The 72,089-nt window shown below is 42.1% G+C and overlaps 1 protein-coding gene across 1 annotated transcript; it reads right to left on the bottom strand.

Annotated features, from left to right (window-relative positions):
• Positions 1–34,502: 34,502 nt before the first annotated feature.
• On the bottom strand, positions 34,503–54,340 carry LBH (LBH regulator of WNT signaling pathway). The gene is made up of 3 exons (XM_063444075.1): positions 54,171–54,340; positions 44,012–44,108; positions 34,503–36,903 (listed from the first exon to the last, which is right to left on the bottom strand). The coding sequence occupies exons 1-3, from the start codon at positions 54,194–54,196 to the stop codon at positions 36,715–36,717; spliced, it is 312 nt and encodes a 103-aa protein (XP_063300145.1). The 5' UTR covers positions 54,197–54,340; the 3' UTR covers positions 34,503–36,714.
• Between the last annotated feature and the right edge of the window lie 17,749 nt (positions 54,341–72,089).

Genomic DNA, 72,089 nt, shown 5'->3' with positions numbered 1-72,089 from the left:
GACGACCTGCTGTTTATGGTGACCAACCCAGTAATTACCCTACCGAATGTAATGAAAGAACTACAAACATTTGGGGACATATCTAATATGAAAATTAATTACGGAAAATCACACATCCTAAATGTCAGTGTACCCCAAGCAAGGGCGGAATCCCTGAGACATAACCTCCCCTTCCAATGGGCCGAAAACAAAATTAAATATCTGGGAATATGGCTGACCAAACACACGGGAGACTTGTACAGAGACAACTTCACGGCCATCCTACAGACGTTCCAGAGGGACATGAGGGAATGGTCGTATCCCCATATCTCGTGGCTAGGGAGAGTACAGGTCATAAAAATGAATTTCCTCCCGCGCCTCCTGTACCTCCTACAGGCCATCCCCATTGTAATTCCGAGACCCTTTTTCGTAACTCTCAGGAAAGAGATGACCAGATACATATGGGGAGGAGGGAAGCCCAGACTAAAATTTTCCACACTGACCAGACCCAAGAACAAGGGGGGATTAGCCCTCCCGGACTTCCAGCTATACTACGTGGCCACACACCTACAGAGGGTCGTAGAATGGTCTAAGGACGGGGTACACAAACTCTGGAAAACGGTAGAAGAAACGGAGGCAGATAGACCGATCGCAGGACTCCCATGGAGTCGCGACTCGAAGGAAGGACATGACATGTCCATATACACAAAAAGCACGATGGGAGTATGGCGGAAGGTCCAACGACAGGGAAACATGTCACCCTACCCCTCCCCTCTCATGCCACTAACACAGAACGAGGACTTTCCCCCAGGACTAGACCCACGAGCCCTAAGGGACATCGTCCCGAACGCATCCCCACGTCTACATCACATTCTCCAAGGAGGGGCCTGTAGACAACTAACAGACATGCTTGGGGAGACACCCCCCACATTCATGCACCGTTTTCGCTATGCCCAACTCAAAAACTACATACACACCCTACCACAGGGCCCAGCGCTCGCAAGGGAATATACCACAATAGAAAAAATCAGTGCGCACCCAGACCCACTACCCCACGGGATATCCTTTTTATACTCCATGCTACAGTCGGAACTCCCGACCGAACCGCCCCGTTTCGTGGGAAAGTGGGAAGCTACCCTAGGTGTCACATTCACGGAAAGGGAATGGGAATCAATATGCTACCTCACACACCACTGCTCCACACACAGTAAAACGCAGGAAACGGCCTACAAACTCCTGACGCACTGGTACAAGACACCACACCTCCTACATCAAATGAACCCAAATACGCCTAGCCTGTGCTGGAGATGCGGACAGGAGGAAGGCACATTGAAACATATCTGGTGGGACTGTACACTGGTCACCCCGTACTGGAGGGGAATACACAAAATGTTGAGGAAGTTTACAGAGCACCCACCCCCCCTGGAACCGGCAGCAATGCTCTTACACCACACACCGACCCCCCACTCCAAATATAAAAAATCTATGACTATCAGAATATTGAACGTAGCCAAACGAGTACTTCCTCAATTCTGGAAGAAACCAGTCACACCATCAATGCTGGCTTGGTTCAACCAGATGGAGGAACTAAGGACAATAGAGGAACTAACAATGACGACTAACACTACCCCGACGACATACACAGAACTGTGGACATACTGGATCTTAGAGACAGCAAAACCACAATTCCAACTAGACCTTCGGACAACAGCTGACGCCCTTCCCCCGACCACTCGATAGAACTTGAAACTGGACACCCAAGACGACAGAGGACCACCGACAGACGACCGCCCCGCCCCTACCTGCCTACCCTTCCCCAATCCCCGAAGAGAATACACCGACGGACCCCACTTGACAGTATACAAGTACAGTAGGCCAAAACTACCCGCAAATGAAGACACCTTAGTGACCACTTGAAGGCCACAGACAAATGGAGGCAGCGCCTCTGGACAGTTAAGAGTAAGACACAGGGTGGCACCCACCCAAACTACTAAGGAAAACAGGACCGACTAAACCCACTGCCCTACAGCCGAGGACAGAGGGAACACAATGTCAGATATACATGACACACAGACCCACAATCGAATTGGGAACCAAAAGGTAAACTCATACGACAATAGCAGAGAGCCGAACGGCTCAAGACCTTGATACATATGTGAAGGCGAAATATTGGATCTGCGCATCCATAAACCCTTAAGAAATGAGGAGACCTGCGAGTCTCAATTGAACGCCTAACACTAACTATGAATAAATGAGAACCAAACTGTCAATGAGAAAAAAGCGGGACCTGCGAGTCCACTCGAATTTCTTGGGGCCTGCGAGCCTGGCTACACCGGACACTTGTCCATATTGATAGGGACCTGCGAGTCCTATTATACTGTACCTATCTCCTGTTGAAATGACAATGCAAACACGTTAATAAAAATCAAATTTACAAAAAAAAAAAAAAAAAAAAAAAAAATTCTGCCTTCCAAAAAATTTATATCCAGCAGTTGTCCAATGGGCACATGGACCTGCACATTTGTCAAAAGACCTAATGGCCGCCCTTATACAAAAGTATTATGAAGCACCTGGAATCACAACATTGATCAACAGCTTCTGTAGGGCCTGTGTCATTTGTGCAAAATGCAATCCAGGAAAACCAATTAAGGTGCCTTCAAAACACCTGGCAAAACCCATGTACCCATTCCAGAGAATTCAAATTGACCACATACAAATGCCCAAGAGTGGGTCTCATGAATATGCACTAGTAATAGTGGACATGTTCTCAGGCTGGCCAGAAGCCTACCCAGTGGCCAATATCACTGCAAAACAACCGCAAGACGCCTACTTACAGACATTGTATGTAGATTTGGACTTCCAGAAGTCATTGAAAGTGATCAGGGCCCAGCTTTTACAGCAACAGTGACTAAAGAAATTTGGACTGCTCTGGGAGTGACCCTAGCCTTTCACACCCCTTACCACCCACAAAGTAGTGGTAAAGTGGAACGCATGAACGGTACTCTAAAAGCCAGAATGTTAAAAATGTCACAAGAAACAAAGATGCCCTGGCCAGAAAGCCTGTCAATAGCCTTATTCAGCGTTAGGCACACACCTAGAGGGAAGCACTCATTATCCCCATATGAGATTCTATTTGGGACAGCACCCAGACTAGGTTGTTATTATCCGCAACAGTTGCAGCTTCAATCTGATGTTTTAGTAGACTATGTAACTGAACTTGCAAGTGCCTTAAACAAAATACATGCCCAAGTTTTCTCTTCAATTCCAGATCCCGATTTGGATACGGGTACCCACAACCTGCTTCCCGGAGATTGGGTTCTGGTCAAGAAATTTGTGCGGAAAAATACCCTGGAACCAAGATTTGACGGTCCATTCCAAGTTCTCCTGATCACCGCAACCTCTGTCAAATTGGCCGGCAGGCCACATTGGATCCACGCTTCCCACTGCAAGAAGTCTCCTGCCCCAGAGGAAGCAGATACCGCACAACCATGTACCTCTGGTACATTATCTCCTTAATTAGTCTAATTAAGGCTCAGCAGGTAGCCATCACCAAAGATGTCAGTGGGTACACCTTCTGGTATAATTCATCATGTACCCATGTGGCTACCTATACCTTTGATTATTGTGACATCGTAGAATGCCCATTCCCTACATCACAATTCAGAATATCTATAGAGATATCCCTCATGCAAAAGACCCATATGTTTGTGTAGTTGACAAACAATGGGGGCACAATTGTGATCATTGGGGGGCGGCGGGATGGAATGCCGGGCCTGCCTGGGGTTACAAACCAAAAAGTGCCTTATCTAAAGTAGATGATCATGGTAGATCCCTTCTCCAGAGAATGACTTTGAGAAAGCCTGGGGGGGGGGGTACACCAATGAAATTAATCCTCAATATTGAGCATCCAAGTCCAACAGATGCAGACCAGTATGTAATGGGAATGTATTGGAAAAAAGGTTCCTATAACAAGTTAGGGCATTTCTACCTTAAAGATATGTGCAACTCTTCTGAGTGGCAAGGGGCCACCCATATGGTCCCTAATCCATTAAAACCACACATCCAGTCCTTTCAAGACATGATGGCCATTGCTAACCCCACCTTTGAAGATACTATGGCCGCTGAAACAGGTTTTAATGATGTTAATCTATGGTTAGAATGGATGAAATATAATGCCAACAAGCATAACAAAACCGCATGCTATGTGTGTGGCGGTGCCCGGCCTCATCTGGGCACCGTGCCTTTAACCCTGCCAGTAGATATAGAAGAATGTGTTTTGAGTCTTTTTGCCTATCACTACGATTTCAACAGGTCCATATGTAAAGCATGGACAGTAGAGTATCCTCTTCTAACCAAGGATGTCAAACCCCCAGATGGTATTACAGTATATAAAGGTAATTACACTTGTTATGCTAATTATGATGGAATTGGTAAATTCTTGGGTAACTTCTCTAAGGGGTATTGTGCTACCTACAGAAATGTCTCCATGAACTTGTTGCAGTTCCATACTAGATCATTAGGGGATATTTACTGGTTGTGTGGGGATTTACAGCTAAGATCCAGAATGGACAAAGAATGGTGGGGGGAGTGTACTTTGGCTAAAGCCATTATGCCTATACACATTATCTCTGACACACACCTCAACACCCATGAGTCCAGTCATACCCCAGCTAAGGTTAAGCGCGAAGCCCCAGTAAAAGGTAGTTTTGATCCTCACATTTATATTGATGCCATTGGGGTGCCTAGGGGGGTGCCCAATGAATTTAAAGCAAGAGATGAAGTTGCTGCAGGATTTGAATCACTTTTTACCATAGTTACAGCAAACAAGAATTTGAATTGGATAAATTACATTTATTATAACCAACAGCGCTTTGTTAATTACACCAGAGATGCCCTCCAGGGATTAGCCGAACAGTTGCAGGCCACATCCCAAATGGCCTTCCAGAATAGAATGGCCTTAGATATGATTCTAGCCGAAAAAGGAGGAGTATGTAAAATTTTGCCCGACACCATGACATGTTGTACTTACATCCCAGAAAACACAGGCCCTAATGGTAAAGTTACCTTAGCCATAGAAAAATTAAATGAGCTCTCTGAAGAGTTAAAAAGGAATTCTGGGATAAAAGATCCCTGGGACAGATGGTTTGGTTGGATGACAGGATGGCAAAAGGCTTTAATGCATATTGGTATAGCAATACTAATTTTTCTTTTTATCTTTGCTCCTCTCGTTTGTTGTGACCTCCCTTGTCTGAGAAAATCCCTCATGAAGACTGTTGACCAAGCGGCACCCACTTTCACACATCTCGAAGTTGATGACCAAGATTTCCAAGATCTCAACTCACCCTGTTTACCGCTGCAAACTATCCCCTTTGTTGATAAAGTGCGAGAGTTCTAGGAAGGGACCAAATTAGGGACAGCATCTGTCAGTGAATGGTAAAGACCCCGTGTGGAGAAGTGGTGGACAAGCCACCATGGGCCACCCATGGGAGTGAAGTGTTCGAGAGCCATACTGACGATGAGTTAGCCTATTAGGGTTAGAGCTAGGGACAGAGTTGCACTTTGCATTAACACTTAAGCTAGCGGCCACAGGGTTTCGGTGCCTTTGGGCTAACACGTCTTCTGGTATTAACAAATAAAGTTTATCTCTTAGAATCTAACATTTCATAGGGGGGACTGATGTAGAATTATTAAAAATCTTTATTGAACTTGTACTGAATTATTGTACTAACCCCATTTTAACCCCACACTGTGACAAACCCTCCATTTTGTCCTCATTATCTGACAGATCCTCCATTTTAATCCATTTCAAACTACATTACATGACAGAATTTCCCAGTAACACTTAATACAATGAACAGAGACTGTATTTTCTATAAAGTCATGACTAACCCAGGAATTGCTGAATTTCCCTATAACTTGCAACATAGTATAATCTGAAGGCCATGAGAACACTGTACTAATGAAATGTTCTATTCATAAGAGAACCTTGCATCTGACCACAAGACTTGACATCACTAACTGTGTAAAATGACGCTCAAGCCCCCCTTTCCACCGAGTAAACCTCATGCTGGGAAAGATGGCGCTTGAGCCTTCTGTCCACACCCGTGTCCAGAACAATACCACCTCTCGGTGGGTGGACACTTAGCTAACCACTTAGTTTTTGAGCCAATTAATCATATTGATGGGTGGTCACTGACACAAACACTTAACAATTAATCCAATTAATGATGTTTATTTTCTGATATCTCGATAATCAATGATGATGCAAAGTTCCCCTTAAAAGGGCCTGCGAGCCCGCTCTTGTTTCACTTGCCAATAAATTTCCTCGAAGTTATTTTAACCTGAACTCCGTGTGTCAGTCTGAATTACTTCAGCGTATATACGCAATTTAATTTTCTCTAATTTGGACAGGGACAGATAGACATTTAAACATCTTTGTTTATTTCTAAATTACACTATAACACTTACCATGGTTTCAAATTTTACCATTTTTTCTGAGATCATTTGTTTGGGATAAAATGAGGATTTTTCTTTTAGTTTAGCGTGTCTTAACTCCTCTTCCTGATTATATTGAAGTTCTATAGGATTTTTAGCAAAAAACTTTTTTAAGCAAATATTTTGATTACATTTATTTAAATCTATATAAAACTCAAATTGATTCAAAGGTTTATTTGGGGCAAATTTTAAACCCTTTGTGAGCACTTTTTTATGATGTTCAGTTAGAATTTTTTGACTTAGATTAAAAATACCCTTTATAGAATCTGACTTCTCTGTAGCCGCTCTCGTTTTTCTTTTTTGGATGTATTTTCCTCCTCTAGTTCCTCTACACTCAAATCTCTTCGTCTTTTGTAGGGTGTCATAGTGTCTGGGATATTTTCTCTTTTGTATATCTCTTTTCCCTTGCTCTTCCAAAAATCCTGATCCTCAAAACCGTCTAAAACTTGGAATCTGTTACTAGTGAATATAGGTTCATCTTTTCTGTAATGGGTAGATCTCTGATATGGGGTTTTATCTTTGATCCCTCTTCTGCCATTCCCTTCCTTTGGTCTTACTTCCTCATATAAGTGTCTCTCTTCATTTCTTTCCCTTGATCTTTCATTGTACATAGGTCTTTTTTAGTAATTGTTTCTTTCCCATGGTCTTTCCTCATACATAGGTCTCCTTTCTTCTCTTTCTCTCCCATAATATCCTCTATTTTTCTGATATCTATCTCTGTTTCTGAAGTGTTGTGTTCTAGATTTAAAATTGTCCCAATCCCTGGAAGGATATTGTTCATAGCTATTCTTATATTTATAATTATAAGGTGTGTAGTCCCTATGTTTTACATAAGTTTTATTTTCTATGTTATCTCTCTGATTATATGGAATTGTTGTGTAATTTAATATTTATAGCTTGATGCTAAAAATCTAATCAGCAAAACAATGGCACGATAACGGGGTTACATAGCAGGATGTTTGGGTGTGCAAACTAAAAGTAAACCCTGTAACAAGGTTAATGCTCCCAGGGTCACCAAATAGTTTTAATGGAATCTCAAGACAATACTTTGCAGACACATTAAGTAATTACACTCCCCGCGCAGTTCGCCTCCTCGACCTTGACCGCTCTGCATGATTTCTCTTTTATCCCATCCTTTTCCCATTGAGCCAGAAAAACATGTGTGCAATTTAGCTTGTAAACCATTATATTCCGTAATGACAGAATAACTATATGCAATCTCCTTACTGCGCGAAGGATTATGAGTTTTTCCATCATAAAATTATTAACTTTAGCAGTGTGAATGATGGGTGAAACATTGTAAAATATACACGGATTGCCACGTACACGGACTGGGATCCAGCTATTAACCCTTCGTACAGCGAGAGGTGAGCATCGTGAAGTAGAACAAATGATCAGCTTAGTAACCTCATTAACCTCTTTTCCTGCTATTAACGTATCTTCCTTCAGCTGCTCTGAGCTGTAATAGCCCTCTCCTCCCCATGTTTGATAAATTTACTTCCATTTACGTCATATGAATAGTGATGTCCCGAACTGTTCGCTGGCGAATAGTTCCTGGCGAACATAGCTTGTTCGCGTTCGCCACGGATGGCGAACACATGCGCTGTTCGGTCCGCCCCCTATTCGTCATCATTGAGTAAACTTTTTTTTTAAATAGTATGCACTGCAGTTTGCTTAAATTTAAACTCTTGGGTGGTTCTAGAAAGAGAAGATGCATTGGCGATAAGGAACATTTTTTGCCCATTATCATTTGGATGAATGTGTGTATTCTGCTCCAGTATTTGTTAATAACTGGGCACTGCCACCAAATGTGAGTATGATGTGCTGCTTTATTATTGCATCTCCAGCATTTATCGTTTTCTGTGTTGTGTATTCGTTGGATTTTTGCTGGGGTGTAATGTCAACGAGAGATACGCTTGTAGTTACTTTCTTGGGCTGTTAGAGAGATTGAAGCTCTGTGTGAGGATATGAATATAGCTTGCCATTGTTTTTGTGAGATTTCAGTTTGTAACTCTTGCGACCATTTTTGTGTGCATTTCGGAAGTTCGGGTGTTCGTGAATCCCTAATCACCTGGTATAGCGTGGACAGTATTTTTTGGGGGGGTTTGTGGTTCACACATAGGTTTTCAAACTTCGATTTTGGGAGTCAATAAATGTTCTTAGTTGAGTGTAATGAAGTAGTTGGTTCCCTGTTGGGGGTATAGAAGGGAAAATCTGTTCCAAAGCTTTAAATATATTATTTGTGATCATATCGCGGAGTAGTAGTGTGGTTCCTCTGTTGTTGGTGAGCGGATATAAAGGGGAAGGGTAGGGAGAAATCTTGGTAGTGTTTCATTGAGTAAACTTTGACCCTGGCCTGTACCTCACAGTCAGCAGACACATTCCAGCCAATCAGCAGCAGACCCTCCCTCCGAGACCCTCCCCCCTCCTGGACAGCATCCATTTTACATTCATTGTGAAGCTGCATTCTTAGTGAGAGTAGGGACAGTGTAGCTGCTGCTGATTTGATAGGGAAATTGATAGCTAGGCTAGTGTATTCAGTGTCCACTACAGTCCTGAAGGACTCATCTGATCTCTGATGTAAGGACAGCACCCCAAAAAGCCCTTTTTAGGGCTAGAACATCAGTCTGCTTTTTTTTTTTCTGTGTAATGTAATTGCAGTTGCCTGCCTGCCTGCCAGCCAGCCTGTGTGTCAGGATCACAGCATATACTGTGCCCACTTGCCCAGTGCCACCACTCACTCACTGGTGTCACAATAGCGTGCATTTAAACAAACAAAACTTTTTTGACTGTAATATAATAGCAGTCAGTTTCCATCACTAGTGTGCGTTTCAGGGCCTGCCCAGTGCCACCACTCACTCACTGGTGTCACAATAGCTTGCATTTAACAAAAAAACAACTTTTTGGACTGTAATATAATAGCAGTCAGTTTCCTTCACGAGTGTGCGTTTCAGGGCCTGCCAGGGCACAGTGTCACACCAGTGCAACTCATATCTGGTGTAACAGTAGTGTACATTTAAAAAAAAAAAAATACAATTTTGACTGTAATAGATTGAATAGCAGTTAGTTGTCTGCCAGCGTGTGTGTCAGGCTCACAGCATATACTGTGCCCACTCGCCCAGTGCCACCACTCATATCTGGTGTCACAATAGCTTGCATTTAACAAAAAAAATACGTTTTGGACTGTAATATAATAGCAGTCAGTTTCCTTCACGAGTGTGCGTTTCAGGGCCTGCCAGGGCACAGTGTGTAACAGTAGTGAACATTTAAAAAAAAAAAAAAATTTGACTGTGATAGATTGAATAGCAGTTAGTTGTCTGCCAGCGTGTGTGTCAGGCTCACAGCGTATACTGTGCCCAGTTGCCCAGTGCCACCACTCATATCTGGTGTCACAAGAGCTTGCATTTAACACAAAAAAAACTTTTTGGACTGTAATATAATAGCAGTCAGTTTCCTTCACTAGTGTGCGTTTCAGGGCCTGCCCAGTGCCACCACTCACTCACTGGTGTCCCAATAGCTTGCATTTATAAAAAACTAAACTTTTTGGACTGTAATATAATAGCAGTAAGTTTACTTCACGAGTGTGCGTTTCAGGGCCTGCCAGGGCACAGTGTCACACCAGTGCCACTCATATCTGTTGTCACAGTAGCTCGCACGCATAGTACCACTAATCGAAAAAAAAATTACAGGCAGAGGCAGGCCACCCCGCAGGGGCCGTCGTGGTCGTGGTGCTGTGATTCCCTTTGGCCCTAGAATAATGCCCAGTGTTCAGCGGCCACGTACCCTGAACTTGAAAAGTTCTGAGGACATAGTTGACTGGCTAACACAGGACACCCAATCTTCTACAGCTTCCACTCGGAACCTTGACACACCATCCTCCTCCAGCTTAGCTTCGGGCACCTCTCAAGTTACCACTCGCCCGACTGCCCCCACCACCAACACTAGCACCACAGCCGCTTCACTTGATATGTCAGAGGAGTTATTTACTCATCAGTTGGAAGAAATGAGTGATGCGCAATCATTATTGCCAGAGGATGTAGATAACAGGGATATGTCTCAGTCAGGCAGCATTACACACGTACGGTGTGATGATGATGATGTTGTACCCGCTGCTTCTTCCTTTGCTGAGTTGTCAGATACAAGTGAAGCGGTTGATGATGACGATGCGTCCGTGGATGTCACGTGGGTGCCAGAAGAACAGGGGGAAAGTTCAGATGGGGAGACAGAGAGGAGGAGGAGGAGACGAGTTGGAAGCAGGGGGAGGTCGTCGCAAGGAGCTAGTGGCACAGTCAGACAGCATGCATCGGCACCCGGGGTCAGCCAGACAGCACGCCAATCAACGCATGCTGTTGCCACCACCAGAATGCCGTCATTGCAGAGCTCAGCAGTGTGGCATTTCTTTTGTGTGTCTGCCTCTGACAACAGCGATGCCATTTGCAACCTGTGCCAAAAGAAACGTCGTGGGAAGTCCAACACCCACCTAGGTACAACTGCTTTGCGAAGGCACATGATCGCACATCACAAACGCCTATGGGATCAACACATGAGTACAAGCAGCACACAAACTCAAAGCCGCCATCCTCCTCCTGGTCCAGCATCTTCAGCCACGTTAACCACTGCTGTCCTCCTTGCCCCTTCTCAATCATCCGACCCTCCATCTCTCGCCTTGAGCAGTTCCTGCTCATCTGCCCACAGTCAGGTGTCTGTCAAGGACATGTTTGAGCGTAAGAAGCCAAAGTCACAAAGTCACCCCCTTGCCCGGCGTCTGACAGCTGGCTTGACTGAACTCTTAGCCCGCCAGCTTTTACCATACAAGCTGGTGGAGTCTGAGGCGTTCCAAAAATTTGTAGCTATTGGGACACCGCAGTGGAAGGTACCCGGCCGAAATTTATTTACACAAAAGGCAATCCCCAACCTGTACTCGATTGTGCAAAAGGAAGTAATGGCATGTCTGGCACGCAGTATTGGGGCAATGGTCCATCGGATCACTGACACCTGGTCTGCAAAGCATGGTCAGGGCAGGTATATCACCTACACTGCGCATTAAGTAAACCTGCTGACGGCTGCCAAGCACGGAATGCGTGGCTCTGCAGAGGAGTTGGTGACACCGCCACGACTTGCAGGCAGGCCTGCTGCCACCTCCTCTACTCCTCCTACTCCATACTCTTCCATAACCTCCTCGGCTGAGTCCTCTTCTGCTGCTGCGTCTTGCTCCACATCAACAGCACCTCCCAGCTCCCCAGGTACTGTTCCACATCCCGGATACGGCAGTGTCACGCCATCTTGGGGTTGACTTGCCTGAAAGCAGAGAGTCACACCGGACCAGCACTCCTGTCCACCCTAAATGCACAGGTGGATCAGTGGCTGACTCCGCACCAACTGGAGATCAGCAAAGTGGTTTGTGACAACGGAAGAAATTTGTTGGCGGCATTGCATTTGGGCAAGTTGACACATGTGCCGTGCATGGCACATTTGTGTAATCTGATCGTACAACGCTTTGTGCAGAAGTACCCAGGCTTACAGGACGTCCTTAAGCAGGCCAGGAAGATATGTGGCCATTTCAGGCGTTCCTACACGGCCATGATGCACTTTTCCGATATCCAGCGGCGAAACAACATGCCAGTGAGGCGCTTGATTTGCGACAGCCCGACACGTTGGAATTCAACACTCCTAATGTTCGACCGCCTGCTCCAACAAGAAAAAGCCTCTGCGGAGCTGGGAATTATTTTGCCACGTTACTGGACGCTCATGCGCAATGCCTGTAGGCTCAGGCGTCCTTTTGAGGAGGTGACAAACCTAGTAAGTCGCAGTGAAGGCACCATCAGCGACATCCTACCATTTGTTTTCTTCCTGGAGCGTGCCCTGCGAAGAGTGCTGGATCAGGCCGTAGATGAGCGTGAAGAGGAAGAGTTGTGGTCACCATCACCACCAGAAACAGCCTTATCAGCATCGCTTGCTGGACCTGCGGCAACGCTGGAAGAGGATTGTGAGGAAGAGGAGTCAGAGGAGGAATGTGGCTTTGAGGAGGAGGAGGAAGACCAACCACAACAGGCATCCCAGGGTGCTCGTTGTCACCTATCTGGTACCCGTGGTGTTGTACGTGGCTGGGGGGAAGAACATACCTTCAGAGAGATCACTGAGGATGAGGAACAGGACATAAGTAGCTCGTCATCCAACCTTGTGCAAATGGGGTCTTTTATGCTGTCGTGCCTGTTGAGGGACCCTCGTATAAAAAGGCTGAAGGAGAACGACCTGTACTGGGTCTCCACGCTACTAGACCCCCGTTATAAGCAGAAAGTGCCTGAAATTTTACCGAATAACGGCAAGTCGGAAAGGATGCAGCAGTTCCAAAATCAATTAAAAAGTATGCTTTACACAGTGTATAAGGGTGATGTCACAGCACAACGGGAATCTAACAGGGGAAGAGGTGAAAGTAATCCTCCTCCTCCCACGACCACGCCGGCAAGGACAGGACACTTTACAGACGTGTTGTTGATGGAGGTCATGCGGAGCTTTTTAAGTCCTACGCATCGCCACAGCCCTTCGGGTTCACCCTCAGAGAACGACTCGACCGACAGGTAGCAGACTACCTCGCCTTAACTGCAGATATCGACACTCTGAGGAGCGATGAACCCCTTGACTACTGGGTGTGCAGGCTTGACCTGTGGCCTGAGCTATCCCAATTTGCGATAGAACTTCTGGCCTGCCCCGCTTCAAGTGTCCTGTCAGAATGGACCTTTAGTGCAGCAGGAGTTATTGTCACTGAGAAGAGAAGTCGCCTAGGTCAAAAAAGTCTAGATTACCTCACCTTTATAAAGATGAATGCGGGATGGATCCCGAAGGGACTGACAGTGGGCGATACATTCGACTAAAAAAGGCCTGATGAGGGGGACTACTTAATACACCACTCCTATCTGGTGGCACATTAGATTGCACGCGCAGTGCCCCAAATTTGAAGTAGGAGGACCGACCAAGCATGTTTTTTCATCTCCCGCTTCCTAAAATCGATGCCTTATATAAACGTCCCCTGATAGGGGACGTAACAGGAATTAAACTGATAGGAATAGTACTACTTAACACACCACTCCTATCTGGTGGCACATTAGATTGCACGCGCAGTGCCCCAAATTTGAAGTAGGAGGACCGACCAAGCATGTTTTTCCATCTCCCGCTTCCTAAAATCGATGCCTTATATACACGTCCCCTGATAGGGGACATAACAGGGATTAAACTGATAGGAATAGTACTACTTAACACACCTTATAATAACGCAGAGAGAGGAAACGCAGAGAGAGGAGTCTGAAGAAGAGGAGTCAGAGTAAGAAGGTGGGTTTGAGGAGGTGGAAGACCAAACACAGCAGGCGTCCCAGGGGGCTTGTTGTCACCTTTCGGGGACCCTTGGTGTTGTACGTTGCTGGGTGGAGGAAGAGACCTTCAATGACATCAGTGAGGACAAGGAACGGGACATGGCTAGCTTGGTATCCAACCTTGTGCAAATGGGGAGTTTGCGGTTGTGCAAATGGACTGTTTGCGGTGCGTTAAATGGGGAGTTTGGTCTGTCACTGTGAAGCGGGCGTAACCCTTACACTACCTGATCGATACAACATCATACCTGATGTTTTAAAGCACGTTATTTTAAACAATTTAGGAATGTTAGGTGATTTATGCCCTTTATGGATTAAAACCAGACTCTGCATCAACTATGTAATTTCCCATGGGAGTTTTGCCATGGATCCCCCTCCGGCATGACACAGTCCAGGTGTTAGTCCCCTTGAAACAACTTTCCCATCACTATTGTGGCCAGAAAGAGTCCCTGTGGGTTTTAAAATTCGCCTGCCCATTGAAGTCTATTTTATGTTCGCGACATCACTACATATGAACACCAGAGCTGTGCCCAGTACAATAAGCCATGGCATGACTCTTGCTCTTAAGGGGGTTATAAAATGATCTTGTGTGTAAACTATAAGGAAATAAAATCTGTGAATTGAATTGTTTGTGTTTATCTTTTTAGAATTTTTTTTGAGTATTTTTAAAGGGAATATGTTTCCTGTTATGTGGTTTGAAAATCTTCACATTTCTCCTTAAAGGGTGACTCCAATCATCATAAGAATTACAGACCCGTGTAGTGGTTTTGATGCCAGGAGTACTCCGGTTCCCCAGTAATGGTGCAAACTATTTAGCAATGCTTTGTCCCCTTACTCGAGTACCCACTGGGCTCCGAGCTTCCCTGGTGAACTGGTGATGCGCCTTGGCTTTCTTCAGAGTTGCATAAACCAGAAACTGCAGTCATCGTCATGCAATGACATTTTCACAGAATGACAGCTTTAGTTCCGGGCTGATTGATGACGCCCCAATGGCGCTGCCGGAAGTGGAGTTATACCTTGGGCAGCAGAGGAGTTCAACTCATAAATGCAGCGTTTCATAGCGATACCATAGTAAATCATTGAAGTGGTCATGGTGTTTGGATTAATGCTTTAATTCACTTTTTGGAATATTGGTCTTTATGGATTGTATGCAGTAACTGATCTGACCAAGAGGTTTATTGTGTGAGAATCCAATAACTGTAATTGTGTAAAAGTAGATAAAGGAAACAAAAACATGTTTATACATCACTTCTTGCTATGGAGAAATTACTGCCCACATCTCCAGTCCAAGTGTCATTTTTGATCTTTTCCATCTATTGGCATAGACAATGGGGTTCCCAACCCAGTCATCAAGTACCCCCTAATAGTCCAAGATTTAGGGATTACCCTGTTGTGTCTAAAGTGTATTTTTTTCTTTCTAAAAACATCTTAGACACAACTGGGTAATCCTGAAATCCTAGACTGGTAGGGGGTACTTGAGGACTGGGTTGTGAACCACTGGCTATCAGGGCGCCATTTTGTACAGCCTGTACCATTACCATTAATGATAACCATTACAGTGGTCATCATTGCCATTGGACGTCGGGTATGTAAATGACTGTTACATGTTCCCCTGGTGTCATTAATTAGGGAATTAGTGAATGTGTGACTGTAGGACCATTCTGAACGACAATTATTACTTCATATCATATAGGAACTAAAGATGGTCTTGGTGTTTAGCTTTAACATGGTTTCTATGTTTATAACTTTACACGAGATAAATAGATAGATAGATAGATAGATAGATAGATAGATCATGATAGATATGAGAGCCACCATCTTTAAGTCTTCATTGGTCATTAGAACTGCTTTTGCAACCCAGGATACATTGATAAATCTTGATGTCTTGACATCTAGACCAGTTTCGAACAATTTACAGTTTGCATTTTTTTTTGTCAAATACACTGTGTTTCAAACCAAACTAGAAGATTGGTGTGCCCAATGAGAAAGGGGAAAAAAGACAAATTTTGACTTCTTAGCACCCCTTTGTACCTCACTAACCATTTTATAGCTACTAGAGAATAAAGTACAAGAAAAATCAGTGCATTAAGTAGTGAAAGTAACACAATGTAATAATGTGTGTCATTGAAATTAAGTCCCCTTTGCTAACTGTCTATTGAATTGTGACCTCTTTTGTATTCTGGTGTAAATCAAGGTCAAAACAAAACCATTCTTCTTGTCAGGAAGCTACTCGAGGGTGTTACTTACAATTCGATGTTGTTCACGTTCCCCTTACTTATATTCTGAAACCATTTCTCTCAATATCATCTAAAAACTTCTTATTAAATCCCCTCCCATCTTAAAAAACATGAAAAACAGTGGGATTTGGTTATTCCACATGTGATATATTGTTACAGGTGAGAATTCCAATCCACTTGTGTTACTTTACAAGACCGATCCATCAATATGTCTTGGATGGCTCTCACTTTCATAGATCAAGCTCCTGAACCTCCCATCTTGAAGAGACTTTATTTCACATAATACATTGCCTTTCAGTAACTATATGGTATGTTTGATTACTCTGCAGGTAAAGTAAATGTAAACACTGTCAAGGAAATGGCTTTGGGCTTCCATTTGTCAGTTTACATGGAGAAAATATGGGATTTATAAATCTGTTACTGTCTGTGGCCCAGCTCTATGTGTTATCTTCCACTCACAGACACACAGTCCCATCATTTTAGTCCTGCTCCTACATCCTCAGTCTTTAATCCTTTGACATCACCTTAACACCCAAGGCACCCGCCACGTTTGTCCCGACAGGTAGGTCTAGCTTAGAGTGTTAGATGGCGGATGACTGCATGTTCGTTTACTGATGGCAGCCAACGACAGTTGTTAAGTGAAACCCATTTGGGTATTTTCAAAACTGAGTAAGCATGATGGGAGTGGATCTTCAACACCCAGGTATCTACCTTTTGGTCTCTACTGTTAAGAGGAGGCATCTCAAACTTGGGCCCCTCAGTTTCACAGAACAACGCACACACAGAGCGAGAAGAATGGCAAGGTGCATATTGTGGCACGGCTTGTATAGTATTTTAATACATGTGTTTGCAGTTTGTGTCGGTGATGCAGCCTCATGCAGGGTCTCCTTGATGTGTGCAGTGTGTTTCATTGTTGCTGCCCATCGCCAGTGTTGCTAGGCAGAGGGAGCTCATAAGGGAGCGATGCATCTCAAGTGTCGTCCATCATCATCATGCGCATTGGTCGGAGAGTGCTTAACACCAAGGAAAATAAAGACACAAATTACATCCTATGTGTTAAATCACTCCTTTCTGGGCACTCAGCATTTCCTTCCAAGAACACAGAGTAGCCAGATTATGCAAGCACAAGAGATTTACCAAAGGGTGGTAGTTTTTGTGCTTCGGTTTCTTTTGCCCCCAACCATCATTTTTTTTTCTCTCATCAATCCAGGGCTCGAGTCCTGCAGGAACGCGTGGGAACGACGTTCCTGCACTTTTTCCACAGCAGGAACGCCGTTCCCATTACTAGTCCTGCAGGACCCAGGGCTGGCACAAGCGGCTGCCAGAGCAGGGGGGAGGACAAATCCGAATCCCCTGCCTCTGACTGGGGACTCGGATTTTTAAACTCACCTCTCCCCCTGCAGTCAGTGGAGTCGTCCGGCCACTCCTGATGATGTCAGTAGGAGGGGGCGTGACTTTCTCTGCTCTTCTCACAGGACCGCTGGGGAGCAGAGGAAGTCACGCCCCCTCCTCCTGACATCATCAGGAGAGGCCGGCTTACTCCACAGGCTGCAGGTTCCATATCCTGTCCCACCCCTCCTGGCCCAAGGTAAGCCTCAGGGAGGGGGGAAGGTACTTTAGGGGTTTTTTTTATCCCTTTCCTCAGTCCCTGTCCCCCTATTTAAGGCCCTGTCCCCCTCCTCAGTCCCTGTCCCCCTATTTAAGGCCCTGTCCCCCTCCTCAGTCCCTGTCCCCCTATTGAAGGCCCTGTCCCCCTCCTCAGTCCCTGTCCCCCTATTTAAGGCCCTGTCCCCCTCCTCAGTCCCTGTCCCCCTATTTAAGGCCCTGTCCCCCCTCCTCAGTTCCTGCCCCCTTTCCCCAGTCCCCGTCCCCCTCCTCAAGCCCTATCCCCTTACTCAGTCCCTGTCCCTTTCCAGAGTCCCTGTCCCCCTATTTAAGGCCCTGTCCCCCCTCCTCAGTTCCTGCCCCCCTCCTCAGTCCCTGTCCCTCTATTTAAGGCCCTGTCCCCCCTCCTCAGTCCCTGTCCCCCTATTTAAGGCCCTGTCCCCCCCTCCTCAGTTCCTGCCCCCCTCCTCAGTCCCTGTCCCCCTATTTAAGGCCCTGTCCCCCCTCCTCAGTTCCTGCCCCCCTCCTCACTCCCTGCCCCCCTATTTAAGACCCTGTCCCCCCTCCTCAGTCCCTGTCCCCCTATTTAAGGCCCTGTCCCCCTCCTCAGTTCCTGCCCCCCTCCTCAGTCCCTGTCCCCCTATTTAAGGCACTGTCCCCCCTCCTCAGTTCCTGCCCCCCTCCTCAGTCCCTGTCCCCCTATTTAAGGCCCTGCCCCCCTCCTCAGTTCCTGCCCCCCTATTTAAGGCCCTGTTCCCCCTCCTCAGTTCCTGCCCCCCTCCTCACTCCCTGTCCCCCTATTTAAGGCCCTGTCCCCCCTCCTCAGTTCCTGCCCCCCTCCTCAGTCTCTGTCCCCCTATTTAAGGCCCTGTTCCCCCTCCTCAGTTCCTGCCCCCCTCCTCACTCCCTGTCCCCCTATTTAAGACCCTGTCCCCCCTCCTCAGTCCCTGTCCCCCTATTTAAGGCCCTGCCCCCCCTCCTCAGTTCCTGCCCCCCTCCTCAGTCCTTGTCCCCCTATTTAAGGCCCTGTCCCCCCTCCCCAGTCCCTGCCCCCCTCCTCAAGCCCTATCCCCTTACTCAGTCCCTGCCCCCATCCTCAGTCCCTGCCCCCATCCTCAGGCCTGTCCCTTTCATGAGTCCCTGTCCCCCTATTTAAGGCCCTGTTCCCCTTCCTCAGTTCCTGCCCCCCTCCTCAGGCCCTGTCCCCCTTCCTCAGACCCTGTCCCCCCTTCCTCAGACCCTGTCCCCCCTTCCTCAGACCCTGTCCCCCTTTCCTCAGACCCTGTCCCCCTTTCCTCAGACCCTGTCCCCCCTTCCTCAGACCCTGTCCCCCCTTCCTCAGTCCCTGTCTCCCTCCTCAGTCCCTGTCTCCCTCCTCAGTCCCTGTCTCCCTCCTCAGTCCCTGTCCCCCTCCTCAGTCCCTGTCCCCCTCCTCAGTCCCTGTCCCCCTCCTCAGTCCCTGTCCCCCTCCTCAGTCCCTGTCCCCCTCCTCAGTTCCTGCCCCCTCCTAAGTCCCTTTCCCGAGGCCCTGTCCCGTTACTCAGTCCCTGTCTCCCTCCTCAGTCCCTGTCCCTTTCCTCAGTCCCTGCCCCCCTCCTCAAGCCCTGTCCCCCTCCTCAAGCCCTGTCTCCCTCCTCAGTCCCTGTCTCCCTCCTCAGTCCCTGTCTCCCTCCTCAGTCCCTGTCTCCCTCCTCAGTCCCTGTCTCCCTCCTCAGTCCCTGTCTCCCTCCTCAGTCCCTGTCTCCCTCCTCAGTCCCTGTCTCCCTCCTCAGTCCCTGTCTTCTTACTCAGTCCCTGTCTTCTTACTCAGCCCCTGCTCCCCTCCTCAGCCCCTGCTCCCCTCCTCAGCCTCTGTCCCCCTCCTCAGCCCATGGCCCCTTCCTCAGCCCTGCCACCTTACTCAGCCCATGGCCCCTTCCTCAACCCATGCCCCCCCCCCCTCCTCCTAAGCTCCTGTCCCTTTTCCACAGCACTGTCACCTTACTTAGCCCCTGTCCCCCTCCTTAGCCCCTGTCCCCCTCCTTAGCCCCTGTCCCCCTCCTTAGCCCCTGTCCCCCTCCTTAGCCCCTGTCCCCCTCCTTAGCCCCTGTCCCCCTCCTCAGCCCCTGTTCACCTTACTCAGCCCCTGCATACGAGCATCAGCCCCTGTCCCTCTTCCTCAGCCCCTGTCCCTCTTCCTCAGCCCCTGTCCCTCTTCCTCAGCCCATGTCCCTCTTCCTCAGCCCCTGTCCCTCTTCCTCAGCCCCTGCCCCCCTTCCTCAGCCCCTGCCCCCCTTCCTCAGCCCCTGCCCCCCTTCCTCAGCCCCTGCCCCCCTTCCTCAGCCCCTGCCCCCCTTCCTCAGCCCCTGCCCCCCTTCCTCAGCCCCTGACCCCCTTCCTCAGTTCCTGTCCCTTTCCTCAGCCCCTCAGTTCCTGTCCCTTTCCTCAGCCCCTCAGTTCCTGTCCCTTTCCTCAGCCCCTCAGTTCCTGTCCCTTTCCTCAGCCCCTCAGTTCCTGTCCCTTTCCTCAGCCCCTCAGTTTCTGTCCCTTTCCTCAGTTCCTGTTCCTGTCCCTTTCCTCAGTTCCTGTCCCTTTCCTCAGCCCCTATCCCTTACCTCAGCCCATGTCCCCTTCCTCAGCCCATGCCCCCCCCCCCCTATCTCCTGTCCCTCTTCCTCAGCTCCTGTCCCCCTCCTCAGCCCCGTGCCCTTACTCAGCCCCTGCATACAAGCGTATCTTTTTTGGGGGTGAGGGGGGGAGGGAGCGGGGAGTGGATCTTGTGTGAGTTCCTGCACTTTTTGACCCAGGACTTGACCCCTGCATCAATCATCAATCTTTCCGACATAAAAGTGTCCTGTTTCACTTCAGTTTTTTCCGCCACACTGAACCCGTCTGTCTTTTCTGAAATGGAGGTTTGTGGAAGAAGAAATAGTGGAATTCAGTTAGCGAAAAGCCGACACGTTTTAGACCCATTTTTAGAACAATTTAAAAATTACAAACATATTGCAGACCAAAAATAAGGCACTTTATTCAGATCACCTGGATAAATCCCGCCAACGTTTCAAACAGTTCCAGAGGTATCCACTAAAATGAGAATTCAAGGGGAATTTAGAGTAAATTTTAAATTTGTGGTCATAATAATTCAACTTAAATTCTCTACGTCAGCCATGCTTTCGTTGCAGATACTCTGGCCTTAAATTTAGAATTCAGTTTGAATTCACCTTAAATTGTCACTCTAGTGAATAAGCCTGATATTTTCAAACTGCTGTTTTTAATTAAATTGAATGCATTGATCACTCTGAGGGTGTGTCACCTTCCCCTTTTTTCTGGCTTCCAGCATCAATCAGTGTGTTGGTAAATATAGAGTCAGTCATACCCCAATAGCCATTCCAAGAACCTCATTAACACGGCCCTACCTCGAATCCAGACATAACCCCTTGGTTGACTGTTCATAATTGGATTTCTAACCCATTCAAGATAAGATGGAACTTCAGAAGATGCTGCCAAAGTTATAATAGTTGTGGCATTTTACTGGATTAGCATCAGTCTAAAAAAAGCATAATTAAGTACATTTTGTTTCTTTCTGATAACATTACAAACACAAAAATAAATGTGAAACATGCCACGACAGAGATTTAAAGCTTCACTGTTCTGCCAGTTCTCAGACTCTAATACCAGCAATTAGTTTCGCATATCAACTTAAAAACTAGTTTAGGACAAAGTCGTGGTCAACAACAATTTAATGACCCGTGGGGAGGAGATACCCACCCTTCCTGACCATTTGTCTGCTCCGAAACCTCAGCCCAGCGTACGTAGAAAGGATTAATTAGGGTTTTCACGCAGGAACAAACTGTTATTGTTCAGAAAGTACTAGGTACTAATACTACATTCCTCTCTCACATCATCACACATTCTATGTGAGGCAAGTTCGAAAGATCAGGCTTGCTTATGTCATGATGGGTGAGAAGGTATTACTCAAACTGCTAAATACGGTGTTTATACCAAACGAGGGTTTGGAGTCTCGGTTTAAGGTAGTTATTTATAAATGGTGTTAAAGTCACTGGATACAAATACAAAGTTATCCTCATATTATTTCAGCAGGCAGAAATGGGTTCAATACATGATAGATTTATTTTTGTACTTCAAGCAAAGATTGGTTTGATATAGGGGAGATAATGTACTTATAATATAATAGCTTGACCTCATTTTTCTTTCATTCAGTTTTAATTCCAGTTATTTAGGGTTACTCTCGGCGTCATCGGGGTTGGTAGGGGTGGCTTAAGGGGTTCTTTAACCCCAGTTTCCTTGCGGAGATATAATGCTAATGCTTTTATCTTTTTATATCAGGTGGCTGCAAAACAAATTGGCACTTTCACATCTCCCATTTCAAATGGACAAAGAGGGACACTTTAATTTTAGGGGTGTGAGTGGGGGTGTGGTAATTGGGTCAGAGCTGGTCTGAGAAAGTTTAGGTGACTTACTAAAAACAATTCATATAACTAAAATGTAATTCAAAACAGGAACAATGCATCTTATTTACACAGACTGATTTCTAAACACATTTATAGTAGTTTGAAGACACATTACTGGGAGTATTATTGCTGTGGAGCTGTGATATACACTCAGACACATTACTGGGAGTATTATTGCTGTGGAGCTGTGATATACACTCAGACACATTACTGGGAGTATTATTGCTGTGGAGCTCTGTTATACACTCAGACACATTACTGGGAGTATTATTGCTGTGGAGCTCTGTTATACACTCAGACACATTACTGGGAGTATTATTGCTGTGGAGCTCTGTTATACACTCACATTACTGGAAGTATTATTGCTGTGGAGCTCTGTTATACAATTAGACACATTACTGGGAGTATTATTACTGTGGAGCTCTGTTATACACTCACACGTTACTGGGAGTATTATTGCTGTGGAGCTCTGTTATACACTCAGATACATTACTGGGAGTATTATTGCTGTGGAGCTGTGATATACACTCAGACACATTACTGGGAGTATTATTGCTGTGGAGCTCTGTTATACACTCAGACACATTACTGGGAGTATTATTGCTGTGGAGCTCTGTTATACACTCAGACACATTACTGTGAGTATTATTGCTGTGGAGCTCTGTTATACACTCCCATTACTGGAAGTATTATTGCTGTGGAGCTCTGTTATACAATTAGACACATTACTGGGAGTATTATTACTGTGGAGCTCTGTTATACACTCACACGTTACTGGGAGTATTATTGCTGTGGAGCTCTGTTACATACTCAGTCACATTACTGGGAGTATTATTGCTGTGGAGCTCTGTTATACACTCAGACACATTACTGGGAGTATTATTACTGTGGAGCTCTGTTATACAATTAGAAACATTACTGGGAGTATTATTGCTGTGGAGCTTTGTTATACACTCAGACACATTACTGGGAGTATTATTGGTGTGGAGCTCTGTTATACACTCAGACACATTACTGGGAGTATTATTGCTGTGGAGACACGTTACTGGGAGTATTATTGCTGTGGAGCTCTGTTACACACTCAGTCACATTACTGGGAGTATTATTGCTGTGGAGCTCTGTTATACACTCAGACACATTACTGGGAGTATTATTACTGTGGAGCTCTGTTATACAATTAGACACATTACTGGGAGTATTATTGCTGTGGAGCTCTGTTATACACTCAGACACATTACTGGGATTATTATTGGTGTGGAGCTCTGTTATACACTCAGACACATTACTGGGAGTATTATTGCTGTGGAGCTCTGTTATACACTCAGACACGTTACTGGGAGTATTATTGCTGTGGAGCTCTGTTACACACTCAGTCACATTACTGGGAGTATTATTGCTGTGGAGCTCTGTTATACACTCAGACACATTACTGGGAGTATTATTACTGTGGAGCTCTGTTATACAATTAGACACATTACTGGGAGTATTATTGCTGTGGGGCTCTGTTATACACGCAGACACATTACTGGGAGTATTATTGCTGTGGGGCTCTGTTATACACTCAGACACATTACTGGGAGTATTATTGCTGTGGAGCTCTGTTATACACTCAGACACATTACTGGGAGTATTATTGCTGTGGAGCTCTGTTATACAATCAGACACACCAACAATATGGAGCTCCTAGAAAAGAGGGACATTGACATAGAAAAGAGGCATCTGGGCTAAACTAGGGACTGTCCCTTCCAAACAGGGTCAGTTGGAAGTTGTGCACTCTTCCTAATGTTATTGGGTAGAGTGCATGGCCATTATGGGGAGTAGCAAGAAGGTTTAATAGGAGAAAGTGCGAGATAAAATCATGTTAGGAGATGAGAAGACAGACGCAGGGAGTAGGAGGGGGGCTATTAAGAGACAAATAATGTCCACAGTGGTCACAATGAAATTGGTGAAGCCCGGTAAATGGTAATTACAGATAAATTGTCATAGTTCGGTTTGATGAACAGATTATTAAACTGTTTTATCACTTTCAACTATTTTACAAAAGTAAAAGTTCAGCTGACAGCGGCACTTTAAGGGATATGTCTACATCATTTAATCACTACCGAAGCCATAACCAAATTAGAGGCCACGCACCATGGCACGTGCACATATAATGAGACATAGCAACAAACAGCAGAAAACAAACACATGCACTTTGGAATTGTTTTTGTTTTGTTTATTTTGATCAGTTCTTCTAAACTTAGACCCAAGAAGTCCAATATTTCCTTATATGAAGACATTCCAATCAATGTTTGTAAACTACACAAAGACCCGAATGGAAGGAATGCTTTTACTGTTATTACGAAAGGATAATTGAAATGTAAGAATGCCAACATGGTGAAGAATCCTACATTTTAAAAACATACACGAGCTGCTTCCATGTGTGTTACAGTGTCCATTCCAGAACTAGCCTTCAGTAGACCTATTCATAGCGAGAATATTCGGCTCAGTCCAAGTTTGGTTTGGCTAGGCAGAATTTCTGAACCGAGATTCTGATTTGGGAACTAAATTAAAAGAACAAATAAAGGCGCAAAAATGGACCAGAGTCAGAGTTACGTCATATAATATTAATGATATAATTTGCAGTTTCCCACCATGTGGTCCACATATCAAGTGAGAAAAAGTAACCAATAGATCACAATATATATATATTTAGATTTATTTCTTTTTTTACGGCTTCTCCTGTTTTCCTTTCAATCGTCACTTTTCACTTGACCTGTGCATAAAATCAACATTTAGTTACTGTGCGCTAGCCATCGATAATTCTTTCCCCCCATCAATCCTTTCTATTTTGGGGGCCACAGGCGTAATACAGAATCACAAACTGAACATGTTTGGCATGGCACAAATCAGATAGACCATGATTGGGGTACATCTCGTTTGGGAATTCGTCCGATCATCTAATCGGCACAAATTTGTCTGATTTAACGTTCAGCCCAAAATGAGTTCCTGAGTCTAGTCTCCCGAATTTGAGAATTAGATCTTCTATGATCCTTATGTATCATGCATTCTGCTACATCAGCATCACAGATAGAGGTGACTTTTTTTTTCTCAAGTTTGATCCTAATGACAGTTTGTCGTTGCAGACAGTCACGTATTAAAAATGTCTTCTTTGCAAAGAGATGGGAGATTTCTGAAAGACATGACATAATGCCCAATGGGGTATGTATAATATACCAACCAGACTCTGAGCAACGTCCAGCATTGAAGCACTACATGAAGACTAGCAGTGCTTTATGGCAAAATTCTTCCCCTAAAAATCCGTGTGCACCGGTTACATTGCAGCCATGGAAATTCGCACATCTTGCAGCTGTGATATATACAGAAATCATAATTCATTCTATTAGGTAATATTTTACTGACTATTCAGAATCGCAGTATTGCGCATGTTAAATATGTATGGATCAATCAATGTGATTGAGTTAAAACAAGATTAACTATTGTGTTAAAGCACTAATTGCTTAATGGAGTTTTCCATATATTAAAAGATGGGAGTGGAATTTTCCATACATTGAAAGTAAATACAAATACAAAGAGATCAGTCCTGCGCTCACTCCCATCACTCCTGGGCGGCAGCAACGACCACAGTACACATCAGCCCCAATACATACAGAAAAAGTTACCTGCACTCTCTCCTTAATCCCTATGTATATTTAAACAAATTTAAACAAATGGAGGTCATTTAGTTACTCCAATGGCCACTGGAGGGAATGCCCGCCTGCCAACATCAAGGCAGATCCCCCCCCTAAGCTTCTGACAAAGATATCTCTAATGAGACAGAAAGGGGTATTTTTTATATACACCCCTATACTTATTAACCCTTAATAGGGAACACATTCTTTTTACCATACATTGCAAGATGGTGAGTTTACACATTGGAGTGGAATTTTCCATATTTTGAAAGATGGTGAGTTGTTTACTCATTGGAGTGGAGTTTTCCATATTTTGAAAGATGGTGAGTTTACTCATTGGAGTGGAGTTTCTTATAAATTGAAAGATGGTGAGTTTACACATTGGAGTGGAGTTTCTTATACATTGAAAGATGGTGAGTTTACACATTGGAGTGGAGTGTTCGTACATTGGAAGATGGTGTGTTTAGTCATTGGAGTGGAGTTTTCCATACATTGAAAGATGGTGAGTTTACTAATTGGAGCGTCACTTTGGCTGCGCACGCCTTCTTACAATCCATTGTTTCTCTATGAGATCAAGAAGGACGTCAGCAGGCAAGAAGCTGCAGCAGAGGAATCCCGGCGCCAAAAACGAGGTGCGTAATAATTCTTTAACTTTCATTCCTTATCAGCAAAGTGGGATGGACAAAGGGAGCCCATCCTAAAAAAATATTGTTATTTATGGGGCTATAGGTTCGCTTAAATAGTGTCCCAGAGGCTCAGTAAATGACTAGTCTCTGCTGTCAATCTGGAACATTCAAATACATCTTCACAAACCATAATCTACCCCTAATAATTAAATACCGTAACTTAAAAACTGTGCATAATTATGAGAACAGAGTGTTTTAAAATATTAGCTCATTGCTAGTCTGATTATTTTTTACAACTTTATGAGATCTAGCATAAATGATTATTTTAGGCACATGTTAATGAGCCTTCTCCAATTTACAAACCTAATTGAACCTGTTATTAAATATCCAATTGCAGATTGAAGCCAGAATCCATATTAATGGGTGGGTACAGTTATGGTGTTAATTGACCAGAAATGATTTCACCACTCGCCCGGCTTTTTCTGCTTTAATTAGCAATCATTTTTTAAAGAGCATTTTACAATTTGTTTCTTCTGTTGCGATCCCATGGAAATGTGTATGTCTAAAAGTCATTTTTGTCTAAGAGAATGTCTAGACATTCATTTCAAATCTGTTTATTCAATTAGAAATAAAATTACTTTAGAGGATTTTATACTTTAATGAAAGCTATAAGCTTTCGAAACTGCCAATTTAATTGTAAACCTTAATTATTCTATAATTACTGTGCCAAAATATTACACATATCACCACTTTAATGTGTATTTAAGCTTACTGCGAAGAAGCAAACAAATACACAAGTACAGCAAATCCCTCTTACAGAAAATCTGCTGAAGGCTTGTAGTGAATTCTATGTGGCATATTCATTAAACTGTGAGATGACGAGAAAGCAATGCAAATGGAATTAATCCGATGTTATAGTGAGATCAGTTTATGTAGGTCCGAAATGGCATCATTTTCATGGTATTCTAACACATTGGGAGCTATTCAGATGTTACTTAACTACAATTCCCACAATTCAGGATGCCATTAGGGAGTACAGGCAGCAATCAGGCAAGGAGCTTGGGTGAGCACGAGGGCCTGAATAGAGCGCTGTAACGCTACGCAAGTTGGGGTATATCTCCCCAAACCACCTGTTGGGAAACGTCCAAGGTAGATGCGAAACGCGTCCAACTTTGGTTTGTTATCTGCCCCCTTTAGTCAGTAGGTGCACATGTATCTGTGACTTACCTGTCTATTTTTTTATTTTATTTTTGTATGATTTTATTTAATAAAGAAGGTTTTTATTTTTTTTATTTACCCACTTCTTGTTTCTTTTCTGGAGTGCAAGGGCTTACATTTTCTCCATTGAAGGCTTAATCTTAAGGAGTCCGGGAGGCATGTACAGTGCTGGAAGGCTCTTCAAACTGGGTTCTTTTGCTTTCTTCTAGATCAGCAGCAGAAACAGGTGTGAGAAAAGCTGAACTTGATGAACGCAAGTCTGTTCTGCCTATGTAACTATACGATTGTTTTGAGACACAATTTTATAGGAAAGGAAAAGTGTGCATTAATTTGGAATTATTATTTGCTTAGCAGTCTGCATTATATATTGGAGTTGTGGCAGATTTTTTTTATATATCATATTTCCTTTTAATGCATGAAGTAAGCCTCACTAGAGTAAAGGGACAGCCCCCAGTGCTACAACCCGTCTCCACTAGACAGCTGGAAAGCCAACCTACTGTGACATAAAGTAGGTAAACAGGGCAGTGGCTAAATGTAAATACAAAAAGAGAAGTCCTGCGCTCACTCCCATCACTACTGGGCCGGCAGCAAAGACTACAGTACACATCGTCCCCAATATCCCCAAGGTAACTTTTTCTTTTCTTCAATGGCTAAATGTAACCCGCATTACATGTTTGTGTGTTTTTCTGACAGTATGGATCTGTGTGTGTTTCTGGCACTGTGTGTGTCTGACATTGTTGGTCTGTGTTTGTTTCTGGCACTGTGTGTGTGTGTGTGTGTGTCTGACAATGTGGGTCTGTGTGTGTTTCTGGCACTGTATGTTTGTGTGTGTGTGTGTGTGTCTGACAGTGTGGGCCTGTGTATGTTTCTGGCACTCTATGTTTGTGTGTTTGTCTGACAGTGTGGGTCTGTTTGTGTTTCTGGCACTGTATGTTTGTGTGTTTGTCTGACAGTGTGGGTCTGTGTATGTTTCTGGCACTGTATGTTTGTGTGTGTGTCTGACATTGTTGGTTTGTGTGTGTTTTTGGCACTGTATGTTTGTGTTTGTATCTGACAGTGTGGGTCTGTGTGTGTTTCTGGCACTGTATGTTTGTGTTTGTATCTGACAGTGTGGGTCTGTGTGTGTTTCTGGCACTGTATTTTTGTGTGTGTGTCTGACAGTGTGGGTCTGTGTGTGTTTCTGCCACTGTATGTTTGTGTGTTTGTCTGACAGTGTGGGTCTGTGTGTGTTTCTGGCACTGTATGTTTGTGTGTGTGTGTCTGACAATGTGGGTCTGTGTGTGTTTCTGGCACTGTATGTTTGTGTGTGTGTGTCTGACAATGTGGGTCTGTGTGTGTTTCTGGCATTGTATGTTTGTGTGTGTGTGTGTCTGACAGTGTGGGTCTGTGTGTGTTTCAACATTTACAGCGCTACGGAATTTGTTGGCGCTATATAAATAATAAAATAATAATAATAATAATTTCGTGAATATTCCAGACTTTTAGCCATAAATGCATTTGGAGTAGTAACAAAACACAAACAAGTTCCAGGAATCAGAGTAAATATTCCCGTTCAGTTCAGGTAATTTGGTAACTGCTTAGAATTTACAAAAAGAAATGCTCTGAATTCTGACAATACAAACCATATTTATTTCCCAAATTACTACTGAAGCGACATAGCAGGAGACACAATGTGCAAATGTCTAGCAGTGGAGCAGTTACCATGGAAACCAACAGAACATTTTAGCTGATTGGTCCGTATTTAGAATGTGCCCCCAGGATGCTGTTACCATTTTAAAGTAATGAAGGAAACTACTTTTCAAACCCGAACCTTTTAAACAGCATCAATAAATTATCGCTAATTTCTTTAAATGGGCGTCATTAATGGCCTAACCCTACCTGGAAACATCAATAAAACTCTGGCATTTATAATTTCATTTTATTAAATACTCAATAATGCTTTAAATCCTTTCTTGAAGTTTGGTATCATTATACTCTGAAAATGACCTGAAATTTAAAATATCACTACTTCTACCCTAATCCCAATCTTAGCAGTGCGATTAAAGCTCAGTCCATAATATCTAGCTGCAATAATATCATAATCATACATAGCACTATCAGCGCAATGAATCATTGCCTGAGAAGTGTTAGTAAATTATTGTATCTTTGTTCACACTGCTGTCAGTATGACACCTTACAATCGTTTTTTCTTTGACGAACTCACTAAACAAATTATCCACATTAGTGCCCCCCTCCCCCTGGGATCCCAGAGGTGACGTCATATTGCAGAGATTTGGCAGCAGGGGGCCTGCTGGATCATGCTCTAAGATTCTGTAACAGTTTATTCACCAGACAGACGGGAACATTTCGTTTGGGATATTGCACACAAAAAAAAAAAAATATGTAAACAAATTTCTATTCCTTTCATAATGATACCAAAAGGGATTATGGGATTTAATATTTTGAAATGTTTATACCTGGGACGTAGAGGAACATCCAGGAGTGGTTGGTTTAGATACCGTTTGTAAATCGTAACAAGTGCTGTTTTAGGAAAAGCCTTGATGGAAATATACTTTGTGTTAAGTCGGATCACAAGAGATTTATACTAAATTCTCAAAGTTGCTGTGGTGTGATCTCACAAAGTACAGCGGGCACTGGTAATGTCTCTGCCTTAGAGCCGACAAAGCCAAGTTCAAACCCTGGCCACCAGTAAGTGTCCCTGGGCAAGACACCAAACTGCATATATCCACTTAGCGCCTCGTAGAATGTAAGCTCATCTCAACACCACCCTCTTCACCTCTACATATTTCCCTTTCATAATTGTAAAATGCCGTGGAATATGTCGACGTTGTGTAAATGCTAAAAATAATAATTATCCACAGAACAGGTTGGTTAGGTCTGGGCTGAAGGTACATCCTGTGTAGTAGTTGAACATCTAGAACGTCCATGATGCTTTGAAGGCTTTAGAACAGGGATAGGAAATGTTCGGCGTTCATGATATCGTGGACTACGTCTTCATTGACGCTTTGCTAGCATTATAGCTGTAAGAGCGTTCAGGGAGATGTAGTCCACAATATCTGCAGTATGTATGTTGCCTTATTTAGCTATGTAAATATTCCTTTACGTGCTCTTATATACTAGGCTGGGCCTTGACACAACCATTTACTCCTATATTTATGCAAGGTCATCTAATTTTCCAAAATCTAGTATCGAGTTACTTTTAAATATAAATGAATATATTAAGATATAAATAACGACAATTGCTGCCCCATGTGATTTCTCCACAATTAAAATTTTAGTAAATAAGGCATTTGACAGGTGTTAGCATTGTAAAAATCTATTGCTCTCCATATTAAAAATAATCTGAATTTATTCAAATAACCCGTAAAAAAACAACACCCTGAAAATACAGATATAGTTTCACAGATTTTTGAATATTTGGTTTGGTAGTAGCTATGTAGTCAGAGAGCTACTACAGTGCCACATAAAAAGGGATATGTATTACCAATAAGATCTGACACCGCAGTGTGTTTCCTTCAGACATTTTGAGCTTTAGCAAGCTATTAACAGAGCAGGAAACAAGAAATTCTAAATTAAACAGACTGTGCAATAAAGGAAGTGTAAACACTAGATCTCAGTTTACAGGAAGTGTGTTGGAAGGCTGTATAAGACACATGCAGGGAGGTGTGACTAGGGCGGTGTATAGACACATTGTTTTATTTATTCATTTTATTTTTTACAGATTTTAGGAATAAAAAAAAAAAAATGGGTGTACGTGCAAAATATATATTAAAGGGACACTATAGTCACCTGAACTAAAGCTTTTTGAATTTGTTCTGGTGAGTAGAATCATTACCTTCAGGCTTTTTGCTGTACACACTGTCTTTTCAGAGAAAAGCCACTCAGATGGCTACTAGAGGTGATCACGTTTGGATAGACTTTAAGGGGTTGTTCCCCTTACCCACTATCTGCTCTCTCACTCATCTTCCACACTAATTCATCTAAAATGTTGCACATTACCAGAAAGCTATGGGTGTCACCACATTACGAACAATTCATCCAGGGGGCTTTAATCGCTTGTATATTACATAGACTCTTGGCTCTTTGAAACTAAATCGACAAACGCTTTCCACCCCATCTTAAGAGATATTGTGAATTACATTTCATCAAACCTAGCCCACTTTGTTTTGTAAAGTTTACTAAAATAGGGTGGATTGATTAAACGTAATTCACATAATCTTCAAAACCAAATCAGCACAAACTAACAGGGTATTTGATTTGAAAATGTAATAAGCCGTGTACATAAACCATTTGTTCGTGCAGCAAACACAATCATTTGTGCTGCTTTGATTTCTGAGACATCGTGCATTATCTTCTCAAATCCTTCCCATTTTGCACCCCATGTTATAAACGTTTGTATGTACATTGTTTCACCATGAAATGCTGCACATAATGAGTATAAACCCTCTGTAGTGGTTGACGCCAGAAGTGCCCTCCTGTATTGGGACAAACAATTTAGCAATGGTTTGCCCCCTTACCTGGGTTTCTGCCAGGCTCCAAGGTGGTCTAGTGACAAGTCCCCTGATTTTGTAGAGCTGCAGCCATCGCCATTCTGATGGCTGACTTTCTGAACAATGCAACTTGCAGAGAATTGACATGAGCCATCCTAGATCTAGTCCCAGGCTGATGACCCCTTGATGATGCTGCCCGAGGAAGAATTACACTTCTAGAAGCACAGGTGTTAAAGAGAAAGACTCCAGACACCATAGCCACTTCAAACCACTGAGTGGTCTGTGCCCAAATTAATGCTCTCTCTTAAATAACCCTGTGTATCGCGTATTAAATGGTAGGTTGCTGTGTTAACCCCTTCTAGGCAACATTAAACTGGTGCTATTTTTATCTCTGGTTTCCTTTATTTTCCCCTAAAAAGTCACCTAGAAATTGGCAAAGACCAGCAAATCGCAAACTGGATGGAGGTCACAAGGTCTAAAATCTGTCATATCAGAAGTCAAAGCTACACAAATGTCTGAGACACAAATTCAGCACAAATTGAAAATGTGCATTCCCATTTTAATTACATGGGTGTTAAGTGGGTGGAGATTGATCAAATTCATGGCCATCTCTCAAACCATTGGACACAAAATGTTCATTGTTGTGGCACAAACTGAATTTAAAAAAAAAAAAACTGGGTGCAATTGTGGGGAGGGGTTTGGTTTTGGAGATAGTGCGCCTTGTATTTAATCAAATCATCATAACGTTATAATGAACGGTGTCTTTTTTCTAATATTAAAAACATGGGGTGGAAAGTTGGTGGAGTTTCAGCAGAGCTAATGCACAATAGCACTAAAAACAAAGCCGCACAAACTTTCATTTTCGCAAATGGTGTATTTTTATTCACCTTTAAAAAACATGAGGTGCCAACTTCGCACAGCTATAACTGGGAGTATGATTGCTGTGGAGCTCTGTTATACACTCACATTACTGGGAGTATGATTGCTGTGGAGCTCTGTTATACACTCACATTACTGGGAGTATGATTGCTGTGGAGCTCTGTTATACACTCACATTACTGGGAGTATGATTGCTGTGGAGCTCTGTTATACACTCACATTACTGGGAGTATGATTGCTGTGGAGCTCTGTTATACACTCACATTACTGGGAGTATGATTGCTGTGGAGCTCTGTTATACACTCACATTACTGGGAGTATGATTGCTGTGGAGCTCTGTTATACACTCACATTACTGGGAGTATGATTGCTGTGGAGCTCTGTTATACACTCACATTACTGGGAGTATGATTGCTGTGGAGCTCTGTTATACACTCACATTACTGGGAGTATGATTGCTGTGGAGCTCTGTTATACACTCAGACACACCAATATGGAGCTCCTAGAAAAGAGGGACATTAGGATAGCAGAGAGGGAAAGAGGGATTTGGGCACAAATTATAGACCATCATTCCTAAATAATGAACGTTGGGAGATATGGAGGATGGTATTCCATTCTTAACAGTAGAATTTGCTCCGACATATAGCTTTACTATTTGAACTATATTAATGGTACAAATACAGTTAAAGTAATTGACAAACATTTTAATGAACATTGAAAGTTTACTCAGACAAATCTACTACATTCTCAATTAGCTCAATGGTCTCAAGATATTCTTAAACTGCAGATTCAAAAACATATGTTTTTAAAGTATTGAGCTGAACCTGGCTCAATGTCTGAATGCTAGTTGCCTGTACTAGTTTTAGGCAGTTCATGACATGTTAAAGGGACACAAGTCACAAAACAACTTTAGCTTAATGAAGCCGTTTTGGTGTAAATGACAGTGAATTGAGCAGTGAAACCTGAGAAGTATGATCTATACACTAAAACTGCTTCATTAAGCTAACGTTGTTTAGGGTACTATAGTGTTCCTTTAATGTGACTTTAAAAAGATTAATGCCTTAAAGAGAAAGTATGTCTTATTACAGCTCCAGGGAGATTGACTGCAGCTTCTCATTTTTGTAAAGACCATTTGATGTGTTTGGAGTACCTAAAACCTGACCCTCTCCAGCTGCTGAGCTAATGCAGACATTTTTAATCTGCATTATGCAAATTACAGATTAATTTACACAAGATGGGTTAGGAGTGTTGGAGTGGCGATGTCGTAACGGTTACATGGCACGGGAAGGTTATGGCGTGGAGCCCGCCTCATCCTTAGTGAGGTCCACCCACTTTCCCTTTTCTTACCTCGACAGGAAGAGCTGGAGTAGAACATGACATTCCAGCATCAGTACAGGACGTGCGAGAGAGATGTACACTAAGTCTTTAATCTTAATAGTATTAGCATTGGAGCCCTTAAGGATTCAATAAGAATAAAGCAACCAGCATTTTGGAAAGCAATTTCAAACCTTTATTTACAACTGTCACAGTGACAAAAAAAGTTTGAGAAAAACAAAACAAAAACAAACAAAACAAAGCTAGCTTCTCCCTGAGCCTCAAAAATTACATATATATACTATTTTACAACAGAATTTACTAGAGTGCTTTTTGTTCGCAGATACATCAGTAACAAATTGAAAGATACAATAATCTCAAACAAGATGGAGACACAAACGTTTAAAATCAGGAGTAGGTTTTGTTCCCCCACTTGCAAGTCATACAGTCTCAGGAGCGCCATTTCGATTTTCATGCTGTGTGGCACAGCTGGGGAACAAGAAGGTGACAAGTTAAGTTCCATCGGCAAGTGGCATTCCGTAACACCCTTCAGTTGAGAACATGACCACGTATCACGCTCCGGCTTTGAGAGCACATGGATTGTGTTAAAATTCCAGGCCATCAAAGGCCCAAATGACATGGTCAGTCACTAGACACTATGAAGAAAACAGGACCAGAATTACAAAACAGACACCCATTGGTCTGGACTGAGGACATTTTTTCTTGGTGACAAACCGTTTGAAGATGCAGATGAGATAAAAATACTTCTACCTCCAAGGACTTCCTACACGTGTCACTAGAGAACACACAAAGCTTTACATTTTGCATTTATCATTCAAAGCACAGACACAAGTTATTGCTATAGATTACTGAAAGATAGGATTAGGCAGACCTAAAAACAGTTTGTGGATAGCAATATTTTCCTTTGTAGCCCACAGCATTTCAAACATTTATTTTTTTGCTTTTATTTTTTTTTACTTTCAGCTCAATGAACGCTGAAAAAAAAATATGGATAAAGGAAGCATGAACCAGAATGTGACTAGTCTATTGTGTGCAAGATAAATAATGGCCTCTTGAAAGACTGTCCATTTTGTGCAATGTATGTGGGTTACTGATGAATGAAATGGATGTTTATTTTTAGGTCTGTCAGCACCCATCAGATGCATCCATCACATGAATACACGGACAGGGGACTATTTTCGAGGAAACAATTTAAACGTCCCTGAATTTTCTACTGTACACAGCAAACCAAACAAAAATGCTTTGATGATTTAATGCTACTTTAAGAAATATATCTCTTAATCTACACTGTTAGACAACAATTTCTTGCATATCCCAAAAAAAAATAGTTTCTATAGGTGCGGTAAATCCTACAATTTTTTTTACCCCAGTTTTGGCAAGTATCTTTATTTGCACTACACTGACAAAAAACAAACTTTTTTTCACAATGGTGAAAGATCCCTAATATCGTCTGATCCCTTTCAGACTACGAAAACACATATGTGCGCAGGATAGCCATCTTGAAAATCTGACATGCTGTGTGGGCACGTATGGTGTGAAACAGAACACTATCGAATTTGTTATTGGAACAGGAAGCTCTGTAATGACCGGCAATACCAGAAAATTAATCTTCAAACACTGCTAGATCCCAGGCGCATATTCTCCATGTCACGTTTGGAAGCAAATTAGAAAAACAAAATTATGAAACAAGCCAACATTCTATGCATGAAATGATATTGGGTCCCTTGGAAGGGTTTCCATATAGCTATGAAGACAAAACATGACATTATCTCCAAGTTAATCACTTGTCTATGGTACCATCGTAAAGGTGACTCATGTGCCAGGCTGAATAATAAAGGTCACAATATTTCACCACCTCTAAGCTTCACTTACAATAGGACAATTCCCTTCTAGGTGATATCCCCCCATCCCCAAACACTTTCTCAAAATTTGCTATTTTCTTGCTGATAAAGAAAATTAACATTAAATTTGCATTCTTTGAAAGAGAAAAAAAGAAAAAGAAAGGTCCATCCGTTGCTTGCTGCTGTTGAAGTGCACTCTATGGTTAATTCCTGCCTTTGATGCCTTGTGGGAATATGAGCGCTACTTCTAGGATCAGAAAAAAACCAACTCAGATCGCAATCTCTAAATAATGGAATATAATGGAGAAAAAAAATATATAAAGCAAACATTTCTTAGAAGACTTCCTGCTTTTGATCACATGACGGCTGTATTTTCTCACAAGGAAAAAAAAAAATCTCACAGGTGCATCTTTGAGTTTGTCATCTTTAACAGAAAACCTCTAACAGATTCATAGTCAAGCCATTTTGTGGCCATTTCCTCCTTCACACGACAATAGATTTAAGATCGGATGCAGGGCTGCCATTACTGCTCCTGGCTAGTTTCCTTCTTTGTTTCGACGCAGTCATCCTTTTCCTCCTCCACAACAAATTCCTCTGGAGGCCATCGCAGCTCACCACTCTCTACATCTCCTTCTGTAGGCTCCACGACAATCGAAGGCAGTCTGTCCTTCAGTTTGCAACATCGCTCAAAATCAGAAGGATCTGGGAAAATCTAAAGATATCGAACAATTAATGCATATGAAACAAGAACAGATTTACGGTCTATACCTATTACCAAGATTTCATATTTATAAAAAAGAAAAAACCTCCACTGATCCAATTAATATAGAAGCACTACAGCATGGGCAAGAAACATTCAGCCTCCAGATGTCATCTACCCTGAAGCTTTACCAGCACTATGAAAGGTCCACGGGTTCAAGAGAGCCAACGGTTGACAATCCCTGCACTAGAGATTCAAGTTACTTTATCAAAATGATTTAATGGGTTACTCAAAACATCATGACCACTTCAGTGATTTGAAGTGGTTATGGTGGTTGGAGCCCTTATGTGCAGATGGAAGTCTAAGTCCACCGATGGCAGACTCACTGGGGTGTTATCAGTCAGCCCAAATTAGAGTTCCAGGATGGCCAATGTCAATTCTGGCAACTTATCTTAAAAAATAAATACATTAAGTATTTCCTTGCAATACTTGAAAGGTTTTATTACATTAGAAATATTTGAGGAGAAAGTAGGACTCTATAAGGAATTTGAGGGCTCCATGTTTGAAACATAAAGAGTTCGGTTCCTAATTTTCTGATGGCAACTAATCTTGCTCTAAGCACTTTACAGTACATGACCACAGGCTGGACCCAGAGAAAACCTGTATAAATAATTTTACAATTCTTAATATTTTTAAAAGGCGCCCTTAATGTTAGATTTTGAGAAATACAATGTTTAAAAGTGCTACAGAATGGATAACTTAAAGATGGAGACAATCCAACGTAAAGGAAATGAGACTAGGAAAGGTCAAAGTAAGGATGGAAGAATATCCACGAATGGATGGCCTTTAAATGGCACCTTTCATGCCCCAAACTACGCATGCTCATTAGATTGGGCATACGATTTTTTCTAACAGTTTTGCTAGCAAATGTATAGATTAGGAAACAAAACCTGGCTCTTCTCCTCGCTGTTATGTCAAGGCACTGCACTGACTGACAAGTGAGAGCAGAAAATACCTCCCTCAGTGATGTTGGCACGCAGCCTTCATTGCCAGCATTTCATCAGCGCAAGGGGCACTGCCTAGGGAGTTTCCATAGTAACCAAAGAGCATGTGCTATGGGTACAGGGCAGTGAAAACTCCTGCAGAAGGTCTTTTCTACGTTCCCTTGTCAGTCAATGGCTTAGCAAGCAGATGCATTGACTGACATAAAAACTTTTTTTTAATCGTTTTTTTCCTCCTCATCCATACATTTGCTATCGAAACTACTAGCACAGTGTGACGTTAGAATAATATGCCCTGTGTAACGAAATTGTTTAAAAATACATGAAAGAGCGCCTGTCATGCCTAGACTATTGTTTCAAGAATTATTCACCAGCATCTTGGGGTCAAAACATCACTGTCCTGGACAAACTCCTTCACCAACCGATACAGTGACAACAAGTAACCAAGAAAAGGAATGAATATAAAGTAATCTCGTAAAACAGACACAAATGAGGTTATCACAATATATCTATGTTGGGGAGAAATACTGATAATCCAGCAAATATCGATCACAATTCATGTACTATCTGGTTCAACATAGGAGCTTAAAATCAAAGTCATTATTTGAAATATAAAACTATTGCTCTTGAATGTTGTCACAATACAGATCGTTGAATCGGAGAAAAACTAAAATATGTTAAATATTTAAAAAAATAAAATTAAAAAAATGGGCCAAATCCAGTATAACCAGTTCAAAGAAAAAGAATTCCTAAAGAATGTCACTCAAGATTTTCAGTACCAAACGTAATAAGGTCCGTGGGAGCGCAACACCACAACAAGGACAAAACCCACTCTGTTGTGTTCTCTGTATTCGTTCATGTAATCAATAGCAGGAAGGGTCGTACTTTACATGACCCATTTTTTTTTTTTTTTTTCAAGCAAGCCAGGCAGAAACGAGGACAGATTAAAGTTAACCACGCTAAGTGAAAAAGGTTTAAAGCTCTCTTGTACATTAGCCGTACCAATTTATACCACCAATACCCATCACTTGCTTGGCTGATACAGAGATCTAGCTGGAAGCTGTAGGGGACACGTATTCAATGTTAAACCGTTTTAACAATGAACCATCAGCTAGTACCATGGGAGTCCGGCATTAATGTTAAAGGGACACTCCAGACTTCGAAAATACTTGCTTGCAGAAGTGTTATTTGTGAAAAGGAGTTCAATTTACAGAAAAAAAAAATAACTTTGTTATGCCCCCATTATGTTATCCTGGTTTGGTTAGCTCAGTAGAGAAACTAAGGAGGCAGCAATTGCCTTGCAAAGACTTCTCATCGAGCTGCATTGGGAAGTCTGATTGGAGTTAGGAGAGGGAGGCTTGCAAAGACAGACAAGAGATCTACACCTTCTGCAAGCTGTCGTAAATATATCCAAATGGAGGGTGGGGAGAAGGCATGCATGTTTTTACCAAGGGTACACATGTTAAAAGGTTATTTTAAAAAAGTGTTTTTTTTATTTATTTGTGTCTCTTTAATTAAATAAAATTGAGCTTTATAAATTGAAATAAATTGCGAAAATTAAAGTATTCCATGTCAAGGTTACACGTTGGGGAGCGGTGTTTGGTTTTCTAGTGGTTACAATAAAAGCAAGCAGTACAGTTGAAGTAGATATCAATACAACGAATGACCCGCATATTACTAAAACATTTGTTTCCTAAATTTCCCAGAAAGGGCTTTACTATAAAAGTTCTTATTGGGATTTGGAGCAATACTGGTTTGGTTATTGTCCTTGAAGCCAAAAATGCTACGTTTCATTTTTCACACCACGTTCCATTCCACTTGGGAGCAAAGCACAGTTAGGGTCACTTGTTTAGAGAACACGGAAATAAAAATATGAATACAATTTGGGAGTCAGCAAGTTTTTATTGCAGCAATGTAAAAAAAAAAAAAAAAAAAAAAAGGTCATCTTAAACAGCTGCTAAGGAAGCTGATCCAGCAAAAAGCTATTTTCCACAAAGTCGTGATTTTAGCAAACGCTTAAAAGAAGTTGAAATTATTGCAAACAAGTGCAGGTGTTTTTTCGGAGGATAGCTCTAATAAATCCAGAAACACCAACATGAACGAATACATAATACAAGCCATGAAAATAGGACGTCGTACCACTCTGGGTCCAGAACGTGCTGCAATAGAGTAAATGCATAGGCAGTGCACCATTACTTCCATTTTAGCTTATGAATTAAACTTCTGCCCATGGCATCAGCAGATCCGAAATACTAGATTAACAGGTGGTGCGTGCATCGGTAGGCTTCAGGCACGTTTGGTGAGCCTTTGGCCAGTACAGAGGACACAATATCATACACTGGTTTGGTTTGAGGGTCACATCCATGGGCGGGTAATGGGTTGTGCCTATGCGGATACAATTGTTGACCATCCACCAGTGGTCAAACGTTAGCCCTTTAAATTTTATTATGTCATCTTATGGTATTGGTTGTTGATCTCCCTTTATCAAGGATGTATGCTAAAGATATGTAGGATTAAAAAAAAGTTATCAATGTACAGGCGGTGCCATCAACAGGTCATATTTTAATACATACTTTAAAGAAGAGCCTGGCTCACACACTGCATGGCAGGTCCACCTGTCTGCAATACCAGTAATGTTCTTTACGACCTGTGCCTCTAGCAGAACATCCGTAGAGCAAAGATCTTTCTGCTGAGCTCCAGGAAGAACCAGTGGTTGGGCAGCAGAATGTTAATATCACAAAGAGCGAGCTAGTTTGATAATCTGGCCCTTTACACAGATACTTCCTAACACCGAAAGGAGCAGGTGTTGCAAACTGCTGGCGCATAGTGTTGGACTTTGCTCCCAGTCACTATTGCATCACCGGTCATTCACAAGTCCGAAACAGAAATGTTAAATTAAATCCCCATCCGGATGTTTATTTTATTTACAGCTTCTCTTTTTTGGGGTTTGTTTTTTATTAAAGCAATAGAAAACACATTACAGTTTAAAACCACACAGTACAGGGGTTTATGGATTACGCCAAGCACACCCACTGAGAATTGGACAGTAAGGGCTGGCTGACACCACCTGGTTATGGAAGAAACTGCAATTGCAGCAAACTTTCACAAGGCAAGTCTTTTGTTTTAAATAGCTTGGCTACTTTCACCATTGAGCAAGTCTGATCAACCATTTACAAAATTATATTCCATAACCCAAAACATTGGTGCCAAAGAGTTATGCAAAATTTAAATCCATATTGCATATCTGTAGAATGCAATATATCTGACAAAACCAGAAAAATAGCTAAACTAGTCAATACAATAGCCTCCAGGCATTGATCTGAGCCTTTCATCCTTTGAGGGCAATATAATAAATACCATTGAGTTGGATAATTATACCTATATCTTAAAAATGTTTTGGAAACAATCTATACCCTTCCTGGTAAAACATGACTGTAGCAGTGTGGGAAAACAGTCAGCCTTTCCATAGTGGTTCTATTTAAAGATGAATATAAACAATATAATAAATTCTACAAGTGTGTCAAAGTAGAACAGTAACCGGCAGACCAAGCATTATACAGTTATAACTTAAACTGCCAAGCCGTGCAGGAGGAAGTCACCGTCACACGCACATCTGCTTTTCTTGGTTGAGAAACATTACATTTACGACTCAAGCAAGGGGATTATTGTTCAGTGTTCCCTAGAGAGGATTACACAGCATTTACAAAAGAACAGAAAATTACAAAAATCCCACTTCATCTACTAAAGTAAGGGAGCCAAATATTAAGACTGCGATGATTGTTCCACGTTTGTTTGCCCGTTGTTAAAACCAGAAGCTTTCATATTTAATGAACATTAAAGTCCTGGGTAAATGCTCTCCTCTTGTTAATGGATTAGAACATTTCAACAAGTAATGTGACAATGAGAATCGTAGAGCCACCATCTGCAAAACAGGCGGATGGGCAAGGTTAATTTAAAGTTGATATAAAAATTTAATTTATACATTGCAAAGAGGATTCCTCCAGCAACTATTAAAGATATTTACCTGATTAGCGATTAGGGCCATCCAAATAACCACACAAAGTACTTCTGGAAATCCCAGTGCCCCTTAAAAATCTGTGTGGCACCTCAATGTCTACTGTATGACCATGTTTTTTGTTTTTATCTAAAAGTCAAATAGCTATGACCGATATTTTAGACACTGCCTAATCAATACATCCCTTGTTTATATGAGTGATGCATAATACTCAACATTAAAGAACCACTATATCGCACTATGAAAAGAGTGGACATTTGTTGATGTCAAACTATAAAAAAAAAAATTTAAATTACAAACTACCTTGATACTTTGATTGCAGTCGAGTATTTGTGTCTGAAATGTGTAGCCATTAAAGAGGCCAAGGCACAGGAAGGGTTTTTTCCTGAGCTCCTCTGAAGAGTATTGTTATGGCACCTGCATTGCAACTGGGAGGTTCCGGGAAGACATTTTATTCCTCCAACTAGACTTGTTAAAATAAATGTAAAAAAAAAAAAAACTTTACCATGAGGCAATGTGGAAGAAAATTGCCAAGTATTTTGGGTGAGATACACGATTCAAAAGAATGTGAATGCTGTGTAAACTGGTCAGAGTTATAATCACACCACATACTATTCTTTTGTGCAAAAAAAAAAAAAAAATGTCCAGCACAACAAGCGATCTCAAACTAGTTTATAAAACAAAGCTATTAAAAAAAAAAAAAAAAAAAGGGAAAAAATAGACAAGTCATTGCTGTATTCCTGGAAATCTGTTATGCCAGGAGCCTTTTTACACTCAAGTGAGCAATTCCCAGTAACATGGCAATGATGATGATTTAGAAGCTGCAAGTTCATTCATAAATTGCCCACAATTCCTAGAAAGTCTGACTAATACAAAGCCTTAACGAGAGACTTCATGGCTGCAGCAGGTCCTTCAAGGTAGGACGTACGCTAATTGGCCAGTTTAAATAATTTTACAGACCACAGCGGTAGAGGTTTTCCTAACAGAGAAAACACATACCAACAATGAGCTGAGTAACTGGGAATAATGACCACAGAGAATGCCTTAAAACATCCGGTGGAAGGACATGGCAAGGCTGTGGTGCATCTCACCTCAAAGGCTTTGAGGTGAGAAGTCCACCTTAATTGTAAGAGCCACCAATCATTCGCAGGCCCAACCCTATAATCTAGCATCATAGTATGGGGGCATAAGTCAGTCATGAACAGGTCTTAAAATCTAGTTATTCAATGTTGGACTAATTCACAGCGTACATCTCTCTACCACTAAACAAGCAAGGTATGAGAGGATGAAATGCCTAAAATAAGCAAATGCCAACAGTCTAGATGGAAACACTTCTAGAAAATGTTAAATTTCTGTGTTGTGTACAAGTAAATGTGCATTGTCTGCTAGGCTAGAAAGGGCATGCTGTTAATCTGTCTGGCCTCCCCCGTAATGGCAAGACTGCCCCTTTCGTATGATGGACGGGACCCACCCTCCTTATGCCTGCTCTATTGCCTGCCTCTGTTCTGGAAGGCGAGCAAGAAAAGTTGGCACCAAGGAATACTCTGGAAACAAACTAAACAGCACCAATTCTCTAAAAGGTAAAAAGCTGTGTGAAAATAATATGGTCTACTATCCCATCAATACAAAGCACTAATATATTTTATTTAATTTCTTTAAACTCCATCATAAAGTAACTTGCACATAGAAGAAACTATCCAACGCATTTCACCACATCTAGTGAGCCCTATCTACTAGAACAGAAATTGTTGCCCGTTTCCCAGGAAACCACAAATTTAGGGCCCAAACAACCAGGCTAAAAATCACAAACATTACGATTTGGTTATTTTATCCTAAAATTTGCCATTTGGTGGCTAATTCATGACATCTTTGTTTAGAATAATGACAACAGTATATTAAGGAGGGATGCAAACAGAAAAATAAAAATAATCAAAACCCATTGCCTATTACCAGGGTGTGTCCTGTTTGAACGTGATTCACACATCTCACTCACACCAAGCATTAATGAAAATATTCAGTAAATACCCTTAATACCCCTCATCTTTTAGCTACCAGTAAATGCCATCCTGTTTAAGCCTCTCCTACATCAGTTTTGCCAATTTACCTGATAAGAGTCTTTGCGAGGACTTAATCCAATCTCATCCATGGACTGAGTGTTCATTATTACTTCAGTCATTTCAGCTGATCTCAAGTAATCAGTGCTGTAAAAAAAAAAAAACATTGGTTGAAGAAAAACAGCGATCTAAGGTTACAGACAACCATTTCATGATATCCCTTGCCCAGTCAATTCTGGTTTACATTTGGAAAGCATAAACCGTCCATGTTTTACACCATTTATGATGGACCTACCTTGCCTCTTGAATGAATGTATCTTAACCGGTTTGTCAGAGTTTGAATTTATTGCATACCAATTGTACTACGCTATGAAATACGGTGATGAGAAAATAAATGAGAAGTGGTTTTGTCCATCGTGGTCTGAAAGAACATTATTAAAGGGCCATTAACACAAGAGTTGAAAATCTACCACTGAAATCCACGATTTTACAAACGCTACGAAATGTTAGGAGAAGTGGGGATGTTATTGCTTTAAAGTATAACCCCACGGCAGTTTATTTTACTCCATGGCATTTGGGAGCTTTTATCACGAGGGGCTACAAATACCTTTAAAATCACAACTAGCCAGAAGTCTAGCAATTACGCCATGCCAAACAAAAACAAAACTTTTGAAACATTTGATTTAACTTTTCAAATTAAGAAATCGTCAATGTAGAATCATTTATCATAAAACATGTTTATGCTTTTTATAAATAATTTCTAGGTAACCTATGGCATGTGATGTACAAGTCACAGTCACTTCCTGTTCCTCTCACATTGTGATAGCTACTCTGCCAATCACTGACATCACATGATCTCTCTGCAGCATTGTTTTGTTATCTGTAACTTATACTAAGGATTCTAAAATGGCCACCTCCATAACGAGACATTGAGGTGTTCAAATGGTGATGCCAGTAAACGTACTAAAACATATGAAAATAACATTAATCGATAGTTTAAACTGTGCATAAAACTTTACAAGAAACAGGGATACCTTGCCAAATCGTGTATATAATGTAATGCTATATCTCACAGGATCAGAACTATCGAGGTTCAATAAATGCTTATAACAAAGAAAAAAACTCAATTGGTGTACAATAACAGCTGTAAGTCAATGGAAAACCTTTTAGTTGAGGGTGAAGATGGTTCAATGCCAAGATATTTAGTCAGTGGCTATTACCCGTGGCTAATAGGGATCTACACCCGCAAATTATGTAATTTTGCCAAAAATACCCCAACATTTTTATGATTGATGCTCAGCCTCTCCACAGCATGTCCAGAATTAAAGGGGACCCAGCGGAACGAACAATGACAGACTTTCTAAAACCACACTTGGTCTACTATATCAGTAGATTTTAATTTATTTATTGCAACAAAATTACCCTTTAGTCAATGCACTGGATAAAGCACTGAAAAGCAGACAGTAGGATTTGAGAGCCAGGTCCAAAAGCTTACAATCCAACGGTGCTGGATAGAACACTCAAAGACAACTCATTTCAAAATAAAAAGATATGACATTAAGTCCATTCAAAAAAACATAAACAGATTGAAATTCATTGTATCTATTGACTGTAGACACTTGCACGCCAGTAAGTATCACAGCAGACGTTTACAAATTTAAATCTTTACGAAGAATCATTTGATGTTGGTACGCATGCCTTTCAGAAATCCTAGTGGTGTTTAACTAAACTAGAAATTGCTTAGAAGTGACAAGTTTATTGCAAATATTAAGCAAAAATAGTCAAATTTACCTATAACATACAAATCCCTTAGCAGTTTTCCACAATTCCTGGTTCATAACAGCTTTGCTAGTCTTCGTATTAAGCAGGGACTACGCTTTTCCCAGGGTTAATTTTAAAATGTAAAGGAGCCATGGATAAAAAGTAATATCTCCCCCAACCTTGAATATTTATCACTTGGATATCCCAGACTCCGTTCTAACATGTCTAACTTGGAAGGGATTATTTAAAACAGTGGTTAACGTTTTATAATCCAGAATAATCTGGCTCTAAGCACAGTGTCCAGACTGGAGCAATGACGAATTCTAATTCGCTGGAATATTCAGCGCAATGTTCAACGGTCAGTGAGTGGAGCTACACTGCTTAAGGTTAACAGATCCATAAAGAACATTAGAATTATCCTATACTACTGCATTTTATATCATCTGCAGCCAAGACCTGGACCATTCAACCAATTGGTTTCTTACAGTACATCTCCTGAAATGATAAAATGGGATTCTTAAACACAAAATGCTAGAAAGGCCAGTACCAGGGTGACCGCATGTTTTCGGATTGCTACTTATTCTATGACAGATTATTTTCACAGCGTCTGATATAAAATACCATTTTATTAACCTTTTCAGTGACAAGCGCACCTAATGCATTACAAAACAAAAATCAATAGGTTTGGTAAAAAAAAATAAAAAATTGTGTCTTTGGTGAGGACGGCCCATAAAAATTTTAACATTCCAAAAATGTTTTTGCCAGTTTTTATTGCTTTTTTTTTTAAACTCACAATCTACCTTGTGACAGCACAAACACTTTGAGAAAAAGTTTTGATTTGGCAGGCAAAGTTTTTTTTGTTTTTTTTTTTTTTTTAAACTTGAGCAATGTTCATCATAACATTATTGCAAATTGTTTATTAATTTCGGATGAATAATTTGTAGTATGATCTTCTATTAACCCAAATGCACCATCATTTTCACTCATCCTCTATTTCTGGTAACGTCAGCACTTAACAGCAGGGTTAAGCTCTACCGATCACTCAATGTTCAGAAATAAAACAATTAAACAATGAAGACCCTATAAGTACCCCTTCAAACTAAGTGACCCATAGTTATTCTGTCCACATGCTATGGATGTCAACTATATAAATCCAAAAAGCCGCAGGAAGAAGACATTGAAATCTGATTAATTAGGCCCATACAAATCTGCTAGGTCTATCGGATGACCATCACTGGGTCTCAGCAACATGGAAACCGATTACCTGAGCTGGCATTGCCTCCATGCAGGAGAACTGCAGCTAGTTCTTTGGTCCCTCAATTGTTTAGAAATGGGGCCTTCCCAAAATGGATCTGATGGAGACCGCTCATAATGAGTCAAGAGGTTTACCATTCACAGAGGTAAAGTAAGCTCGTCCCAGTTGAAAATTCCAGGAGGAATAAGAGTGTCCTCCTTTTCCACGAATATTTAGTCTCCCTCAGAAAACTCAACATGACTTAAATGAGGTTTTGGTGGTTACACCATTCAGGCCCAGGAGGCCTTTGTTTCTGCTACTATGGAATGTCACAGGAGTATCCTACACACCCTCCTGGTCAATCCACAAGTCATTGCAGCTTGATCCCCTGTTCCACCCATCCCCTCAGTCCCTACTCCTGAAGAAGTCTGCCTTTTCTGCCAAGGATACCCTTTAATTCTTACAGGATGGGTTGGATAATGGACTTTGGTCCAAGTATCTTCATTGTCAGCACTTTCTGGTGCTCAGTGGGCCTTAAACCAGGATGTTGCCAGCTACATGAAGGCTATTCTTAAAATACATATATACCCAGTAAGATGCTCCTCTCCTCCATGGGATTTACCATTGGTTCTCAACTTTGCAATCAGCTCCTTTGAACCTTTACAGGACATTCCTCTGACACTACTTATATGGAAGACAGCAATGCAGGTGGCATTGATTTTTTGCTGATGAACCCCAGAATTGGTAGCCTTATCGGTAGAAGAACCATTCTTGATCTTTCATCAGGATGTCAAATCAAGCACGTCCAAGTTTCTATATGACCCAATGCACATTCCACAAGAACCATCTCTACTTTGGCAGCAGTGACAGGTTCCAGCTGATCAGATTTGCAGGACAGCTGGCTGGTCCTCGTCAAATACTTTTATAAAGCATTGTCATTGGGATGTGAGATTGGTGGAGGAAGCATCCTTTGGGAAGCTGTCCTTCAAGCCTCCACAGTTTAATTTATTCTGCTGAATACGCACATTTTCTAGCAGTACTTCGGTGCTCTGTGTTTATTACTCCCTCTTATTGTTATACATGGCACTGCCTTGCTGTTAAGTGCTGCCATGGCAGGAAAACTGAAAATTAACTCATACTTAGATATTTTCCTTTCCCAGTAATGGGCCCACGGCAGCACTGCTTGCCATTCCAGCATGGGTGACTTTAGAATGAACTGAGGGCCACTTAATTTGGAGGGGTACTTATAGGGAGTGTGACGAACATAACCTTGCCACGTGCTCCTGGAGGAGCCGGCTTGCCAGCCTCAGGACTATGGGCGCTGCAAAATGCACTGTTCGTGTGATTTGTGATTATATTGTTCAGGAACCAAACTGCACAAACCAGAGACCACCCGTGTGCTTGTTAGGCCCAATTGACACCTTGTAACGAGTTCCACCACAGTGTTCTAATAGTTTTTCTGGGTGGCCACAATTCATATTAACAACCACGAGGTGGCGGCCTTCTTGTTCGCATGTTAGGTCGTCGAGTTCATGGAACTGAAATCGGACACCAAAACTCCCAAACACTGCTGGACTTCAATAATCGCCTGCGTTCGGTTCTATACAACTTAGAAGGGCACTGTTCGGTAGAATCATTCCCACAAACAAGGTGAAAAAGTTACACATGGATTCTATTCAGTATTTTATGCACTTTTATACTCACAAAAGTGACCGACCGTTAGCACGGATTGCATGGAACTGTTTTGGCATAGGACCATGTGTTTGGTCGGTCAAATAATTGACTTCCATGGAAAAACAGAAGCACTGAACCAATCTGGGGTATTTTTGGATATGTTGGTCACCCAGATTGGGCTATCCAAGAATGTAACTGGGGTTTCTATGGATTTTGGGGTACTTTTGGGATGTTTTTAAAATTATATGTTTTTTGTACCTGAGAGATAATTTAATTATATGTTTGCTTCTCAGATAATTATCTCTCAGGCACAAAGGATCATGGGAGGGACTTCCCTGTATTGTATTGGAAACCCCTTGCAGGGGCATTTGCATAAAAGGCAGTGTGCGGCCTCCAATAAATCAGATGACACTCAGCATTAAGCCTTAGCTCATGTGTTTGGAGGGGGAGAGGAGGGGGGGGGAGGGAAGACACCTAATTTCTTAAAGGGATACTATAGTCAACATAACTACAGCTTCTTGTATTTGTTCTTGTGAGTATAATCTTTCCCCTTCAGGCTTTTTGCAGTAAACACTTTTTCCCCCAGAGAAAATGCAGTGTTTACATAACTCCACTGGCCACTTAGATGGCTGCTAGAGGTGCTTCCTGGGGCAGTGCTGTACAGTGTGACTGACATTCAGTATCTCCACCCTCTGCATGCAGACACTGAACCTTCCTCAGAGATGCATTGATTCAATGCATCTCTATGAGGAGCTGCTGATTGGCCAGGGCTGGGTTTGGCCTGTGCTGGCACTGCTCCTGATCTACCTCCTTGGCAGACTTGGCCAATCCAGTGCTTTCCCATGTCAAAGCACTGTTATTGGCTGAGTGAATCACTTATAATTAAGTAAGCAGCAGCATACTGGAATAAAGTTAAGATTTTGCTATATTTAGGGGGGCCAGATGATGGTTTTAACACTATAGGGTCAGGAATACATTAATTGATTAAGTGCTTTATTTCTGTCCATTGGGAGTGATTGGAGGAGCTTAGCCCAGGTATGTGCTGCTGTGGATCATTATCGGGAAAGGAAAATATTGGTATAGGAGTTAATTTTCCATTATGTACAAGAGAATCTACAAATATGTGTCACCATTAAAACAGATAAAAGTGTCCAGTGTTTTTAGGGAGTATAAGGTCTCTGCGTGAGGCATCAGCTTAGCACAGTTTCTGTAGTGCCAAGTAGTATACATCCTAGTAAAATAGTATAGAGTCGAGAAAAGCACGGTCTAACCATTAGATTTAACTGACCTTACAGTAACTAAAATAACACCCTAATAAATTACTTATTATATGTTTCTTTTCTATACATTTTCCAAATAAATTCAAATTTTCAACAATTGACGGCCGCCCCACCACCACTGCTGGAATGCTATTCCGTGTTATTAACATCCTTTAAATAGTATACTGTGTATCTTTCATTCTCTAAAATGAAGTTTCACTATGTAACAAACAGGCTAACAGAAAGCATGACGTGCCAAGATTATTCTAAAAAGGAAAGTAAACATTGTTTGTAAATGAATCACACAGAAGAATAAAATGGCAAATATAAACAATGCAGGTTCTCTCAGACACTGTCGTTAAGACCTTCCCTTTGTCAGGTGACCTTGACAGACAGGTGACCAAACCGGTATTCTTTCATAAAGGATTTGTTCTGGGAAAAAACTACATAGATGGGTTTGTCTGACCGGTGTCAAGAGGGTTCATATATATTGTGGCATTCCTTGTATATGCTCAATCGAGGGGTTTGGCATTAAAGATATGACCTTAGGACAGTCAGATGGGTAATCACACTGTATTAAGTGAATAACCAGACGGTTATCAGAGTGCCAGTCATTTAGGTGGGAGGGAAAAAGATGCCTTAAATCAGCATTATTGGTTTCCTCCTAACAAGCACTCAAAAGGTCAGTCACTAATGTATCATCTATTAATTGCATCTATAGTCAAAGCCAAGGGGGAAGATAAAATATAAATAGGGTAACTTGGTTCCAATCAGCAGACTGCATCAATAGTGGGGGAGTGCCAAGTGATAGTGTGACAATGAGCAGGTCTGAATAGGGTCCCTTTAATTGCACATAACTTTCATTTCTCCCCCACTGGAGATTTTGGAAGAACAAAACTCAACAGGATCTAAAATGCCAGGATATAAAGTATCCAGAAGATTCCATAGTAAAAGTGTGCAGAGGATGTTTGTTTTGCACAAACTAATCAAACCACTGTCAGACTATAACTTGCAAAAACAGGATTTAAGTAAATTAAAAAACCTAACTGCGAAGAATTGGGCTATAATAGCGTTCTGGAAATTAGAGAATTACTTCAACTTTGATTATGTATTTCGGAAAACTCAACATACTCCGATTAAATGGTAAACTGAACGGCAGCTTCCATAATTCTCTGCCAGCCTAGCAGGGCATTATATGGGTTGTAGTTCAAACTCCGCAGGGCAGCACGTAACACCCTGGTTTGGCTACTATAATACTAGTCTTTACAACACTTGCAAGCTGCATCACCAACAGATACTGCATCACAGTACAATGCAGACCATATATACACGTACGGTTTAGTTAATCTTTGAACAGTCAGCTCCGCTACCTTGAGACAGAAGCTCAGCAACCACAAAACAGGAAGGAAACCTTTGCACCATTTCATGGCTGGAATAAGCAATGAAGTGTTTTAAAGGTTAGAAACGTTGACTCGTTCTGCTGCGGAGCACACCCAGAATAGATTTCCTGCTACAAAGCACAGCAACCAGATACAAAATAGAGAGTTATATACTAAAGGCTTATTTGCTAAACAGTGAATTTTGGGAATATATATTTCTATCTATATTTAAAAAGACCCGTAGGGGTCGAAACGTCGATTATATATCACAGATGAATCTGAAGTTCTCGTTCCATTAAACCACAATTTTTTCACTTGAGGCCTGTGAGTGCACCCCTGACTATCTGATATATATGAATTAACTTTCCAGTTCAGATAAACATTGGCCTAGAATTCAGTTTAACCTCTGAGCTTGATAAATAAACCCATAACTGCATTTAATAGTTTCCCCATACTGTGGCACAGTTGTTAAACATCTGTCTTGACTAAACCCAACATTCGAAATCCAAGTTCCACATTCCTTTGCATTTACTGAACATTCCATAGCATTGTGCACACACTCTCCAAACATTTGCCTTGCGCTCTGGGTTCTTAAAGAGCTTGATACAGAGCAATGTTTGTTTACAACCTCATAAAACCTATAGAACAATGATGTATACCTCCCAGAGCAAAGAATCAAAATAAACAAACAAACCATTTGTTAATCAATGGTGCAAACCCGATTCATTATAGTGAGAATCGATCACAGTGAAAATACAACAAACTTGTAGTTAGAAACTTAATGTATACCAGCCAACACCAACCCAGACTCGCTATAGTGAACTAGAGTTACACCATTGTGACTAGTGAAACTAGCTGAATGGCCACTAGATAATTTTCCTGGCAGACAGGGATACAGGACACATGGTAATGGTAATCTGACACATGGCACTGCAGTGATATAGCCAGTATTGTAACAGGGCCGCCAGTGATGCATGTCTCAGGCAATGCCAGCCTACTAATCACTAGTTGGTGCTGTGCCCATGGGTACACTTAATCACATCCTCATACGGAAAATATGGGAGGTAATGCAGACCACAGCAATATGCAAGATCATTCCAGTAGTTTCCATGGTGATTACTCCAATTTTAGAACTTTGAGTATGATAATCAATTGTGGGTCAATCTCCCTATGGACTAGGAGTTGGCACGCGCCATGCAAAACTCAAGAAGGACGACTAGTTCTATATAATCCGAGTAGTCCAAGACTGGGACCAAAGCCAGCATGGCAGCCCATATGCTGAAATGCACATTTACATCAGGATTTCAGGAGAATGGGTAAAAACTTGCATAATTTTAGTCACGATAATTCTAATAAAGTGATTAAAATACTCTAATATAATATAATACAATATAATACTCTAATATATAAATGGAATCAAATCAGATGTTAATCAGAGATTTAGACTCTGGTAATATCAGGGTGTCTGAATGCATGTCTGACACGGTATAAAACAGACAGCACAAACACAAACAGATGAAACCAGTCTGGAGACAGACAGCCCTGACCAGCACTCCTATATACAGCATTACCAATGTATATACACACATATACACACCGCTTTGTCTTATTTTCCCAAACACAGCCAGACCAGCTGAACTCTGTCTCTCACTGAACAAAGAAACGCATGATGTGGGCTCCAGTTACAGCCAGAGATGCCCATTATACTGCAAGCCAGGACAAGGCACTGCACACACCCCCTAGGGTGAAGAGCCCCAGCCCAAGGATCCAGGGGAGCTCTGTACATGGAGCAGAGCCCCAGCCCAAGGATCCAGGGGAGCTCTGTACATGGAGCAGAGCCCCAGCCCAAGGATCCAGGGGAGCTCTGTACATGGAGCAGAGCCCCAGCCCAAGGATCCAGGGGAGCTCTGTACATGGAGCAGAGCCCCAGCCCAAGGATCCAGGGGAGCTCTGTACATGGAGCAGAGCCCCAGCCCAAGGATCCAGGGGAGCTCTGTACATGGAGCAGAGCCCCAGCCCAAGGATCCAGGGGAGCTCTGTACATGGAGCAGAGCCCCAGCCCAAGGATCCAGGGGAGCTCTGTACATGGAGCAGAGCCCCAGCCCAAGGATCCAGGGGAGCTCTGTACATGGAGCAGAGCCCCAGCCCAAGGATCCAGGGGAGCTCTGTACATGGAGCAGAGCCCCAGCCCAAGGATCCAGGGGAGCTCTGTACATGGAGCAGAACTGGTCCCAAGCACCATGGGGACTTCATACAAAGACACATGTATCCACAATGTAACTCCCACCGCCTGGCACCTAACTAGTTAACTTCCTTAAAGTGACCCATTAATCAGAGAGGAGACAAATGTCAGCTGAACACAGCATGAACTTGGAGGAAGAGAAGGGGGTCACGGACACCCGATATAAAGTTTTACATAGCTAAATAGAATTATAAAATATACTAGAGAAGTACAGGACCCAAGTTGCAATGTCAGGCACTGGCAGCTAAATGGGTTAATTTATAGATTAGTCTAAATACCTGGCAGCTAAATGGGTTAATTTATAGATTAGTCTAAATACCTGGCAGCTAAATGGGTTAATTTATAGATTAGTCTAAATACCTGGCAGCTAAATGGGTTAATTTATAGATTAGTCTAAATACATGGCAGAATAACCAACTCCCAGCCAGACAGTCAGTGCTAAGCCAGGTGCCCCCCTTTTACTGACATGGGTGGGAGGTGGACATGGGGGAATGGGGTAGTTTGTCCCCAATCAGTTCCAGAAATCTCTTCCAGTTCCTGGATTGCAGGTTTTCCATCCAAAACTGATTTTCTTTGTTCATCCATGCCCTCCAGGAAAGCTCCGCAGTCCAGGAGAAGTCAGCCTCCCAGAAATAAAACACAAAGCTAAATCAGACTTACCAGTGAATGGGGTAAAATACAGACATGAAGTCCTGAGAGGCTGATTTAATGCTCTGCTTAAAGTGATAGCACCCAGGGGCTCTCTGCAGTCCAGTGATGGGAGCAGTCAGTATACACAGCTCTGACCCTCTCCCTGGGAACACTCAGTGCTGTGTGCCAGCCAGGCTGCCCAAGAGGCTCTTATATAACATAGGGGGCGTGTCCTCGCAGGCCACTCCCACCCGGCTTGACGTCAACCAAAGCATGAATGGTCTGAGCTTGCGGCTCATCCCTTGGATACAATCAGCTTTAAATTGTAAACTCAGTACATTCCAGCTCTCTCATCCCTCCCAGCCAATCAGAGCTCAGATCCAGCTCACTCATCCCTCCCAGCCAATCACAGCCCTCATCCACAATTACCTGCATTCTGCACTGCTGGGATACATTGTATTCCTGTATCCCCCCTCCTCCCCCTCCCCTCTCCATAGCCTGCCTGTTTGTTCAGCAGTGTGACATTTTATTAGTGTTTTGTTTTTTCCTTTTTTTGTTCTGTTTCTTGTGGTTTTAGTGCATTCATTCCCACCTTGCTGAGGGCTTGTCCCCCTGGCTTAGGAAGTGCTATATTTAGGAGGCTGACATCTATTCACAGACAAGCCCTCATTTGAATGAATATATTATGCATGATTGCAGAGGGATGTTCTTCAGGTAGGGAGAACAATCACTGCAAATGTGTACTTAGATACACACAGACACAGTATACACCCCACACCCCTGTATTATATACTGTATACTGTATACATATAATACACAAGATCCAGCGCACTCACCTGTCCACTAAACAGCAACTTCAATGTTGACAGATTGTATTCGTTTTTTTTTTTTTAAAAAACATATAATCTAGGCAAAAATAATGGGGGTTTAGTTACATTATATGATCATACATTGCATAAGCCTAATAATGTATGATCATATACTGTAACTAAACCCCCATTATTTTTGCCTTGATTATATGTTTTTTAAAAAAAAAAACGAATACAATCTGTCAACATTGAAGTTGCTGTTTAGTGGATAAGTGAGTGCGCTGGATCTTGTGCATTATATAAATTGGCCCCCAGCAGCACCCCAGTTATGCATGGTCAGGTGAGTGCAGCCCCCTGGTTTCATATATATATATATACAGTATTTGACTTTTTTTTTTCTATCCCCCCACCCCCCAGCTCTTTCCTTCTGCTGATTTAGAGGCATTCTGCAATATACAGCACCATATTGCCACACATGGTGTCTCCATGCTGTGCGGCTGTATGTGAGCGTATGCTGCAGATATAAAATGAACACATTCTTCACAGCGGCTATTTCAAAGGAAGAGACGTTATTCACTTATTTAACTCCGACAGTGTGACAAATACATTCTGCTGGGAACACTTTTCATATACAGCCCAACACCATGATACATTCATATGACTCCTGCAAAAATATGTCAGTCTAGCATCTGTATGTCATAATGCAGAATAGCTTTATTAAATAAATACCTTATACAAAGCCACTACCAAATACTTAAAAAAAAAAACTCCCAGAATTCACTGCAACAAAGAAATGCAAATGAGCATGCAGTGTTTTATCATTCAAGACTTCCTGCTATTCATTATCTTCGCCGTGAGAGCTTCTGCATTCTATTTTAGACACAGATACTCTGTATAGGGAATAAGATAATGACTTGATCTTTCTATTAGACAGTTAGAGGTCACTGCCAGCATAGCTCAATAGTCAAATTCAGTGGCTAAAGGGTTAATCAGAAAAGAGACCATATTTTAAATGTGCAACTATCACCTAAAATTTATTGTTTAATCATTTTTTTAAAGGGACACTGCAAGCACCAGAAACACTACAGCTTAATGTAGTGGTGATGGTGTCTAGAGCATGTCCCTGCAGAGAAAAGGCAGTGTTTACATACTGGGAAAGCCAATTGATGGACTTCCTGTGTTCGGTGCTGTAAACATTGCAGGACCAACAGTCAGCATCTCCACGCTCTACCTGGAGGCGACGAATGCTACCCATAGAGATCCATTGATTCAGTGCAGCTCTATGAGGAGATGCTGATTGACGCAGCACGCGATTTGTCACACATGCACACTAACCTCTCAATGCTTCCGTATGAGGAAGCACAGGATTGGCTGAGATGATCAAGGCAGGGAGATGGCCCAGCCATGCAGAGATTGGTGCAGTTATGGAGTAAATGTAAGGAAAAGGATTATTTAATTAGTTCCGGGGCCCCTAACAATCTAAAGCAGCGTTTCCCAAACCAGTCCTCAATACCCACCAACAGTCCAGGTTTTGTTAGTATCTCCATTGGAATAAAAGAGGGAAATGCATAAATCCTGGACTGTTGGTGGGCCATGAGGACTGGTTTGGGAACCACTGATCTAAAGCATTCACATAACACCACATGTTTGTATTCAGGGGCGGACTGAGAACCCTCAGGGCCCCCGGGCAAAATAAATCCAGGGCCCCCTTACAGGCCCCACCCATACTCCGCAGCAAGCGCCACCCATGTCCCGCCTCCATGCACCGCCTCCAGCCACACCCAACACAATCTTTAGACATAAGGAACAAAAGTGCAATAATCCCTTCAAGGCCCCAGTAGAGACTACAATTGAGGGCTAATGAGCCATGAAGGGGGGTCTTTCTAGCAGAGGCTATCTCAGTGTCCTTTAGAGAGTGTGTTAGAAAGAATACCCTCCAGGTCCCATTAGAGACTACAATGGAGTCTAATGGGGCCTGGAGGGGGGTCTCTCCAACACTCTGGTTCCTATTCACAATATAGCAACACAACATAGCTCGCTGATACCTAGACCAAGTTGGCTCCTCTTACCTTAATTACTGTTGCTGGCTGGCAGTCTGTGGGCTTGCTGGAAGGCTGTGGGCTTACTGGCTGCGGCTGGCAGGCTGTGGGCTTGCTGGCAGGCTGTGGGCTTGCTGGCAGGCTGTGGGCTTGCTGGCTACTGCCGGCAGGCTGTGGGCTTGCTGGCTGCGGCTTGCTGGCTGTGGCTTGCTGGCTGGCAGGCTGTGGCTTGCTGGCTTTAAGCCTAACTGGTGGCCTGTGGGCTGGCTGGCTACTGGCCAGCCTGTGGGCTGGCTGGCTGGCTGGCTGGCCGGCCTGTGGGCTGGCTGGCTTGCTGGCTACTGGGGCACTCGTAGATTATTTAAAGAAATAATCCATGCACAATAACCACTACTGCTCTGTGTAGTCGTTATGGTGCCAGGAGGGCCGGGCCCCCCTCCTAGAGTAAGTAGTCAAACCGTTTAAGAACAGTTTGACAACTTACCTGGGGTCTGCTGGGATATGAGGCTGTAGTAGGGTATAGGAGCAGTGGTGCAATGTGTAAGGGGTGCAGTGTGTGTGAAAGGTTCAGTGTGTGTGAGGGGGTGTAGTGTGTGAATGTGTAGGGTGTGTGGGGCAATGTGTGTACGAGGGGGCTGTGTATGTGTGTGGCAATGTTAGTATGGGGGGCTGTGTGTATGGGTGGGCAGTGTATGTGTGTGTGTGTGAGGCAATGTGTGTAAATGTGTATGGTCTGTGTGGGGGCAGTGTGTGTGTGTGTATAGAGGGCAGTGTGTGAATGTGTATGGTGTGTGGGGGCAGTGTGTTTATTGGGCTAGAGTTCACTCTCACCACTGCGACCACCAGGAATACCTGGTGGTCACAGTGTTGAGAGTGAACTCTAGCCCGTAGCTCCAGGGCTAGAGTTTACTCTCGCAAGAGCCGTAACGTTGCCGTGGTAACCGCGGCAATGATCTGTGCTCGCGCAAGAAGGACCCAGAGGAGCTGCAGGCTGAGCTGCCGGGTCCTCTCTTCCTCCCTCCCCTGCCGGCTGCCCGCACGGTGCCTGCGGACAGGGAAGGGGGCAATTGCCCTCCTCTTACTCCCCCCTCACCCTCTTCTTACCCCCCTCCCCCTCTTCTTACCCCCTCCCTCTCTTCTTACCCCCTCCCTCTCTTCTTACCTCCCTCCCTCTCTTCTTACCTCCCTCTCTCTTTTAACCCCCCTCTCTTTTACCCCCCCTCTCTTTTAACCCCCCCTCTCTTTTAACCCCCCCTCTCTTTTAACCCCCCTCTCTCTTTTAACCCCCCTCTCTCTTTTAACCCCCCTCTCCCTTTTAACCCCCCTCTCCCTTTTAATCCCCCCTCCCTCTCTCTTTTAACCCCCACCTTCCCTCTCTTTTAACCCCCCTCCCTCTCTCTTTTAACCCCCCTCTCTCTCTTTTAACCCCCCTCCTCTCTCTTTTAACCCCTCACCCCTCCTCCCTCTCTCACCCCCCCCTCCCTCTCTCAACCCCCCCTCCCTCTCTCTTTTAACCCCCTCTCTCTTTTACCCCCCTCTCTTTTAACCCCCACCTTCCCTCTCTCTTTTAACCCCCCCTCCCTCTCTTTTAACCCCTCTATTTTAACCCCCCTCTATTTTAACCCCCCTCTCTATTTTAACACCCCCCCTCCCTCTCTCTTTTAACCCCCCTCTCTCTTTTAACCCCCCTCTCTTTTAACCCCCCCTCTCTTTTAACCCCCCCTCTCTTTTAACCCCCCCTCTCTTTTAACCCCCCCCTCTCTTTTAACCCCCTCTCTCTTTTAACCCCCTCTCTCTTTTAACCCCCTCTCTCTTTTAACCCCCCTCTCCCTTTTAACCCCCCTCTCCCTTTTAACCCCCCCTCCCTCTCTTTTAACCCCCACCTTCCCTCTCTTTTAACCCCCCTCCAGCTCTTAGGAGAGCGCTCAGGCGGCTGCAGCATTTAAAGGGGCGGCCGGGCCCCCTGATGGCGGGCCCCCCTCCCGGCCGGGCCCTCGGACCATGTCCGAAGTGCCCGACCGGTCAGTCCGCCCCTGTTTGTATTCCTAACACTATAGTGTTCCTTTAAATATTTAGTTTTCTTATGCCCTATATTTAACAATTATGTGTTTGTGAGGTCTGATAAAAATGATAAGTAGAACTACATTTACCCCTATCCTAGTATTGGGCACCGCCATCTTAGCTCCCTGTCAATCATTGTTCTACTCTCTGCCCTTTATACCTGTTCATTAACACACAGACCACAGAAACAAAGATAAATGAAACTATTTTCCAGAATCTCTACCGTCAATGTAACGAGTGCCTTGGTTGTGCCAGGACTGAACCTGGTCAGTTGCTAAATATTTAATAAATGTTTAACATGGATAATCACATGAAAAGAGGTTAACACACGCTCTAGGACTAGGTGATTTTCAATGTTTTATTTAATGGCGTAATATTCGGAGAAGTAACGGTTCCCCTTTAAAATGATCGCCAGCACGATGGGTAAAGAGCAGACAGAAGGATCATGGAGTTTTAAATTCTGTTCAATTGAATTTGCCTGGCTGGCTTTGTGTGTCTGATTCTGTTATTTTCCATTGGCCACTAATATGATAAACTGAGAAAGATTAAAAGCCCCAACTGCTGCAGCGAGTCTGTGGCTTAAAATAACTCCCAAGTAAGTTTAATTAGGTGAAAAGAATTGCTCTTCAACTCGGTGTCTGAAACTGTGACTGAGATCATATGGAACTTCATCAAATCGTTTGTGCGGTGGCTTTGGATTGGCAGAGTTTGGGTTTAAAGTTCATGTGATTTATTTTTCTTAATATAAAAAAATACAGCATATTGGATAAAATGACAAAACAAAAAATTAAGAAATGGATAATAGAAGACGATTGATTATAGTGCTGCAGACCGTTGTAGTTCTTCTTCTAAACATCGTCTTATAATAATTTAATTAGTAAAGTGCCAAATTAATACAGTAAAATAAGTGGTTTAAAAAGTCACGTCACAGCGCAGACCAGGTAAAGCGTTATGCTAAGCACCATAACAACTTATGTTACTTGTCCAGGGTATGATGTAAGGAGGGTCCCAATCCCTGTTGTTTTTTAACTGCAACAGTTGTCTAAAATTATTGCAGTTATAAGCCCACCCCTAGCTCAGATATATCACAGAGGAAGACATGCTTACCCTCTTTACATACAAATACTTGTACTATCCTGAAAGACTACACCACAGAGGTTTCTGGGAATTGTTACTCAGCTGTCAACCTTCAACTGTAGAAAGCACTGCTGAGCAGGGATTTATAGGAATACTCCCAAATGCCATAGAATGTTATCGGAGCATCATGATTGGCTATGTAACTTACTGGTCTGTGCAGTGCTTACTGTAGGCACTGCAAGGCCTCATGATTTACAGTCAAGGCAGAATCTGTAATTGTGTGTAGCATTGGTATGTTTTCATATGTTAATGTTATTGATTTTTCGTATATTTGTTTAGTGCAATATTTATATAATGCATTAAAATTAGGTCACCTCCAGCATCCTGTGCCAATTTAAGTGCTTTTTGCTAAATTCTGTAAAGTCAGTGTATGTTACCTCATCACAACTCACTGTTTAGAGATTTAAAAAATTAATTTATCCAACAAGCCCGCAGTGGACTGGATTAATGACAGTTATGTATTTAACCCTTTCGTTTTATAGGGATGAGCCGGTTATGAAATTATAATGAATTAGTTAAGAAGGACTTCATTAGGGGGTCCTACGGTAAGCTCTGCAGACGGACCTTTATGTCAACTGACATTTTGCCATGGTATGATCTGGATAACAAAACTTCAGGGCTGTACTCAGCACAATGTAGACAAAAATATCTTCAACAGGGATTGTTAAACCTGGCGTCTCGTTTTTAGTAATTCTCTGCTAGGGGCTCTCTGCCAGTCATTGCTGGATGTTGAGTCCCATCATCCTTATTCCCTCATTCACACACACTACGAATGAAAAAATTATTGCCAAAGTGGTATTTTAAGACAGAGACTCACATTACTCAGTGACTGTTTGCATAATGCTGGAAGTTGAATCATAATTTACTAATCAACTGATATTTAAAATTATTGCAAATGAGTGGGGTTTTAAACTTAAGGTGCTAGTGTTGTTATTCAGAGTACATAAATAGGGTTCTTGTGGGTTATTGAACTGGCTAATGGAGAGAGGATGTCATTAAGGGGCTCTTTCTTTTTACAGTAAAAAGTAACATAAAAAATGAGCTGAAGGCGCTATATAAACAGAAATGGTTATAATATGCCCATGGGCCCTTATGAGTCACATTACTGGTAAAGATTCTGGCTTGATAACGTCATACTCTGGGCGAATATACGCAGGTTTTCGGGGGATGAAAAACTATTTTTAAAACCTGCTCTGTATCAGTATCCTAGTGCTACTCAGATCAACCATTGCTTTCATCCCAGAAGATGCCAATCCTCCATTAATTAGAAATATCCTAGTTTGGCTTTTTTTTTTTAAATAAATGGTTTTACAAACTGCGGTGATTACAACACTTATCAGTTGTAGAATAATTAAAGAATACTTGCTACATTATGTACAAAATTTCCCGCCCCTCATATTTTTATCGGGCCAGATTAATTCTGTGACTAAAGGGGCGTGCTGTGATAGTCTGAATGCCTTTCTTATCATGGCAATTAAAGAGGCGACTTTTTGTTGTCAGTGTTGTATTTTATGTATTTGAAACTATACATTATAGAAAAAAGTATGCTAAGTATAGTATGCTAATCTTCAATTCATGCTTTGTGTATGTGGAACAGCGCCTTTAAAGGGACCCCTCTGGCTGTTTCCAACATTCGCATTTTTTAAATTATAACAAAAAATATCTCCCTTGCTAATATTTAATGTAGTTTTACACTTCTCAGACATGTTGCTGATACCCCCTGGAGCAAGGTTTGTTGAGAGCAATTTAAATGACTATAATGAGGGTTGGCAGAGAGTTGGATAATAAATGGTTAAATCATCTCACTGTTTCCAAGAATCCATTCTCAACTCATTGAAGCCATTCATATCTCCAGCTCTCAACCCTGGCTCTCTGTCCCACCTAGTGGTCAAGTGTTTTGGTGTTATCATTGTATTTTATTGTTACTATCATTATTTACTATTATTATTATCATTATTTATATAGCGCTATCAGATTTTGTAGCGCTGTACTATCATTATTTACTATTATTATTATTATCATTATTTACTAACAGACAATACTCTGTTAACATTACTGACGTCACTCACTGAACCATAAATTGTGTAAAAGGAAAAAGGGTAGCTGCAAGTGTTAAGCCAAAGGAGTTAAATTAAACATATTCTAATTTAGCACATTTTTCCGCTTAGTAATTACAGAATATAACATAATGATACTAATAATAATAATATTAATAGCATTTTCTTTTTTCTTTTCAGTTCTACATAAATCCTGGTTTAAGAATGCCCCAATCACATGAATTCACTAACCATGACGTATATAGTTGTAGGCTTAAAAGATATGTTTTTATTTAGCTGAAAGTTGATATGGTTCAAATATTTCTTTAACCCCTTAAGGACCAAACTTCTGGAATAAAAGGGAATCATGACATGCCACACATGTCATGTGTCCTTAAGGGGTTAAAGCAGAAAGTGTCACTTGTCTGTAAATCCACTTTGTTACGTTCGAGAAATAAAACTCGTTTTATGAAACTGTGTCACTTTACTAATTCATACACCATATGTTATAGACATAGGTGGATTCTACCTCAATGCGCACTACCCGTCTGTGTATGAACCAGCCGCCAGGTTCACTGCTTAACTCCATACTGGCCAATAATATGCCGGGCGTGTTGGGCTATGAAGGAATTTGTCTATAAATACATTCTGCAGAAGAATCATGAAAGGCATTTGTTCCCTGTTCAGTAACATTGTTATCAGGGAGTGTGTTTGCTCTTTTAAATGTTAACATAGCTCCACCTAGTGGCTGTAATTGTGAATCGTACAGGGTTAATCATTACAGTGAGAATTTTAAGTAAATTCCAAAAAGAATTTAAAAGGTAAAGCCAGAGAAGCTGCACTCGAAACATAGCACTGTTCCAGATGGCTTCCAATTTGGCTATTTTAATATTTACTCTGAATTCACGTTGAATTCTCACTTTTGTTAATTAATCTGATAATGTTCTTGCAAAGAGGAGAACTGGGAAAGGTGAAGGGTAATCTTTAAATGGGTTGATTTAATGATAAATCCTCACCCCATTTCCTGTCTTAGGAACACCCTATGTTAGCTAAAACTAGACTAATGTCTCATAATCTCCACTGCTTGGTTCTGTTTCATTACTACCACAAAATCAGCTCGTGAGAATCACAGAGAACAAACTTAGAAATGTACCTAGCTCCAATCGGGCTCTTTAACATGGGTAGAACGACTAAGGACCTCTGGTGGAATACGAACAAAGTTGTCCACTATTATCGTATCTAAGAAACCACTTCCCTTAGATCCTGGGGTGTTCGTATTTTCTAAACCCTTGGAGACCCTTACCTCTGCTGAAAATAAATCAGTCGTGAGAGTAGCCCTGGCAACAAAACACACCGATGTATGGATACAAAATTACCCTTCATTTCTTTTAATACTGCAGCCACTTTTAGGCAAAGAACCAAAAGGTGGACCAACTCAATCCCTTTAAACACGATACCCTCAAACTCTACCAGAAATTATTCTTCTCTTCCTCACTGAATTGCACTTAAAAACGCAAAAGTGGTTATGATGCTTAGAGTAACCCTTTAACCCCTTAAGGACCAAGCTTCTGGAATAAAAGGGAATCATGACATGTCACACATGTCATGTGTCCTTAAGGGGTTAAAACAGTGTGACAACTTACCTAGGTCCTGCCTCTCCTGGTGTTAACTGCACTGAGCTGAGCCCTGCTTTGGACTCCTGGCACCATGCAACCATTATAACAGATCAAACTAAAGAAACTAAAAACCTAAGACATTTGAAGAATGTTATGGTTTGCCTAATTTGTCCTAAAACAAAACAAAAGCAATGTCTCACTTTAGTGGATAACTGCTCTGTGATAGCAAACTTACTGTGACAGTAATACTTAAAGAAAACAGGGCTTCTTGTATGGAAAAAAAGGAATATAGACTTAAAGATTTGTTTCAGACCGAACTGTAATTAGGCCAAATTTGGGCCGATTGAATGTTCGTCAGAATTCTTGAATTCTGAGCCAAAATATACCAAAAATGCAGACTAGCCAAAAAAGGCAATGCCAAACATAGAGGAAGAGGAAGTGATTATTCTAACTAAAACCTGTGGCGCCAAAATCATGATGACCGGCTAGGGGACAGTCAAATATCAGTTTTATTCACAGATCAACTGAAAAGTGAGTAATAGAGTGAAAAATTAGGAAAGGTTAAAGGATCTTAACATGTACAGCTTGGAGGAAAGACAAGACGGGGGGGGGGGGGGGGATATGATAGAAACATTTAAATACATAAAGGGAAACAACACAGTAAAGGAGGAGACTATATTTAAAAGAAGAAAAACTACCACAAAAAGAGGACATGTTTCTGTGTTTCTAAATAGGAGGATCAATAAAAAAAAAAAAAACTATATTTATATATTAGATATTTAAATACAGATGGTTTTATTGCTCCTCCTGTTTTTTTTTCTGTTGGTTACATCTTCTCAAATGATCTGTGAACCAAATAGCAGGAAAATGCTTCTATCATATACAGGGAGTGCAGAATTATTAGGCAAATGAGTATTTTGACCACATCATCCTCTTTATGCATATTGTCTTACTCCAAGCTGTATAGGCTCGAAAGCCTACTACCAATTAAGCATATTAGGTGATGTGCATCTCTGTAATGAGAAGGGGTGTGGTCTAATGACATCAACACCCTATATCAGGTGTGCATAATTATTAGGCAACTTCCTTTCCTTTGGCAAAATGGGTCAAAAGAAGGACTTGACAGGCTCAGAAAAGTCAAAAATAGTGAGATATCTTGCAGAGGGATGCAGCACTCTTAAAATTGCAAAGCTTCTGAAGCGTGATTATCGAACAATCAAGCGTTTCATTCAAAATAGTCAACAGGGTCGCAAGAAGCGTGTGGAGAAACCAAGGCGCAAAATAACTGCCCATGAACTGAGAAAAGTCAAGCGTGCAGCTGCCAAGATGCCACTTGCCAACAGTTTGGCCATATTTCAGAGCTGCAACATCACTGGAGTGCCCAAAAGCACAAGGTGTGCAATACTCAGAGACATGGCCAAGGTAAGAAAGGCTGAAAGACAACCACCACTGAACAAGACACACAAGCTGAAACGTCAAGACTGGGCCAAGAAATATCTCAAGACTGATTTTTCTAAGGTTTTATGGACTGATGAAATGAGAGTGAGTCTTGATGGGCCAGATGGATGGATTGGTAAAGGGCAGAGAGCTCCAGTCCGACTCAGACGCCAGCAAGGTGGAGGTGGAGTACTGGTTTGGGATGGTATCATCAAAGATGAGCTTGTGGGGCCTTTTCGGGTTGAGGATGGAGTCAAGCTCAACTCCCAGTCCTACTGCCAATTTCTGGAAGACACCTTCTTCAAGCAGTGGTACAGGAAGAAGTCTGCATCCTTCAAGAAAAACATGATTTTCATGCAGGACAATGCTCCATCACACGCGTCCAAGTACTCCACAGCGTGGCTGGCAAGAAAGGGTATAAAAGAAGAAAATCTAATGACATGGCCTCCTTGTTCACCTGATCTGAACCCCATTGAGAACCTGTGGTCCATCATCAAATGTGAGATTTACAAGGAGGGAAAACAGTACACCTCTCTGAACAGTGTCTGGGAGGCTGTGGTTGCTGCTGCACGCAAAGTTGATGGTGAACAGATCAAAACACTGACAGAATCCATGGATGGCAGGCTTTTGAGTGTCCTTGCAAAGAAAGGTGGCTATATTGGTCACTGATTTGTTTTTGTTATGTTTTTGAATGTCAGAAATGTATATTTGTGAATGTTGAGATGTTATATTCACTGGTAAAAATAAATAATTGAAATGGGTATATATTTGTTTTTTGTTAAGTTGCCTAATAATTATGCACAGTAATAGTCACCTGCACACACAGATATCCCCCTAAAATAGCTATAACTAAAAACAAACTAAAAACTACTTCCAAAAATATTCAGCTTTGATATTAACTAGTTTTTTGGGTTCATTGAGAACATGGTTGTTGTTCAATAATAAAATTAATCCTCAAAAATACAACTTGCCTAATAATTCTGCACTCCCTGTATATATAATGGGAGTAAAATGCTCCTATCAAAATTCTCCTAATATATATTTAAATATATATATTTTGCTGCACACTGATTGTAGCGGAATTGAGAGCCCACGCTTTTATTCCCTTTTATTCGGCTTTCTGTATACCCCCGTTCGTTTACCCAACCCCCTCTCTTCCTTGTTCGCACCTTTCAATCACCGACCACCCCTGGCTGTTAACCACAAATTGGTTATTAGTTCAAGTGTTTTCCCTGTGTGGCCACCGTTCGTATAACCGAATGCACGTGTTCAAACAATTGGGCCTTTTTTTCTCTTCCGAAAGTGGGTAGCGGTACATGGTCGTCGACAGCGTGGAACTGTTTTCGTTTATGCGACCCGGCAAACACCCTGGAAACTGGTACCGCTGCCCATCCAACTTCCCAAACAGTTAGGAGAACAGCGTTCGGGAGTCATGAACTACCGAAAAGGGGGAGCATTCATACCCTAACAGCCAGGGAATGGATTCATCAGTGTTCATGCGAGAACCCCTGAAAGATGACCGGTCATTCCCTTGTTTTCTCTGGAACTGTTTTGGGGCATCACAACGTGGCTGACTGGTCAAAACTTCATTCGAATGGCGTTCCCGAACCAATGAAGGGATCTGAGTGATATTTCAGCTTTCGTGGGGTTCTGAAGTTATTAAAATTTATTTTTGGAGTGTTTGCAAATATTGTATAGTATTCTGTACCTGAGAGTGACAATGTATAAAAGCCGTATGTGGCAGGAATAAAGCCAGTTGTACTCCCAGAACTCTGTGTCGTCCAGTTGCTGGGGAGGAGGTGGGCTATTTCTTTGGCATTTTTCTTGTTCCTGATTATACTCTTGTGGATCCAGCGTAAAAAGTCCCTGCTAGGACTAGGGCTCCGCTACACTGATTGGCCCATTTTCTTGTCTCACCGGTTTGCTCTTCAGATTTGGTTCCCAAATTGCCATTTAGACAATCTGAACTGACATCCGGCTGAATTTCAGTTGTCCCGTAAAATGTTATACCTTTCAGGAAAAAGTGATTTGGCAGAACCAAAATTTTTGGCCGTGCACAAGTCTAGAGAATAGGCAGGTCATATAATGATTTAATACTTTGTTTTAGTGAGCTGTTTCACATGAAATATAGTTCTATAATGACTGACTATTAAAGTAAATACTTTTACTCAAAGCAACCCCCAAAAAAACTTTTTTCTATAATTGAATTCATTCCGCGTTATAATTTAGGCTGTATCTATATGCAGTTGTTTTGTTTAAATCACTCATTTTTTAATTAGAATCCAAGGACATACTTTCTCATGAGTTTCCTGCGCACAGACTTTTGAACACCGCACTGAAAGCTACGATAAATCATCAGAATAGAGCAGCAAATAAGCTAATTAATTTTAATTTAATTACAGAAAGAACAATTGTTTTTTTTTTTTTTCAGGTAATGTGACTGAAAGGATGTGGTTTCTAAGGAACAGCTAATTTTAACATAAATTCTAATTATTGGTGTCATTGATTTTCTTTTTATTGGAATAACCGATATCGATAGCCGAGGGATAGGGTAACAGTTGGATACAAGTGTTGTGTGCCGTGTATGGTGTAGACAGCAGTGATATGGTAGGGGCAATGCAAGGCCAAATCCCTAGTAGCCTTAAATCATCATCGTATTAGCCATGATCAGTGCTTCTATGCATAGTTGGATTGCTAGATGGGTTCCATAAAGATGCTGCATCCATTGCTGGTATGGATGAGATCCCCGAATGAGGTCAATACCAATGTTCATGTTACACACCTCATGCCCATATATTGTCACCATACAATTGGTATGTATATATTAGTATAATGACGAAAAACGTGAATATTCTTTCTTTTTGTTATTTGTTACGTGAGTGCTATTTCAAGCACCTAATCTTCATCTTTTTTTATACATTTAATTTTTTTTAATTTTTTTTTGTAAAGGAGAATTAATGAATTAAGAGGCTTTCTATAGTTTTACTAATTAGGGACACTCCATTGGCAAACCTTTGTGAGGTTATCACGTGACGCTGTATGGCAGCATGTCGGTAACGCAGACGTGATACTCCGTCCTTTTACAAATGACCTCATGGAAGATGCAATAAGGACACAATATATCAATGTGGCTCTGGAGAAATCACTGTGGAAACAAATAAAATGTGTACTGAACTTTAAACTGTGTGAAGCTTAAAACCAGTTGGCTTGCTGAATTGTTTTCTGCCTGGATAAATTGGCCTAACTTTTCTAATTTTTTTTATTGAATAAACTCTATTGTTTTCAACATTTAAAAAAAAAAAAAAAAAAAAACAGCTTCAGTGAAAATTGCTTCCTAATTTGAAACAGAAGAAGAATAATGACACATACTCTAAATGAAAACCACTTCCCTGCATTCATCTTTATTGCAATTCAGGGAAGACGTGAATTCAAAAAACTTTCAGATAAAATGCAAAAAGGGGGGAGGAGGGGGACGACATATAGCACCTTATTTCTGCTTAGGTGAAATTTAAGGTCTAATTTCATGCTTTTGGACTTAAGCAAATTAGTAGCTGATTAGCAGATATAACTATTACCCAACTTTAATATTATTCATTTAATACACTTTGGATCAAGGGCACAGATGAGGTTGACTCTGCCAGGAATCAAATCTTTGACCCTGAGGTTTGAGCTGAGCAAAGATATTTACTGGGGGTCACACAGATATTCATCCTATCCACACCCAGCTCCTAGTTAAAGGCAGACTATAGGCACTAAAACAACTTTAGCTTAATTAATCAGTTTCCGTGTATAGATTATACCCCTGCAGTTTCAGTGCTCAGTTCTCTGCCATTTAGGCAGGGGCGTACCTAGAGCATTTGGCACCCGGGGCGGGTCCTATTTTTGGCACCCCCCTGCCCCCCCCCCAAATTTAAATATAAAAACAACCAATTTTTTTTATGTATTTAGCACTAAGCAGTGTTTGTGTGTTTGAATGTATGCATGTTTTTGTATGGAGTATATGTGAGTGAATGTAGCGGTGTGTTTGTATGTAGTGTTGGCGTTTGAATGCAAGCATGCATTTGTGTGTTGTGTGGTATTTGAATGCAGTGGTATGGTTATATATAATGGTGGGGTGTGTATGTAGTGTTGACGTTGAAATTCATGAGTGTATTTGTGTGTAGTGTTGGCGAGATTGTTAGATGTCTGCACATATACACATACACGGACATACACACATGCAGATACATATGCACAAAACACAGTCACACACAGATACACATTGACACACATGCAGACATCGTGGCGACTCTAGGAACAATATATATGGGGGGGGGGGGGGCACATAAGATACCACAGTCAAAACAGGAGGGGGAGGGGGAGCAGTAAAACTTCTCACTAGGGGATGGGGTAATATGCTGCCATTGGCTATCTGATGCCAGCATGCTGTGTTCTGCATGCTGGCATCTGACTACACATTTGCATATTATTCACATTAGCCACCCAGATTTCTTGTTGTGGGCTGGCTGACACCTCTTAATTGCAATCTTTGTTTAGCAGATAACTCCTCTATTTGCTATCCTTTGTGGGATTGCCATATTTAAGGACACCAAATAAGGTGCTATCTGCTAAACAGCACCCTAATTTGGTATCTTTAAATATGGAAATCTCACATACGGGCACCAATTCAGGGAATGATCTACTAAACAGATAAAGGATAAAAAAATGCCCTTTTCTTATTTTCAGTTGTTTAGCAGATAAATCCCTTATTTGTTATCCTTATGTGGGATTGCAATATTTAAGGACAGGAAATAAGGGAGCTATCTACTAAACACATACGCAGAGATACACACAATCACACATAATCACAGATTTACACAAACACAATCACTGACCCACAATCACATACACACACACAAATATTACATACATACACACATTTAATCATTAAGAGGTCCACCCTGCCTCCCTACCTTGCTCTAGAAGGGCTGGAGTGGATCCTCAGTCCCTGGTGGTCAGTGGTTGCTGCTGGGATCTCTGTGCTCTTTCTGCACAGGTCCATCGCACGCCCTGTAATGATGCCGAGGCCGCGATGACATCATATCCTGGCTGCCGGCTCACTGCAGGGCGAAGACCGTCAGACACAGTCACTCACACACAGTTACAGGCACAGTCAAACACGCAGGCAATCACACAGGCAGACAGTCACACATACACACACAGATTCACAGACAGTCACACCCACAATCACAGGCAGACAGTCACACATACACACAACACAGTCACAGGCAGTCACTCACACACACACACACACAGTCACAGACAGTCACTCACACACACACGCACACACACACACAGTCACAGACAGTCACTCACACACACACGCACACACGCACACACACACACGCACACACACACACAATCACAGGCAGACAGTCACACACAGTCACACAGACAATCACAGTCAGACAGTCACACACACAGTGGCACACACACACACACAGTCACAGACAGTCACACACACAATCAGAGGCAGACAGTCACACATACACACAACATAATCACAGACAGTCACACACACACAATCAAAGACGGTCACAATTAGGGATCGACCGATATTGATTTTTTAGAGCCGATACCGATACCGATAAGCTGTGAACTTTCATGCCGATAGCCGATAACTTGCCGATATTCTGTACATTTACCATTTTGAAAAAATAAACTCTTTCTAACGGTAAATGCACAAAATATACATGCCACATGTAGTGGATGAAGTGTATTTAGACAGGGGAGCTGTGTGTGTAGTGGATGCAGTGTGTATTTGTGTAGTGTGTATATATAGTGTATGCAGAGTGTATAGTGAATGCAGTGAGTGTTTGTGTAGTGTGTGTGTGTATATATATATATATATATATATATATATATATATATATATATATAGTGAATGCAGAGTGTGTATAGTGAATGCAGAGTGTGTGTTTGTGTAGTGTGTGTATAGTGAATGCAGAGTGTGTGTTTGTGTAGTGTGTGTGTATAGTGAATGCAGAGTGTGTGTTTGTGTAGTGTGTGTATAGTGAATGCAGAGTGTGTGTTTGTGTAGTGTGTGTATAGTGAATGCAGAGTGTGTGTTTGTGTAGTGTGTATGTATGTAATGCAGTGTGTGTGTATGTATGTAATGCAGTGTGTGTGTGTAGTTTGTGTATGTAATGCAGTGTGTGTGTTTGTGTAGTGTGTATGTATGTAATGCAGTTTGTGTGTGTTTGTGTAGTGTGTATGTATGCAATGCAGTTTGTGTGTGTTTGTGTAGTGTGTATGTATGTAATGCAGTGTGTGTATTTGTGTAGTGTGTATGTATGTAATGCAGTGTGTGTGTGTTTGTGTAGTGTGTATGTATGTTATGCAGTGTGTGTGTGTTTGTGTAGTGTGTATGTATGTAATGCAGTGTGTGTGTGTGTTTGTGTAGTGTGTATGTATGTCATGCAGTGAGTGTGTGTGTGTGTGTGTTTGTGTAGTGATGTAATTTGTGTAAAATGGAGGGGGGGATTTTTTATGTTTATTATAATTTTTTTTTATATTTAAATTGTATTGTTTTTGTTTCTTTTAGTCCCCCCCCCCCCCACCTGCTTCTTACCAGGGAGGGGGGGATATAGTATTCCCTGGTGGTCCGGTGGCTTGTTAAGTACTGTGGGGCGGCTGGCAGCAAGCGCTAACTTACCCTCCCAGCAGCTCCTCCAGCTCCCCAGTGTAAATCTCGCGTCCCTTAGTGCCGCGCGGAGCGTTGCCATGGTAACCCGTGGCAACGCTCTGCAGCCGCGGGTCTCGCGAGATTTAGACA

This window comes from Pelobates fuscus, chromosome 2 (genome assembly GCF_036172605.1).
Source record: "Pelobates fuscus isolate aPelFus1 chromosome 2, aPelFus1.pri, whole genome shotgun sequence".
Taxonomy (NCBI): Eukaryota; Metazoa; Chordata; class Amphibia; order Anura; family Pelobatidae; genus Pelobates; species Pelobates fuscus.
The sequence above is the reverse complement of the archived record's forward strand: the minus strand, read 5'-3'. Positions and strand labels throughout refer to the sequence as shown.

Excerpts from the sequence above, each read along its gene's own strand:
- LBH (XM_063444075.1), bottom strand. The coding sequence starts at position 54,196 with ATGTCTGTATTTTACCCCATTCACTG. Across the intron at positions 44,109-54,170 it reads GTATTTTACCCCATTCACTG|CACTGATTACTTGAGATCAG; the intron begins GTAAGTCTGATT and ends TTTTTTTTACAG. Across the intron at positions 36,904-44,011 it reads CTCGCAAAGACTCTTATCAG|ATTTTCCCAGATCCTTCTGA; the intron begins GTAAATTGGCAA and ends CGATATCTTTAG.